This window comes from Lactuca virosa, chromosome 1 (genome assembly GCF_052849685.1).
Source record: "Lactuca virosa cultivar CGN04683 chromosome 1, Lactuca_virosa_CGN04683_v6, whole genome shotgun sequence".
NCBI lineage: Eukaryota > Viridiplantae > Streptophyta > Magnoliopsida > Asterales > Asteraceae > Lactuca > Lactuca virosa.
Genome location: NC_136426.1, coordinates 44,446,512 through 44,518,600, shown reverse-complemented (window position 1 = coordinate 44,518,600; position 72,089 = coordinate 44,446,512). Strand labels below are relative to the sequence as shown.

At 36.2% G+C, this 72,089-nt stretch overlaps 4 protein-coding genes and 1 pseudogene across 5 annotated transcripts; all 5 read right to left on the bottom strand.

Moving 5' to 3' along the window:
- Window positions 1-1,555: 1,555 nt before the first annotated feature.
- LOC145119297 (glucuronoxylan 4-O-methyltransferase 3 pseudogene) lies at window positions 1,556-2,714 on the bottom strand (annotated as a pseudogene).
- A 12,111-nt stretch (window positions 2,715-14,825) lies between these two features.
- LOC145119158 (purple acid phosphatase 2-like) lies at window positions 14,826-21,487 on the bottom strand. Of its 2 annotated transcripts, none has more exons than XM_079054810.1 (8): window positions 21,256-21,485; window positions 20,856-21,056; window positions 20,151-20,262; window positions 19,832-20,061; window positions 19,251-19,389; window positions 18,882-19,102; window positions 15,234-15,355; window positions 14,826-15,117 (listed from the first exon to the last, which is right to left on the bottom strand). In XM_079054810.1, the coding sequence occupies exons 1-8, from the start codon at window positions 21,439-21,441 to the stop codon at window positions 14,922-14,924; spliced, it is 1,407 nt and encodes a 468-aa protein (XP_078910936.1). In that variant the 5' UTR covers window positions 21,442-21,485; the 3' UTR covers window positions 14,826-14,921. The 2 variants fall into 2 exon arrangements, with proteins under 2 accessions (XP_078910936.1, XP_078910992.1); XM_079054866.1 differs by having other exon boundaries at window positions 14,979-15,124; window positions 21,256-21,487.
- A 6,821-nt stretch (window positions 21,488-28,308) lies between these two features.
- On the bottom strand, window positions 28,309-64,161 carry LOC145113495 (uncharacterized). The gene is made up of 3 exons (XM_079049576.1): window positions 64,086-64,161; window positions 28,568-29,212; window positions 28,309-28,487 (listed from the first exon to the last, which is right to left on the bottom strand). The coding sequence occupies exons 1-3, from the start codon at window positions 64,159-64,161 to the stop codon at window positions 28,309-28,311; spliced, it is 900 nt and encodes a 299-aa protein (XP_078905702.1).
- Window positions 64,162-64,191: 30 nt separating this feature from the next.
- LOC145113490 (uncharacterized) lies at window positions 64,192-64,931 on the bottom strand. Its single transcript, XM_079049570.1, has 3 exons — window positions 64,614-64,931; window positions 64,461-64,548; window positions 64,192-64,349 (listed from the first exon to the last, which is right to left on the bottom strand). The coding sequence occupies exons 1-3, from the start codon at window positions 64,929-64,931 to the stop codon at window positions 64,192-64,194; spliced, it is 564 nt and encodes a 187-aa protein (XP_078905696.1).
- Window positions 64,932-67,724: 2,793 nt separating this feature from the next.
- LOC145113483 (uncharacterized) lies at window positions 67,725-68,697 on the bottom strand. The gene is made up of 2 exons (XM_079049564.1): window positions 68,253-68,697; window positions 67,725-67,945 (listed from the first exon to the last, which is right to left on the bottom strand). The coding sequence occupies exons 1-2, from the start codon at window positions 68,695-68,697 to the stop codon at window positions 67,725-67,727; spliced, it is 666 nt and encodes a 221-aa protein (XP_078905690.1).
- Window positions 68,698-72,089: the final 3,392 nt, after the last annotated feature.

The window sequence follows — 72,089 nt, the reverse complement described above, 5'->3', positions numbered from 1 at the left end:
GGTTAGTCATACAATATTGTATTTCAAAAAACACGTCAATTTTAATAGATGCGACTTTGCGTAAGCTTCGTTTAAGCTGTTAGTTGAGTGATAAGATCATAAGATACAACCATACTAACAATGATTCTTCAATAAACCACCCTTAATATAAATAACTTAAATAAAAGGCATATGTAACTTTTAAAATGGTGTCTTTTTTAAGTAACAGACAAAACAAGCTCGACGCACTGATTGTCAAATTGAATTACATGTGCAATAGGACGGACAAATTGAATGCATGAACAATTGGTTCGTTTGATACAACAAATGATTGATATGCTAACAGTTATTATACATTTTAATAAAGTTAAAAGATATAATAACGGAGTTGAATGGTTTAAAATGTCCTTAAAAGACTTTAGATGACTTTTTTTCAGCGGCAAATCTACTTAGATGACTTTTTTTCAGCGGCAAATCTACTTTATAACACGTGTTCCCGAATTAATTTTAAGGAGAGAAAAGAAAGGAAATGAGTGGAAGTGAGAGGAAGGTAAAAAAAAATTGTTTCCTGAGTTTCATTAAAAGAAGAAAGTGGTCCCTCCTAACTTTCTTTCCGATTTGGAAGGATTTGGAAAGAAAGAACAAAATATTTAATTTTCTTTTCCACTTCTCTCTAACTCGGAAACACAAAACACAATTTTTTTTCTTTATTTTCTCTTATTTTTTCTCATTACTTTCTCTTCTTTTCTTTGTTACAACTCGGGAACGGTGTATGAAAGTACTCTTAAATCCACTTATGTTCCTAACAGGACTTGAACCATCAATCTTAAAAAAAAAAAACAACACCGGATACCACTGAACCAAAAACACTTTTGTTTTTAGATGACTTTTTTATGATTAGATCCACTCTTTACGTTTATTTTGTTCATTTCATTGATTATACAAAATATAACTTAAAAGACCATACTCATTTTAATACATTAAAACTGGATGGTTTGCTCTTTCTATTTTTTCTGTGGAATATGTATAATGTATTTAAATAATATTAGAAGAAAAAACATTCCCCATAAAATTAAAAAACAGCTAGATATATGCTAAAAGTCAAACCATCTTCATGTATTTTTTAAGGTTTAGCTATTTCATGTTTGTTTTTTTTATTTCCTATGATTAAGCTTCTACGTTAATGCAAGGAATAATAATATATTCTTGTTATTTTTGTATTATATTAATTTATTTTTATTTTTCCTATTATAATATATATTTTCAATTTTTATTCAAACATTATATTTCATTATACATTAAAAAGTTATTGTAACATTAGAAATATTAAAAAATCAATTTAATTATAACATTGAATTTTACAAAAGTGTTTGTAATTGATTAACAGTAATACAATAATGTAGATTTTATAAAATATAATCCGAAAATAAGAAAAAAACTAATTAAAATACCATAATAAAATCATTCATGTCACAACGACTTCTGAAGAAAAAAAAAACCCTTAAGTATGACCAAATATACTCTCATATTAAGCGCCTAAATTCATGAATTCTTTTATAAAGAAATTGACATGAGATTTTGAAAAAATGATTTCGTGATAAAATATGAAAAGTAAACAAATAAGTATGAAATCACAATGATACCCTAGTAGAAATAAGATAACAAATTAGATCTAAAGAGGGCAAAACGGTCTACCATACCGAGTCCTGTGACTTGGTATTGTGAAACGCCTCAGCCTCCCTTCTTCCTCGCTCAAATACCCTTCGCACAGAAACACCTTCGAAAACTCATCTTCCACCACCCTATTAACGTCGTGCACAAAAACATCCGTCTCCCCCTCCTCCCTGTTCCGCGCCATTAACCCCGCCGTGTATATCGCCTTCATCCTCCCCGGAGCTTCATCGTGGTACCCAGTCGGAGCATCCACCATTATCAAATCCCATTCCACTTCATACACCTCCTCTGGCAAGTTCCCTTTCATTGCCAGCTCGCACCCAGAGACCCTCGGATCTCCGACGACGTTACACTCCTCCCTCTTCCCTATCTCCATCAGCTCCGCCGCACGCGCTACCTTCGTGTCGTATACGACGTGGTACGACTCCAAAGTCGGGAATTTTGACTGGATTTGCTGGATCCATGACTTGTCTTCTTCTAGGAACACCGTCCGGCCGCCGTGGTTGAGCGTGGCCCACATTGGACTGTCGAAACCGAGTCCGAAAACCAAGAAATTACAAGGGGATTTCTTCAATAGAACCCTGAGGCTGACGGAGATTTCTTTGTAGGTTTGTTGTGGGGTTATGTTTGAAGTGACGTAGTGAACGAGTGTCTCGGCAGTGGCCGGAGAAAGCTTGTTGCATGTTTGAGAGGCCGATAATTGGTGTTGCATAGGAGGGCAAGATGTTGGGTTGGTGGTGGTGGGTAGGCTTGAATCAGAGGTAACAGATGGAGCTTGAAAGGATGTTGGTAAAGATGATGAACGGAGTAATATTACCAAAACAAAAACCAGGAGGAAGAAGACGACTAGTAGGATCGGCTTGAAGGCAATGGGGTACTTGCTTCCTTTGTTTCTCATTTTTCTTTAGAGTTTAGAGAGAGAGAGAGAGAGAGAGATATATACACAGTTACACTTACACACATATACACATATGCATATTATTTATATATTATAGGAAAAAGAGAGAGGGAGGAGTGGGTGAGACGTGGTGGAAGAGTGAGATAAATTATTTGGAGTAGGAAGGAAGGGAGAAACACTGGAAAGACAAGACATTACTTTAATCTTCGAGAATATATAGACACAGAAGCGTAAATTATACATAAATTATGAGTACTATCGGTCAATCTGGAGCTCATAAAAATGTATTCCACATCGACCCATGTCATCATGTGTTTGATTTGTATAACATTTTTGAGATAATATATAAAAGTCTAAAACTTAGACTAAAAGGGTTATAGTCTAACTTGTATGTTGATGAAATGAAAAATGTCCTAGCCTTAAGTTATAATGCAAGATTACAAGTTGTTTCGATTCCTATGACAACCGGATCCAACAATCTGCTCCAAATTCAGTAATGAGATTATGCTAGGAAATTCATTGGTTATAACACCACATAATAATCTAGTTAGCTAAAAGCTCAAGAATAGCAACAAACTTATGCAACGATGTAGTTTGATTTAAAACAACATTTTAAGTAGTTACCACAATCAAGTTAAATAGTCAATTCAGATACCAAATAGATCCAACTCTCCATGATTTTGATGATCCAACTCGCCATGGTTTTGATAGCTTCTGTATGTAATAGCAATGTTTATTAGAGAGACGATATTACAAAGCGAACGACACAAGAAATATATAGACTAAGCTTTGAACTAAACCAGGAAGGAGCTTAATTGCCAAGAAGGTTGCTATAGTTTTCATATGAACGCGAACCCCCCACCCCCCCCCCCCCCCAACCCCCCCCCCCTTAAACTCAAGGAGGCTGATGAGAGTCCAAATTGAGTTTGGACAAAAGTAGATTAATATGACCGGGTAGGAGAGCTTTGGTGAAGATATTAGTTGTTTGATTAGTAGTGGAAATCGAAAGTAGAAAGACAGTATTACCAAGAACATGTTGACAAACTCAATTTCAATGTATTTTGTGCATTCATGAAAGACATCATTACGAGCTATATGAATGACTTTGGTTGTCACACAAAAGAGTCACAGACAATGTTTGAACAATACCCATAGGGTTTCTGTAAATTTTACCTTTTCCATCCACATCTACTCAATCCTTGCTCGTGCCCGGAACTCTTTTCTTTATTTTGTCAATTCATCATTCTTATTTATGCGTTGTTATCATCAAGAATGATCACTCTACCCAAAACGCAAAACTAAATCAATGTTAAACACATTCCATGCTTCTAATCCCTAATCTGATATCAAAGGAGATCAGATGACAACAAATAAAACCCAACGATATTATACCCCCACCCTCCGCGTTTTGCAAAAAATTATTGGTAGTGTTGTGAGTCGACGAGAGCATGTTATCAATGTATTCTCAAATTAAGAACTATTTCAACTAATATGCCGAGTGAGTGTCATATCAATTGAAAATTGATATTACAAACATTATTTTATAACTTTCAGAATAGAGTGAGGAAGAACAAGTTACATCCACTTAGAATATTACACTTGTCATAAAAGTAAGTACTTTTCAAATAAGATTCAAAATAATGCTTGTAATATCAATTCAAGAGTGATATTGCAAACATAATTTTGAATCCAGAGTAGATACTATCTAAAAATAATGTTTGTAAAACCAGAGGAAGTGGAATGCGGTTTGAGCCTATATAACATGTGAAACCGTGCGAACACCGTTCCTCCTATGTTGTGTGGGGAGTGTGGTTTGGGTTGTGCGGCCACTAAAGGGAGTGCTCCTCCCTTTCTCACTCTTCCTCCCTCTCTCTTCTTTCTCTTTCCTCTTTCAAATGTATATCACTCTTTGTGTGTGGTATTGGAGTGTAGTAAAATGGAATGTGACACCACTCTCTCCGGCCTAATATTAAAAAACTAAAACTTTTATGGTTCGTCCACTTTGAAATTGAAAGTATCTGTACTTGACATGGTTGGTACATTTAGTCCCACATACCAACACATCATGTGACAAGTAATTTCTCCATGGTTTTATTTACCAAAACGTATGGCCCAACAATATCGGAGACATTGATAGAGTGTATCGTACTATAAACCGACTAAATACGAAAAATATGCATGGGGCAATGTTTTTAGTATTTTCAAGAAGTCGTTGATTTGTCTACAACAAAAAGGATAATAAATAGTTTCAACCATTATTTTTAGTTTTTTTTACAACTAAACTTAGATTTTCCACTATTGTATTTGTAAAGATGGTGGAAAAACCACAAAGGTTTTTTAAGCTTTCATGCATGGATGAAATGTTAATAAAATAAAATACATAACCAGTAAAAAAATTGTCGTTCAAAGTGCAAGAAAACATGAAATTTTGTGTTTTTCTTCTTATCTTTTTACAAATACTAATTCTCTTATAGAGAAATTAAATTTTTTTTTACTTTTTGTTCCTACTTTTCTTCTTAGCTATTTAAGTATTTTTCTTTCTATCTATTTAAGATGATAGCAAATATAAACAAATTTAACACCCAATCAAATTTAAATTAAATTAAATCTATTAAATAATAATTACAGTTATTGAGATTGCCCGCTTTGTCTTTATCATTTTCTACATATCATTTTTCCAATCCATATTTTATTTACAAATGGTTTAAATATATAAAACATGGTTCTGAAAGTAAATCTAAAAACAAAGTATAATAAATCAAATTGGAAATTGGCTAAATCAATTGGGTTGTAAGGGAAATCTCCAGAAAAGTCCTAAAATTTTACCCTAATTTACGAAAAAGTCACAAATTAAATTTTATTTACGAAAAAACATGAATTACCGGTAAAAATGATGATTTGACCACTTTTTTCCGGTTTACCGGTTTTATTACTTACATGTTTCACTAAAGTCCCATTATTTTACCTAATTTGCGAATAAGTCCCAAAATAAAATTTACTGATGATTTGACCATTTTCTTCATGTAACATACATTTTATCCGTTTCATTGCTGACTTAGACACCTAGTCATTAAATTAGCTGATAAGATGAATACAATGGGTTATATAATGCCACATTTACTATAAAATTTGATACTCATCTCATCGGCTCATTTATGACTATGTATCTACGTCAGCAATGAAACCAATAAAATGTGTGTTTCCAAGAAAAAAGGGCAGAAAATGAGTTAATGTCTGATGAGATAGATATATTGGGTTACATAAGATTAGATAGACAATTTGATATTTCTTATAAACGTAAAAAATAACGCAGTTGTTGTTAGTTTATGTAATTACTGTAGTCTTCGTTGGATGCATTTGATGTTCCAAAAAGATATACAATACATCAGGATATCAAGTTTTATGCTAAACATAGCATTATATAACTCAACATATCCATCTCATCATCTCATTTAATGACTAGGCGTCCGGGTCAGCAATGAAACCGGTAAAATGTATGTTACATAGAGAAAATGGTCAAATCATCAGTAAATTTTATTTTGGGACTTATTCGCAAATTAGGGTAAAATAATGAGATTTTAGTGAAACATGTAAGTAATAAAACTGGTAAACCGGAAAAAATGGGTCAAATCGTCATATTTACCGGTAATTCATGCTTTTTCGTAAACAAAATTTAGTTTGAGACTTTTTTCGTAAATTAGGATAAAATTTTAAGACTTTTCTGGAGATTTCCCTTTATTGTATTCAAAGAATCAACTACCTATTCAATTCTCGACATGTGATTTTAACCCAATACACAAACTTATCTAATCGTTGATGTGATTAGTACTATTTTTTTTTTTGAATTGTGAAGAGTTTGGATAGTTAGGTGTTTTGAAGGGTTGGTGAATACCCTTTGAGTAAAGTTGAATTTTCAATTTCTTATTAAGCATCATATAATAATTGGAGAAATTTTTCAAAATAGATAAGAACACTAATAACTTTTCAAAAATAGCTAAAAAATTAGCAACTTTCGTAAGATAGCCATTAGAATCGCGGTTGTTAATGTGAAAGGATCGGACACTAAATCCAAAAACTTGACTTTTACATCTCCTTTTGTGTGGTATTAATTGCAACTTATTTCATAGTGAAACAAATGAAAGACGTGATTCCAAAAAGCTTCAACATGAATTTGTTGGGGACCAAGTAGAAAATCCTCCTCTATAATGATAATCCAAGCACGTATCAAAGCGAATTCATCTTCGATGTTCGATGCGAGGGAAATATGTCTATGAAAAGAAATAGTTACAAAAGCTTTCCCAGTTTTTCCTCCAACCGATTTAATTACAATGATAATCAAAGCACGTATCAAAGTGAATTCCTACTTATCCTCCTACCTATGTGAAATAATGACAAGTGTCTTAAAATGTTATTAATTTTATTAAAATGCAACACATGTCATCATTTCATATTTGTAGGAGGATAAGTAGGAATAAAAGGTAGGAATATATTTAATTTCTCGGCTATGTAATGATGCAATTTAGGATTATGGAAGTGAAGACTAATTTTATATTTATATAACAAACAAGTTTTTATTTTCACCAAATATAGAACATCTTTAAAATTAATATACTCTGAAAATATGTAAGCGAATTGAAAAATCCCTTCCTATGGGGAAACATACTCTAGGTTTTTTCTACTATCTCTCACCTCTTGTCAGTTACAATGTCCGTTACAAGGCAAACCGAATATTCACTAAAACTCATTTTAGTACAAATATAAAAAGCAATAATTCAAAATAAATAACTGATACTCTTAGATTTTTAGCTAACTTTTATATATAATTTAGTAATTTTTACGAAGACAAAACTGCACAAATGGTCCCTGTGGTTAGCTGAAAATTGCCACTTTGGTCCAAAAAGGTTTGGACTAGCACCAGAGGTCCAAACTTTTCATTTTGTTGCGAGTTTGGTCCAGTTTTCTAGAAAAACTTTTTCATAATGACTATTTTGCCCTTATTTTTTTTTTCAGTTTTTTTATTATTTAAATACTTTTTTGATTAAAAGAAAAAATAAAAAAGAAAATTTGCATTTTCTATTTTATTTTTATATTTTTTTATAACAAAATAAAAATGAAATATTTCTCTCTCTCTCTCTCTCTCTCTCTCTCTCTCTTATTTCCAACACCATACAACCCTCCAACCTACTGCCTTACCTCTTCCCTCTTCCCCTCCGATGACCACTGCCGACATAAGCAAAAAAGAAGCAGTCGCTAGGCTGTCGGGCTGCCTCCTGCCACCGTAGAGCTTCTCTTGGTCACCACCATCGACCACCTCTGTTATGCTGCTGCTGCTACTACGTAAGTCCCCATTGCCATTTTTTATGTGTGAATCGCAAAGGGCCAAACCGAGGAATCAAATGACCCGTTATTTTTTTTCTTTCATCATCTTCACCGGGGAGGATGTTTAGTGGCGATGATAGCGAAGAAGGGAATGTTGCAGGTACGCTATCATTGTTGCTCCAATTGAGGGTTTTCGAGCGCTAATCACACCTAAATCAAAGTTTTCGGGGTAAGCTTCAATATCTGGTAAAATCACACCGCAAAGAGAGGGTAATTCGAACCCTAGAATGTAGAATGCTTTAATGGAGAAAGATGGAGGGTGCATTACTTCTATCTGTTTCTTGAACATAGTCTTAAACCTTGAAGATTCTTGCAGTAGGAGTGAAATTGGAGAAAATCAAAAGAACAGAAGCTGGAGATGGTGGTTGTGACTGGTGATGGCGGAGTGGGTGACGAAGGCAAGAGCTGCGACGACAGCTTGCTGTCTGGTTTTTTCTTGTGTCCGACCGTTTACGACGAGGGGGGTGGCAGCAGATCAATACAAGTTTCATTTGATAGAAGAAGAGGGAGAACAGGGGTGGTGACGGAGTTGTGGTGGTTGTACGGTGGCCACACAGTCGGTGGTTTTTAGTGGAAGGTGATGGCAGGTGAATGCTGGAACGGAGGCAACAGGTGGAAGGCAACAACGACGTTGGGGTGTTTGATGGCAATGGGTCACGAGAGAGAGAGAGAGAGAGAGAGAGAGAGAGAGAGAGAGAGAGAGATTCTTTTTTATTTTTCTTTTAATCATAAAAAAACATCTAAATAAATAAAAAAATAGAAAAAGAAAGTACCAAGGGGAAATCCGTCATTTTAAATATTTCTAAATCAAATTGGACCAAAATCGCAACAAAATGAAAACTTTGGACCTGTGGTGCTAGTCAAAACTTTTTTGGACCAAAGTGACAATTTTGAGCAAACTGCAGGGACCATTTGTGCAGTTTAGTCTTTTACGAATTCATAGTCAAGACTGTCAGATTTCGTAGTCAACCTCAAGAAATTCGTAATCAAACCTAAGTAATTTTTTTGGGAAAATTTTTTTACCGCCAAATCGCTGATGAGTGTAGAGCAAATTGCAGGTGGGGCATACCCATCTGCGAGTTGGTTAAAACTTTCTAAAAAAAATGTTTTTATAGAATGGAACAAACAGTGGATGGAAATTAGCAACCCCCAACCAAGAAAAAAAATATAGCAAATGATATGACCAGATCGAAGATGAGAACTAGCCATTTGCGATTTGGGTGGCTGTTTTGTGAAAATTCATTTTTTTTGCGATTTCTTAAAATGTCATTAGTGTTTTTAGCTAAATTTTATATTTTCTCTAATAATTGACCTTATGTGAAATACTACAGGTATTATTAATTTGTAAGTCGTATCTATTGGCAAAATATCTAAGTTTAATTTTCAATTTTTTTTATGTATATCACAAACGAAACAAGAGCTTGCTTGAGTTCAAAGTCGATTTTGAGAAAGTTTATGGTTCTCTCCAATGATTAACATATTAATTGGAAATAAAAAGTTGATTTGTTGATTTATTATGTGATTAATAAATTAATATGAAATTAATTGTTAAATAATTGATTTGTTAATTTATATAATTAATAAATTAATAAGAAATCAATTAGAATTAATTAATTATTAATCAGAATTAATCTGGAATTAATTTGGGATTAATTGGAATTAATTAAATGTGCAAGGGTGAATTGTAATTGTTCAATAGTTGAACAAAAGAGGCAATTCTAGAATTGTCCATGGGTGGACGGTTTTGGGAGCTCTTGTAGAGTTTCCAGAATCTCCAGGTAATAGAAAATGAAAGGATTTGAACTGGAATTAAATCTATTATTTAATCATTCAAATCTTGTTTTGTCCCTAAGTTACCTAAACTATAAATAGGACCCATTGGACATCAAATTTTGTGGTCAACCTTTCTAGACGCATATTATAGCGTGTCTTGTTTCTTCAAAATCTGAATCGCCTTTCATAATTCCAACTCTTCGAGGGGTATAATTGGCAATATTCTCAGGCTGGTCTATGTTGTCACATAATTGGCAATGGCCTCAATGACGAAGGAACATCAAGCGAACCTGGATAAAGCGATTAAGGCAGTTTCTGACTCTACTGCTTTGTGTTCTGAGGTGACTGAAAAAGTCGAAAAACTCCTCACTGAAGCTCAGGCCTTCATGACTACTTTAAAAACATCCGCTGAGTCTAACACTCTTAAAGCGAATGAGGCCATTGTGGGTCTCAACAACACTTTGCGAAGGGAGAAAGAAACTCTCGTGCAAGTTCGTACTGATCTGCAAAAAGACAATGCTGAGTTTCAAGCCTCTATCTCTTCAAAAATGACCAAACTTGCTGATGATCTGGCAGCCGAAAATAACATTATGGATCAACTTGCTGCTCACACCACTGCAGTCAAAGTTTCAGCAGCAAAACTTGCCCATGCCAACAAAGAAATCAAGGAACTTAAGTCTGAGCGAGATGTTGTTATAAGCTATGTTGGTGATGTGAATGCCTTACTCTCCAACATTCTCGATTCTCATGACCCTATTCTTACCATCTCTATTCGGAGGCATTTAGCTGACAAGTTTCGTCCTGCTCTTGCCATGCTAAACCGAATTGAGGGTGTTTCGGAGCCTCTCGTCTTTCCAAACCAAGGGAGGGAAGCATCAAAAGCTAAAAGTCACTGGTGAACCGAAGATTAATGTAGCTTCGGGTTCAAAAGGTAAAGATAAATTGGTGGAAAGTGATGATGAGGAAGAAAGCGAAGCTGATAAGTTAAAGCGAAAGGCTCATGATCAGCTTCTTGATGAAAACGCTCGCCTTGCGAGAGAGGCTGAGCAAAAAGAGCGAGTTGAACGCGAAGCTCAGGTTACCTTGGAAAGTTGAAAGACTTTGTTTCCACCATGGACCATGAAGCGAATCCTTTATGAGGCCATTGACAATCCGAGCATGCATTGGCTGGAACCTGTTACTTCGTGCGATCTAGAAAATTCACAGGATTCGCAGTTTGATATGCCAATAACTCCGAAAGCATTTCTCTTTCCATGTTTCGATTCAACTGTGAATGCTCCAGCTTCGGATACGAATGTTGATCGGTCGTTGATTGAGTTCTACTTGTCCCAGGGCAAACCTCAATACCTCACGCGGAGTGCACATAAGATTACTGTTGTGAAGGTCGTAGGGCCTATTCAAACAGGGAGCTTCGTGAACGTTAAGTTCAAAACGACACGAGGATCAGAAAGTGTTGTTCATGAATTCTCCTTAGCTGATTTACCATGCATAAACCCCTATGACTAGATAGTTTTGTTGCACTTCCTTCTGGGAGATGAGAAGAAGTATGAACATGTTTTGACGCATATAAAAAGAATGTTGGTTTTGTATATCTATGAAGTTGCAGATTTTGATATTGAAATCGCTTCGGTTCTGAAGAGGAAAGCCACTGCTCCCCTTACTGGCAAAACGAACGACATCAACAAAATGCAAATGGGGAAGATTGAAAAGGAGAACTGCATCGTGATGTTTCATCGTGGTTCCGGAGCTAACTTGAAGAAATGCCTCTTCGCATTGCCTGATAAGCATCTGTTCTTAACAGTTTGCTTAGAGTTTATTCTGGATATCACAGGCCAATGTAAAGTAAATGACGAAGCTGCAAAGAAGAATTTTTCTGATATGATCCGTTGGTACATTGCCTTTCGCATGCACCTTCTCGCAGTCATTCCCAAGCTCTTCAAGACCATAAAGAAGAATCAGAAGTGAAGAGCCTCTCGCCTCAATGGACACAAAGGGGGAGATTGTTGGGAATTAATGTTGCGTCATTAAGTCGTATTTAGTTGTTTATTTATGTAAATGGGCTTGGGCTTGTCCACCCGTCATTTATTAGGGTTAGAGTATTTAAGGTGCATGCATGCACCGTGTTTATTAACTTTGGCAATAATTCTTGTAACCCTAATCACGCCTCTACAGTAGCAATTCTTAATCGAGTTCTTCTGAGGTTGTGGCTTTTAATCATTCAACATACTTTGAATCATTGTCGTGTTCTTGTTCTTAAACTGTTTTGAATCTAAACGATCTTTTAAGGATTTATATTCTAACAATAATAAACCATGGGCCAACATTGGTGCCTTCGACCCGCTAAACACAGTGAGGAAACTCACATCAAGCTGCTGAATCTCTCAGATAAAATCTCGGTCTGCTGATCCGGAAAATCTCTGCACTAGCATCATCAAATAATATCCAATTAATAACTGGATATCGACCCATAGTCAAGCATCTAAATTACTTGTCCAACATCCAAGGTAAAAGACCATTTTCCTCTTTTCTTACTTGGCCCAAAACCAAGGTCGAACCCATTTGCTCAAAATGCCCAAATTCCTAAATGGCATCCCAAGGCCCAATATGGCCCATCTTCCTAATTGGGCCCAAAATCATCATAGAACTAATCCCAAGAAAGCCCATGGTCTATCCATTGCCCAAAGTCAGAAGTCCAATGGCCCAAACCCATATAAGTCAACCCAAAAGTCAAACAGCTAAATATGTTGGGTGTACTCAGGCTTATGCTTAGCGTGCTCCTTCCGAGGCCAGTACGCGTAACGTATGAGCTGAGTATGCCCTGCGTACTCCGCAGACAACCAATCCAACCCATTAAGCACTTAATCGATTAAGCCATCATGCCAAACTCTCAGATCTGATCCTAAATGGTGACCTAACACGTAAAGTTGGCAACTATACTCTCATGCATGTCTTAATAAGACCCAAAACTCAAGGAGAATCATAACAAGGAACCCAACACATGCATGGATCAAAATGACTCATAAAGGTTGCATTTTTATGGACAAGGGACCTCAAATGTGCTAAGATCTAACATCGATGGCTTCTGGAGTATACCATAACCTCAAATATGGATTAAAAAACCCAAAAATGCATAAATAACACCTTAAGTTGGATCTAGTATAAAGAACCATCAAGATGAGAGCTTTTTTTTTACCTCAAATGGCTTGCTAAGATGAAGATGACTCTGGATTTACAAGCTCAAGCCACTCCCAAGCAACCTCCACGTGTTCTTCTTCTACTACTTCACTAAAAACACCACCAAAACTTACTTTCAAGCTCAAAACTCACAAATGACAACTAGGGTTTCGATTTTATGGTATAAATAGATGGAGGTTGTTCATTAGAAGGTCCAAGGGTGTTATAAGTTGCTTAAATAGGGCACATACCCTAAAATTAGGGCTTGCCCTGCATTACGTACGTCATGCGTACTCCGACGTATGCCACGCGTACGTGGGTGAACTCGGTATCCTGAATTGAGCTAGTACGCCTCATGTACTAGCCAGGGACTAGTTTGAGAGGAATTTTGCATTAAAGGTTAAAAAGGAAACATACCAAATCTCGAATGTTACAATATAAGTATTTCATCCACATTCACAATTTCATTAATTTGGATAATATCTTCAATTAGTTCATCGATTTCATGTTCATTGCATCCATACTTCTTTAAATCAACAACTATTTATTTCTCCATTTCATTCTTTTTAGAGTCCTCTTTTTTACTTTGACCATCTTTTTCACCTTTTAAATTTTTTGATATTCTTGAACAACCTTCAAACTTCTCCATAATTTGGTCTCCCCAACTTCTATTTTGGTTTAGGCTTATGATCCTTTCAACGATTATTATATGTCTTTTGTTATGCCCAAACTCTTGACAATTGTTGTACTTAATAGACCTCCTAGATTTGTAGTCTTTCTTATTAGTATGTCTCTTCCTTTTTATAGTGGACTATCATGCATCCTCCTAGGCATAAGAGGCAAAGGTTTCTCATAAGAAGTGGTTGCCTATAGGTTACTACCATTCACGAGTTATAGGAAAGTATCATATCTTGATTTAAAATTTGATGTTGAAAGTCGTAGGCTGATGAAACTCTTAGAATTTTGGTGATTATAGTACATCGCAACAACTGAATGAACACATAGAATTCCTAATAATTCATATATAGTCCACATGTGTATTATGCCTATAAATTTACACAATAAGAAGCATACAATGACCTTGTCTCATACACCCCTACCACTTTAATAGCTGAATCATATCCTATATATATTAGCAATGTATTGGCATGATAATGCTAATTATGCCTTGGTAGTTGTGACTGCCGGAAGAACAAGGCCATGAAGAATTGATATGTTCATCACTTCATCCTCAATAGCAAACGACGTGGGGTCTCGCATGGGGACACAAAAACAGATTTCCCAAAACTTGTGTATGCTTGGATCATGCATTGAATATCATATTCCATATTATAAAATAGAAATGTATTATGTTTTTGGAAATTGTTTATGCAATGAAATGTATATATGTTTGATGTAAAAACGTATGTATCTCACGAGACGAATGTCTTACGTATTTTATTTTAAGATACATGTAATCTGGTATTGAAGACAAATGTGATAACTTAATTTCACTCGCATGTACTTTTGAGAAATAGAATACTTCACATGTAGAAGTTAAAAGTGGAAAGCATATTTACATGTATTGTAATATTTAGTTGTATTTTTATGCTTTCTTATGGTTATGCATATTGGTTTGTAATCTCCATGAAACAATATTGTATGCATATTGGTTTGTAATCTCCATGAAATATGTTCCCCACTATTGAGAAAAACTTTAATCGGGACCAAATTGAAATGTTTTGAAACCCGATCATAAACAAATATTGTTTTTAAAATGGTAAGAAAAGTTTGGATGTTACAATTTAGGAGCTGATTTCAGTTACAATACTTACAAGATAAATATTTTTTTTTTTTTCAATTTCGTAAAAGAAGATTAACTTTTGTCGAATTCGAATTTAAAACAAGTCTTTAATTAAAGATAGAACGAGATTAAAAAAAAAAAAAAAAAAACTATTTCATCAAAGCATTATAACAAAGTCACATATGTATATCAGTTCATAATTCAAACACCCAAACTTATTGTTTATGTACCGACAAATCAAAAAGGAACCATCACTTCGCTTTAAGTTTGACATATAGATTCATTCTTTGGATACCAATGTCTATTGAAAAACACCATGGAATCCGATTTAACAGCATACCCGTCAACATTGCGATGCCAACTGTAATAAGCATGTGTTCGATTTTTAATCTCCAATGTTGCATGACCAAAACTAGCTTCTCTAAATGCTGAATATTTTGGTTGTGGCTCCATCATACTCGTGGATGCAAAAAAATACATTAGAATCAATCTTTGATGTCAGTTATCATTTTTTTTGGATCCTATTTTTTTAAATCAGAAAAGGGATCAAAAAGAAAAAGGAATTATTCTTACTAGGTTGCTAGTCCTTCGATGTTTCCTCCATCTCCGATTGTGATGTACACAGGGGCATTTTGGTCGTGGATAGGAGTGCATTCCCCATTCACAATGTTATAAGCAATGTTGGATATGCGTTCCTGTGTGAAATAATTTGACAAAGAAATGTGAGAAATTCCAATGTTATCCCTAATCCAGTAATCCTAGTGTCCTAAGGTTAATACAAGCAATAAAGATTAAAATTCTAGTCAATCCACAACGGTGGTTGTACAAAAGGAATGCAAAAACACATCTTGTATCTTATTGTTAATAGAGATTTCTAATAGTTTTAATAAAATAAACTTAGATCTTGAAGAAAAAAAAAATTCTTCCTAAAAAAACAAATATAATAATGCATTTGCAAACCTCACCTTACTAATGGATTTCGGACTAAGTTCAACTAAGTATATTAAATAGATAGTTCATACACAAAATATCTATAATGTAAGCTCTACAAAATTTAATTGATTAACATCATCATTTTATTTTCATACAATTTTATTATTATTTTTCTACAATACATTAAAGTGTACAAATTTTAATAAAACTTAATTTTTTAAAATCATTTATTTGTTCACTAAAAACGTTTTGTTTTTTCCATTGAACTTTATATTCATTGAATACCAACTTGACATCCCACTTTAGTTGAGTTTAATTATTTGAAGACAAAATTGCAAAAATAATCATTGTGGTATGCATTTTTTCTAAGATTTAATCTAAACAGTTCACTTGCAGTGTTGGTCATTGTCCAAACTAAAAAGACTATTATCCTCCTAATGAATTTAGTTGTCATTTTTCTTTCGTTTTTCAAAATTATTAAATATAAAACTAGATCCACATATCCAACCACCCCCCCCGCCCCCTCTCTCTATATATCCCTCTGTACACCTTGAAAACTGGCCCACCATCATCTTCTTCCTCTCGTCACAAAGACATACCCACTTACCACCGATAGCCACCACTATCCGCTACCACCACCATTGTCCATTACCATCACTGTCTGCTACAACCACCACTGACTTCCACCATTATCTACTTTATTTTTTCATTGAGAGTAGAAAGGAGATCAAGGCCATGTGGTTTTCCGGTAAACAGAGGAGCAGCAGCCCCTCGTCCCTCCTTCTTCCTTTTTCTATCGAGCAAAGCAGCAAAACACCCCCAAAATTCGTTGTCCAGTTCAGCCCTTGTTCCTCCCTTTTTCTGTTCAGTTTCAATTAAAGAAATCCCCACCGGAGGTGGAGATTTTCCAGCAAATAAGAGGGCAACAACCCCCTCACACCTTCTCTTATTCTCTCGTCGACTCCATAGCATCCAAACACCCACCTGCACTGTTGTTGTTTCCCTGCTTCCACTGGACCATCTCTCCCCCTCCCCTTCGTATTTTTTTTAGACAAAAAAGCGCAAGAGTTGCTTCAGTAGCCCTGGCTACTTTCGTTTCTTCCTCCCTCTACGAATCAGTGAGGGCACCGGAGGTGCTCGTTCCTTGCTCGACAAATCAACCACCAGACCAAAAATCTTTGCTGCCTAGGTGTTTCTTTCTTTTCCTGATTTAGCTCTCCTTCTCCTTTCTTCGAATTAGTCAAGAATCGGAGGTGCTCCCTCCTTTGCGATCAATTGCCACCACCCTCTATCGATTTCTGCTTCTGATTTCTCCTTCCCCTAATCGAACCAGCACCGGAGGCATGTGTTTGACTTGTTTTCGTTCGAGTTTATTTTGGAAAAATAAAAGTAAAATAAATATTAAAATAGAGAGAGAGCCCTCTTCTATTATTTGAATTAGACAAAACTTCAAAAATGGTCCCTGTGGTTTCCGAAAATATCAAGTTTAATCCTTAAGTTCAAAAAACCTCACGGATCGTCCATGTGGTTTCAAAACTTTTAACAAATGGTCCTTTTCGTTAACTCCGTTAGCTTTTGGCCATTAAGTGAATGACATTTCGGTCATTTCACTACTACAGGGACCATTTATGAAGTTTTGCCTTACTTAAAATATATATATATATATATATATATATATATATATAACTATTTAATATAAAGGGAGCCCACCCACCCACCCATCTCTCTCTCTCTCTCTCTCTCTCTAAACAACCAAGAAACCACCATAACCCACCACCCAAAACCACCCTTATACCTCCTTCTTCTGATAAAAAACGTCACCCCAAACACCACCTCACATCTCCCTCTCATCTGTTTCTGCCCATAAAAAGGAAGGAAGAGGTGGCATCCACCTTGCTGCCACCAAACTGCCACCACCCCACCCTTCACTGCTACCACCGGAGAGCACATCCCCAACCCTTTGTTGCTGCTGTTTTCGATCACCACAGCTCTCTCCCTCATCCCATTTGTTTTCTCTGGTAATTTTAAGCAAGAAAGAAGAAGCAGAAGGCCACCGAAGCAGCCTCCTACTGTCCAACGCCACCTCCTGCCGCTACATTAAAAATCACCCGCCACCTCACTTTCTCACTGGAAAAACCACCCCTAAGTTGCTTAGTGACCTTCTCCACACTCCCTTAATTGAATACAGTCGAAGGAACAAAGAACAGGGCATCAGAAGACCACCGTAGTGGCCTCCTGCCACCCCCGTCGTTGTTCCAAATCACCGCCATCACCACCTGTGCGGCTGCTGCTACTCCACCCCAATTCAACAACACCATAAATCTCAACGAACTGAATCGAAATCAGAGTGCTCCACCAATTGCAGAAGTTGTAATCAACTTGATGGAGTCTCCGACTTACTACCAACCACCGCCGCCGCTACATCACTTCGACTCATCTCGCCCCACCTTATGCTTTCCGATTATCATTGATCATTCAATATAATCCTGAATTTGGTCAGCCGGTAAGATACGAACGAGAGGGAAATAGCAGTGGGTGGATATTTGGTTTCGTTGTGATGTTCGTGAGACAGAAAAGAAAACGAGAGAGAGAGAGAGAGAGGTGGGTGGGCCCCCTTTATATTAAATAATTATATATATTTTTCTTTTTTTTAAATGAGGCAAAACTTCATAAATGGTCCCTGTAGTAGTGAAATGACCGAAATGCCCTTCACTTAACGGCCAAAAGCTAACGGAGTTAACGGAAATGACAATTTGTTAAAAGTTTTGAAACCACAGGGACGATCCGTGAGGTTTTTTGAACTTAGGGATTAAACTTGATATTTTCGGAAACCACAGGGACCATTTTTGAAGTTTTGTCTTTGGATTATTAAAATATTAAAATAGATATTAAAAAATATATAAAAATAAAGTAAAGGGTATAATAGTCATTTTAATTTTCAGAGGGACCATTTCCACGTACAAACTAAGCCAAAAAATCGAGGTTTGGACTAAAGCTCAGAAAAAATGCATACCATAAGGACCATTTTTACAATTCAACGATTTCATTAAATCATTTATCGTGGATGCTCTAATAACGTTGGAACTACATAAAGAGTAAATATCACCCTTAGACCGACTCCACTAAGGTGTCACATAAAAAAAATAATAAGAAAGTCACAAAGTCCCTACATTAAGGAAAGTAATGCTCAAACCTCGCTTACGCATTCTTAAATCCTTACAACTAAGGCAAACATGAAGTGACAGCATGTGATCTATGTAATTTATGTTTAAATGGTATCCAACTTACCGAACGTTCGTATGCATGAACATGACCAGCAAATACAACATCGACCTTGTATTTAACAAACCATGATTCAAACATAACTCGCATGGTTTCGCCTTCCATGTAATGGTACGTGTTGCTATTGTACCACGGAGAATGCATAAGAACAATCAACCATGGAGTTTCACTTCTATTAACCTTTGGTAGTTCCTCCATGAGCCACATGTACTGTGGAGTGTATGTGCCTATATACACCACATGAATCCGGTCTAGTTATGTTATATTGTTATGTATGTGAGTCATTCACATGGTGCACTTTATTATTTTTTTTACTATTATGTTTGTCCTTGTGTTGGATTTTTTTACCAAAATAATGAAGTTAACAAGTTTTACCATATGCTGAGTATGAAGATAATACAATGATATATGTTGAAGCTCTCTTGATCGAGTACCAAAGGGGTTCTGTGCTCCCTGATGCTTCAAAGGGGACATGATATCGATGGAGAAAAGGCTTAAATGGCTTCTTTTCACCCTGTATAGAAACAATGAAACTTTAAGTTGTATAGTACCCAAATTGTGTCGGTTCATCTAATTACTCAAAAGTCCAAAGTGTATCGTCATATATAACTCCTGCGTGGTAGTTTAATATAAGAAATGTTATTTGGATATATAATATCGAAAACCTATTTGAGAAAATGAGGACACAACTTGGGAAAAAAAAGGAAGGAAAATATGTAAAAACTTATAATTTGTTGGATGAAGCAACGTATTCTCTGCTTGGTGTATTAATTAAGTCGAAAGGGAAACATAGATATACAAGTTTTATCCTCATTATGTAAACATTTAGCACCTTAATTACTTCATTGTAGTTTTTTTTTATGAAGTCACAAACATGATGTTTAGTACTAAAAAAATGATCAAAATATCAATTGTTTTTAAAATTGTGACAATTTATATTATTTTGTTTTACTTACTATGGGGGGACTATAATCAAGCTCATGGTTTCCAGCTGTCCAAATCCAAGGCTGATACGCTATGCTTCTTTCAACAAACCTTCCCCAACTATCCCATCTTCGATTATCATGGAACTCATAATGATCAGCATAAGACAAATCGCCAACATACAACACCGTCTCCCCTTTCACAGGGTTCATTTCATAATGTGTAAGTGTGCGATTTGAATCGTATGTTTGACCAAGATCCCCTACAAACAGTCATTCGATCAACTAATTTAAACACGCAATGTCATAAGTTATAACATCACGAAGAATGAAAAATAACTCTAAAACATACCAATGATTCCAAAGGTGTAGGGCACATCGAGACCGACTTCTGGAGGTGTCACAAACCAAAATGTTCTTGTCGTGTTCCCGACGCCAACCTCATAATAGTATTTGGTATTAAACTGTCATGCAAGATTTCTATTAATATAAGAGGAGGGATGAATAATATAAATAGAATACGAATAAAATAGAATACAAGGTTAAAATGACCAAAATGTTAGATGTCATATCACAAAATAACTACCTTTTCTTAAGAAAAATTACAAATAATAACTTATTTTATAATTTAGACTTTTAGGAAATAACTTTAATAACTGAAATCGCTTTCTGACCATTCTATTGAATATTGACTACCATTTTGCAAGATAGTTACTTAAAACAACCAATGGAAAAAAAAATAAAAAAACTTAGATGTATTTGTTACGATTTTCCATTTAAGACTTGGATGTATTTTTATTACCATCTAAATCAAAAGTCTGGCCTATTTTCTTAGTTTTTGCATTTTTACCTTATTTAGTGGTCAAAAATCTTTTTTTTTTTTTTTTTTGAAAAAAAACTTATATCTATTACAGGATTTGAACCCTCAACCTCAAGAAATGAAGACAACATCGAATTCTGTTAGATTAGAAACCCTTTAGTTATTATATATTTATTCGATTAGAACTTTAAAAAAAAAGTAGGAATTTAATGGAGGGGTTTAAACTTTAATCAGTACCTCTAAGTTTTTGAGGGTGCAATGATGGATGTAACCAGAAGTGTAGTTGTAGTACTTGTAGGTGTACATTTCGCCTTTGGTTTGGTTTTTTTGGGTACTATCTTGGGGCCAATAAAAAACCGTACCTGAACCCGGTTCATCCATCGTTACCCATGACACTATCACAGCTTTTCCCACATGATCACCTTGTGTTATATGAACCTTTCAAAACACAAAAATACACAACTGTTTTGTCATTTTAACATAAGCTATATTACAAAAAGAAACTCTATAAAATTATGTGTTTTGCATAAATATCATGTGTGAAAAGTAGTACATTAAGCTGGAAAAAGAAAACAAAAGTAGTACTTTTAAACCATAGGGCTTATAGCTCAACGATATCTGGTCTTGACAAAAATACCTGTTGAGGTGCATTATAGCCGGAAGGGACATGAAAGACATCACTATCAAAAGGCATGTCTATGCTTTTTTCTTCATTTCTAACAAAAGAACTTGTAGTTCCTCCATTAGAGAGCAACAACAAACCTCCATTATTCAATGCTAAAAACCATAAAATTGCAATCGAATAACACCTATAAGATATCATTTCTCTCAAGAAAAGAGCACGCACCAGATGGTGTATTCTGAATACTCTCATAAATATATGGAAGTACTTATAGGCTTTTGTGAAATGTGGGAATATCCGAAAATTAAGTATTGATATGTAAGGCATCCGATGATATCAATGAGAAAAGAATTATACCATTTTTCGTTTTACTATGTTGTGTTTCTTAAATATTAGCAGCATGACTCATGAGAGTGGAAGTTGATATAAATGTAAATTATATGAATTAGAAACGTAAACAAACTCATTTTATATTTTTATAATCAAAGAATTTTTCAAAACTTTTTATTTATTTGGATCGTCTTTCTTGTATACATAAACTCACATACAAAAAACAATCAAATTGTTTGTTTCACTTGGATGTGCTTTTTTTTTTTTCACTTGGATGTGCTTTTAGAGCTCGGCAACTAGTGGGTTGCCGCCTGCCGGCCAAATGGAGTCCAAATGTTGCAAAATACTTACTAATTTTGCATAGTACACTTCCAATTTAAATTTGAAGTCATATTATTACTCATTTTACATTAAAAACACAAAATTTTAGAGACTATAGAATCGAAGACTACAATGTTATTTAAGGCTGGGGACCAGAGTAGTGTTAAGCTCACTAACTCCATCTCAACCTACCCATAATGGAGAAAACTTTTGTCATGGTTAGGAAGTGGGAAAGAAAAGAGGAAGAAGAAAGTGATAGTGGCTAGTGTGAGAAGATCGGTTTTCTCTCTCATCTTCACGTAATTGTCAAGTTAGTGCACGCTCATGATGCTGAGTCGATGGCGCAGTGTTTGCGGAGTTGACTCAACTCTGTCGATCCCCACTCCGCATAGCCTAAGGAGTGTTTGGGTGCTTGCTATTATGTAGGAGATGCGATATGTTTACTAAGTTTAATACAAGTCAAAATATTGATGGAGTTTATTTGTAAAGATTTTTTTTAAATAAAAAATTATTAATGTATTAAAGATGATTGCAACAATAATATTTTTTTTATGATTATGAATTATTCATTTTAACAAAACAATAAAGGGAGTTTTGTGTATTTAAATACAAATGCCTCTGGTATGTATAGTTTTAAATAATATAAAATATATATTAAAATTTTAAATAATGTTTGATACGGTAGTTATACCCTCGGGGGTTCATGGGTGGGTGTTAGCTTTGACTTTTGAGTTTTAAATTGATAGAGAATATTGTTTTCTTATTCGTGTTAGGTCATATTTGTTTATTTTAAGTGATACTTGCTTGCAAAAGGTGTATAGTGAACATTATATTTATGCTTTCGATATTAATTCATGACAATATAAAGAAAATAAAATTTGATGTCTCAAAGAAAAAATAAATAAATAAATAATGATGGTTATGTTTGAGGTTTGAGCCTAAAATTTGTGATAATATTTTGTGTGCATCATGCGTGACATGTGACCCATATATTATGTAAAAGGTCTATGCAACCAAAATGTTAAAAATCAACCAAATTGTCAATATTATGCAATATATTATATCGACGGTGTTACAAAAATGTTAACATATTTCCTTTTTATTTAAAAACAATATTGACTTTTTAAAAAGTTAATAAATCAAAAAAAAGTGTGTGATAATATGAAAAAAAATTAAAATATTTTTTCATCAACCTTTAAAAAAAGAAATTTTAATAAGTTAAAATCCTTTAACTTTTTAAAACTCCTTATGACTTTTTGTATTATAAAAAACAAATATATCTTAAAACATGTATAAGCTAAAATAAACACATAAAAAAACAACTTATTGACTTATTGATTTTTCGGCACCACAAAAACTAATCCAAATTTTAAATTTGTTTTCACCACCAAAAGTTAATAAATCATTTTCGTTCTTTTAAGGTTCAAAATGAAATCTCAAACATCCTCACATCTTGTTTTCGAGTTTTAACAAAAAAATATATATATAATAAAAGAAAATAAAAGTTATAAAAGAAGCGAAAAGAATATGAAAAAAAGTTATGTGATTGAAATTACTTCAAAGCCTGGATTTTGAGTTCGGTTATGAAAAATAAGTTTGAAATGCATTAAGAGCATAACATCCACATTCTATTCAATTCTTGGAGAGTTGAATGAAATGTCATGTAAGAAAGACATAGTCAAGTTTTTAAAAAAACCTCACATTTTTCACTAAAATCTCTATTATGCAATCAATGAAGATTGAACTCCACCTTATCTTTCCTCTATATTATATTACAATTTAATTTCATTGAACTTTATCCAACCCCATTATGAATGCCCTAAGATCGTATAATTTAGGGCATGAATCAAAATCTTTTATAAAATTGATCATATCATTAACCGCTATTGTTAAAAACTAGTATAAATGAAAATTTTGTCAAATATAATAATTTTTTTTAAAAAAATTAAGCAAACTAAAATTGTTAACTACCTAACTACAAATGTTAGTGTGACATCCCCAATTTCACGGTAAAAAAGACCGATTTGTTTATTATTATTTAAAAATCAGAGTATTATTTTTGAAAAATAGTATTGCGGAATTTGTTCTCAGAAAACATTATAATGATATTATCAAAGCATTTCTGAAAAAATGTATTTTTTATTTATATTAAAATATCGGGATGTCATCGTCAATACAAACGAAATATTACAAGTCTTACAGTAATTAAACTAATGGCCTAATATTCTTTGAATCTCTCAGCAGAATGTATCTTTCATATAGCCAGATGTGATACAATAAACTGAGTGGCTCAGGTTGGGAAACCTGGTGAGTACATAGAGTTTTCAACCCACAATAATATAGTTAATTTGTTTCTTCACATACTTCATGTCAAAAAATTAACCCGATTACTCATCCCAATTATCTTCTTTATTCTTAAGGATCTACCCTAAGAACCATCTATTCTTCAATATTTATTCCTAAGGAATAGGCACAAGTCCATCGCTGCCAGGGTTTATCCAACAGACACTAAGTTCATAGTTGTCGATGTTATCTATTAGGCACTAAGTCCATAGCTGCCAATGTTATCTATTAGGCACTAAATCCATAGCTGCCAACGTTCACTTATAAGGCACTAAGTCCATAGCTGCCAGTGTTTTTAGAGTACATCTGGTGAACACATCGTTCACAAACACCTACAGGTTACGAGCCTGCTAGCGTTTCACTGAACTGTCTAGAATAGTTTGTGGTTGTCATCTATACTCTGCTAGATGACATCATCGTCAAAGTCAAGGCTTCTTATCATCTTACACCTCTCATCATCTATATCACCTTTCATCTACCCATCTTTACCTAATATATTTATATGTATAAAAATACACATACAGCTTGAATCAAGTAAAACATGTATAAATCGTTCATCTAGCATAGATATTAGGAATACAAATAATAAGCACGTATAACATGTATTAATATTAAATACTTCATATCTATGTGTAGGGTGAAAGTAACTATGCACTCACTTGTTAAAGTGATGATTCGAAATTCGGACAACGCTTCGCTCCTAACAATCGTCTTTTCCTTCGACGAAACCTAGTATTATTATCACTAAGTTTTAGTCTATTATTTATTGCGACTAATTATTAGTCTAGATTCATCATTAATTCAAAGTCTACTTTCATAATCTATCAAGTAAGGAACAACCAAGTAGGATCATATCGGAGGTATGGTCCGTTTGGTATACGAAGTATAGTGTTTGGAAAGCTCACTTTAAACACCTCACTAAATCACAGCCTAGACATCATCCCCGTAAGTAGATCAAACAGTATAACGCTTGAAATCACTGATAAATTTTGTTTATAGGTTCATAATAACGATAATGAACTTAAACATAAGTTATACTTAAAATAGGGTAAGCATAACTCACTTCTAAGGGGGTTTAGCGAGGAGTCGGGCTCTACGCGGGCAGAACTTTTGAGCCGAAAGCTCTTCTTCGTGGGGCCTTCTGGGGCTCCGGGACGCGCTACTAACTCCTAAGAAGGGCTAGAGAAAATCCTTGAGGCTTTGGGGTATTCGGGAGAGAGTTGGAGTGAATTGGTGTGGAGAAATTAGGAGAAACGCCACCTATTTATAGGCTGCCAACTCTTGCGTACGCTGGGCGTAAACAAGGGTACGCTGGGCGTACATAGAGCTACGCGGGGAGTACCCAATCCACGTGTCGCCATCTCGTGCAAAGTCTTGGGGAAGAAGGTGTGGCCCAGATCTTGTCACATGTCACTTGTTGGTTAATCCTACACATTAATTATCTTCTAAATTCCGTAAATTTCGCATACGAGCTCCGTTTTTTACGTTCTTTATATCCACGCGTAGCTAGCGACGTGATCTACAATTTTCGTTTAGACTCCGTCGGCTAATTTTGACTTTATTTTTAAAGTTATATTTTAACAAGCTTAGATAGATAAAATCCGTTAAAAATTCATAATTTTGTCATCCGACGTCCGTTTTCGGCTGTCTTTGTATCGCTGAGCTCCTATTAACAAGATCTTCGATTCTCGTTTAGAGTGTGTCGGCTAAAAATCGATCGATCTAAAATTCGATTTTCGGACTGTATACTGTTATGCAAAATCTTAGAAAAATCATAACTTCCTCATACGAAGCATATTTGGACGTTCTCTATATGCACGATTTTGGTTTAACACCTACTACGACTTTCGTTTGGATTACGAAGGCTAAAAAGTAGTTTATCAAAAATTCACCTTTTACGATACGCGGCGCGCGTGCCGGTTTTGTCGCAAAATTTCAACGGGTCATAACTTCTTCATTTTAAGTCAGATTTCAGTGTTCTTTATATGTACGGAATCCTTGTGACATATACTGTACTTTGGTTAAGATTTTTTTATTCTAGATAATCTTCTATCAAAAAGTCATTTTTAACATTTCTCGTCTCTAAATTGACTAGCTCGAATCTGCGGACGTTACAATTAACTACTGAACCACAAATAAACAAACTAAAATTGTTAAAACAAAAAAATTGATTTTGTTGATTTAAATACAAAAAAGTTACTTAAATAAAATCCGTAAATGTAATATATCAATATTACGTTATAACCTATGAAAATGACAGATATTATATTTAAAATTATTATATTGACAAAATATTTTTTGTCAAGAAAAATGCAACGGTCCATTGTAAGTAAACATGAATTAATATGTTAAATAAAATAAACATAATACTTTAATATAGATTTTGAAATACTTCTTTATACACAACGTATAATTGAAAATTGTTATTAGGATAAAGTTTTTATTTTCATATTTTGAATTAAAATTGATTTGTTAAATAGAAAAAAAATAGATATCTAAAAAAATATAATTGTGACAATATTAGGGTCAGTTTGTTTGTTTGTAGGCATGACAATCGTGTCGTGTTCGGGTTGACGGATCGCGGGTTGACGGGTCAAAATATACCAACTCAGACATGACCTATTTAACTATACATGTCACGGGTTGGCGGGTTTGGAACATAAACTCATATATAACACGTCAACCCACTTATTTATACGGGTTCACAAATTGGCGGGTTCGTAGGTCAGATTTGGGTTCGTGTGTCCGTGGGTTGGATCGCAGCAAATCGATTGCCTACTACGTTGTGCCTTCATCGTTCACGTTAAGGTGTCAACGTCATTCGATAATGATTCAATCATTCATACCGCCGTTCTTCGTGAGTTCGTTCTGTCGTTCATCATAGAGGGAGAGTGAGAGAGGGCTTATTCGATTTTGTTTGTGAGATACCGAGATTACTTAGGGCAAACGTCAAATATCAAATGGTCAGTGGTATTGGGTATCCTATCATAATATAAAGTATAAGATGTATAGTATATAATAATTAATAATTTAAAAAATATATAATTTTTTTTATTAAAATTCTAAACGGGTTGGCAGGTCAACCCGTATATTTTTTGAGAAACCTAAATATGACCTGTTTAATAAACAGGTTGATGGGTTGGCAGATTGAAAAACTCAACCCAAACCCATTTATTTTGTGTCGTGTCGAGAATTGTCTGGCCTATTTTTTTTGTTTATTAGAGTACATGGTATGGGCCATTTTTTGCTCGAGTTATGGTTGAGGTGTCGGCCATAACGCCGTCTTAACGCAATGAACACCAATCAAATTTTTTATTTCTTCTTATCTCTCTTTTTAATACGATGTTATAACATGGAAACACCACCATATTTCATGTTATAACATGTTAACATGAGGTGACAGTAGTTGGCTTCGTAACACCGTTGCATGTGACCATTATCTTATTAAGGGGCTGTTTGGCAGGATCTTAATTTTTAAGATCTGAATTTTTAAGAGATCTGGATTTTTAAGATGGTCTGAAATTTTAAGAGCTGAATGTTTAACATGATGTTTGGTCGGGACCTCTGAATTGCTGTGTTGAATTATTAAAATGACCATTTTACCCCTCTGTTTTATTTTTTATTGAGTTCAACTGTTTGTTTAGAAAATAACCTAATAAATTTCTTAAGTATTTATTAAAAAAAATATAAACACCATATAAAATCCAAATTTAGCATAAATCAAAATTAAACGCAAATCCAAATCAAACATAAATATTTTTAAATCCACAAAATCATACTAATATCCAAATAAAATCCTACAAATTTAATTTGGCCCCAATTGATTCGCAATCTGGTCACGCAAATTATCCATGTATTCATTGCCTTGTGAACCCCATTCCATATCGTGTATGTTTTGGCCATCATTCTCTCCCTCTTGTGCTTGACCATTGTTCTCCTCGAACGCCATAAATAACTCATCATGAATATCGCATTTCCTTATGAAATTGTGGACTGCAAAACAAGCAACGACTATATCTCTTTGCACTGAAAAAGGAAATGGAGCCATTCGCTTTAGGATTGAGAATCTCGCCTTCAAAGCACTGTAAGCACGTTCAATAACATTTCTGAGTTGCGCATGTGCATGATTGAATTTTCTTCCCTAGTTAACGCACGTCGCCGTCGATAATCGAATAACCAATACCCCGTGTTGCGGTAAGGAGTCATAAATCCACGAGTGTTGGTGTATGCAGCATCGCAAAGGTAATATTTATCTATAGACATGAGTGAAGGAAGTATTATATATAGAAATTTGAAATCGTATTTTAGAATAAATTTAGAAAGAATTACAAACCTGGAGGAGGGAACGGAAAGCCTGAAGTCAAGTTAAATGCAACTTCTTTCAAAACTCGCGAATCATGTGTTATACCCTCCCAACCGGCCCATAAGAATGTGAATATCATATCAAAATCACAAATTCCTAAAACATTTTGAAAGCATTCACCTTTTCCTCTTCCCCTGTAGCGAGTTTGTTGATCAGCAGACACGACTGCATGTACAAGAGTTCCATCTAACGCACCTATTGCTCCAGGAAATATTTCTTTTAGCCTACGATGTCTCTCTGAGGAATTCACGGTTGCATTAGAATTCGTTGGCACTATAATTTCTTTTGCAAAAATCATCATTGCATTTAGCACCTCATGAAAGCATCTATGAATAGTTTCTGTGGAGTGTTGAAACCTTCGTTTGATAATCCTGAACCGTTTATTATGTGTTATAGTTGTCAAGAACATAGCCATCTTTTCTTCAACGCTTATATGCCTACTACTTTGCAACCAATTGTTTCGTCTAAAATGATTGCATAAAAGTACATACGCTTCACGTGAAAGACGCATCAGCTCACGACATTGAGTAGAAGTTCCATGTAACAATTCTTGTGTATGTTGATGCTCGCTCATTTCCGAATCGTTATCAATTGCCCTTCCAATTCTATTGGATTCTAGATTCAACCAATATCAACATAGTAAAATGAAAAATGCAATTTCTTCATCCGAATCCAAATGCAATCTGTTATCTTGAAAATACATAACAATTATATTAACAACATATAACGTAAAAATTCATCCAAAACTGAAGGGTCCAGTTAATGGTTTGGTCTAGGCTTTCATTGTAATAGTTCATTATGAGCCTTTAGTGCATTTTTGGTGTTGTTTAGCAGTTTACGGTCGGATAGTGAGTTTATGGCCGTAAACACGTTTACAGCCGTAAACCCAGTTTGCGGCCCAAGTCGAGTATATATAGTGGGGTTGTAGGTCTTTGTCTAGTTGTTGATGTCATAGTGTTCACGGTTCATTCTGTCGAGTTGTACCAGACGTTTTATGCTATAAACGTGTGCAAGCTTGATATCTTTTCTTCTTCTACTTCTATTGTGATTGTTTGTTGCTTGATCATTGGTAAAGATCCTTTCCAGCACCTTACAATTGGTATCAGAGCAAAAACCGGTGTCAAAGCTTCATTCAATCGAGTTTTCGGCTGTTTAGACTGACATTCCTTATTGTTCAAGATTGGTTCTAGTGTTTTCATGGTTAAAGGGACTAAATCTACTCCAAAAACGCGTTTTTGAAGATCTTCTGGGAGTTTACTGCCAACCGTAAACTCAGTTTACGGCTGTAAACTCAAGAACTTAATCAACCATAAACTGTGAATCTTCATTAACCGTAAACTAAGCTTCAATAACCGTAAACACTTAAACCGTAAACATCCAAACCGTAATCATCCAAACCGTAAACACAGTTTATGGTCGTAAACACTTCAACCGTAAACCCAGTTTACGGTCGTAAACACTTCAACCGTAAACGTAGTTTACGGTCGTAATCTCATCAATCGTAAACTCTTTTCTGAATTTATTTCGCTTCAATTTCTAATGGAATCTCAAAGTCAAACTCCTGTCATAGGCACTACTACGCGTATTCCAAGATTAATGTCTGCAGGTGGTTTTCCTGAGTGGAAATACAGGATTGAAAAGTATATTAAAATGAAGGACTTTAAAGTCTGGAGAAGCATTCTTAGAGGCCCTGTTAGAATCACTATGACAGTTGGAGGACAAGTGATTGAAAAAGATGTTGAAAACTACACAGATGAAGAGTTTGAAAAGGTGGAAGAACAGGAAAGGGCTTTAGCCACTCTAACCATGACATTATCTCCTGATATTGCCCAAGGTTTCCGAGAGTACACTTCAGCTAAAGATTTGTGGGAAGCCCTAATTGAGGTATATGAAGGCAATGAAGATATGAAGGAGAGTCGCCAGGACATGTTACGACAAAAGTTCAATATGTTCAACTATATTCCCGGAGAGACTCTTGAGGCGCAGCTGCAGCGGTTCACAACTCTCACCACTGACATGAATATATCTGGAATTTTCTTGACCAAGTCAGAGATTAACAAGAAGCTTCTGAATGCTCTTCCTAGATCATGGGACATGAATGTTGCTGTGATTAAGAAGACCAAGGATCTAAATCGCCTCACTCTTGCTGAAATCATGGCGATCATCAAAGCTTGTGATATTGATGACAAACATAGAGAAATTAACCATGTGAACTCGTACTCTACTGCAAATCTTGGAATCTCATCCAACAATGCTCTCTCATCAATCATGACTTCCTCAGGTCAAGTATTTGCTGCTCAACAACCTCAGATTCAGACCTTCACTGCTGCATCATCCATTCCTCATTCTCAAAGCCAGCCATTTGTCACTCCACAAGTTGTTCCCCCTCCAAATGTGCCAGTTGTAGCCCCTTCTTCAAACACGAAAGACACTGATGAAAATCTGGCTCTAGCCACTGGGCTTGTTAACTGCTATAATGCTCTTGTAGCTGGAGAGCTTCCACCTCAGTTGTCATTTGCTGACCTGGATTAGATTCATCTAGAAGACGTGGAAGAGATGGACATTACATGGCAGATTGCTATGGCTGTTTTCAGGGCCAAGCAGTTTGCTAAGAAGACAGGGAAGAACAACTGGGGCATGAATGCTGACAAGAAGGTGGGATTCAACAAGGGCATGCTGCGATGTTTCAACTGCCACGAGCCAGGTCACTTTGCTCGTGAGTGTCCAAAACCAGATCGCAGGACGAACAACAACAGGATAATGGTTGCAGTGGGAAACAACCGTGCAGGTGCTGCGGTTAATGGTGAGACTGTTATGGTCGCTCAGTCCTTTGACTGGGAGGACCAGATTCGGGCTTTGAATATTTCAGGGCCAGAAAACGCTCACCTAGCTCAAATTGATGATGATCCCCTGAAGAATGATGCAGCTGATCCTGAAGCAGAAATGATGGAGCTGTAGTTTGCTATGATGGTGTCTTCTACTTCCGAGCCCAGGAAGAATGAGGTAAATCTACCTTCTTGCTCTCAGGCATGTAATGAATATGTTAAACTTCTTCATGATGAAATTCAATTATTACGTAGAGAAGTAGAGGACCTTAGATATGAGGGCTATCAGCTTAGGAAAGGACAAAAACCCCTTAAGGCCCAGTTAAAGACACAAATAAAAGATTTTAAAAGAATTCAGACAGAATACAGTGAAAAATGTGAGCTTTATGATTATGTTAAGAGACAAAATGATGAGTTAATTACCGAGCTTGATACATTAAAAAGACAATTTGAAACTGCAAATTTTGATTTTAGAAAATTTGATGGATCAAGCGAGGTAGTTGCCAACATGATTGATCACTGCATGCAGTTCAAACGAAACCAACAAAAGGGTCTAGGATATGATAGTGTACCTCCTCCTTATAATCATACATATCAGTATCAACCCCTATCCAAGGATGAGATTGCCAACGAACCATTTATGGTTTATGGCAAGCCATCTGGTTTCGTTTCAGGAGGATTTATTAATGTTGAAAGTACTAACATTTCTACTTCCCCTGCAGATCAACCCTTAGATCAGGCAAAGCGTGAAGCTGGAGAATCTGTTTCTGTTTCTGATTCTGATATTTTTGTTTCAAATGAAAAAGTTTTTGTTTCTGATGTTAAAACTGAGAATATTTCGTGTGATGCTTCCACATCTGCTACTATTGAACTTAATTTCTTTGATATGTTTGATGAACTGTTTGGTAATTCTGATGCTTGTGATTCTCATGAAAACCCATCAATTCCACAAGTCACACCATCTGAGGCACCCTCACTTATCTCACAACCTATTTCTCATGCATGTTCTTTTGAGAAGAGTAAGAGTGCCTGTAAAGAAAATAAATCTGAGAAATGCAGTACAAGTTCAAATAATAAATAGATTTGTTTTAATTGTGGTGTTGGTGGTCATATAGCTAGGAATTGTCAAAATAGGATCTTTGTGAACTATATGTCACCAAGAGGAGAGAACGAATCTCGAGGAAGGTCTTTAATTAGAAAATCCTCAAGAACTCGTTCTCGAAATGATGATTGGAAAGATGATCAAAGCAGAAAAAGGGATGTTTTTCAAAAGAATAAAAAGGTTTTTCATAACAAAGCTCCAAATAGTTTGCCAAAACCGAACAAGGCTCCGCTAAGATCGGTTTCGTCAAAGAGCAGTTCTGGATCTTCAACCACTTCTAGTAGAACATCCAGAGGCTCAGTGCAAACTAATAAGAAACCTATTTCAAAACCACCTGAGAATGTTATAAAACCTAAATATCATTGGATTCCCAAATCAATTTCCAATGCATCATCATCATCCTCTGAAGTGATTAGAAATGAGGATCCTAATTTGAAAACATTAAAAGATAAATCAGAGAAAGCGAAAAGGAAACCCAGGACAGTGATGACCTGGGTTCCCAAATCTAAATGATCTCGCTCATTTTGCAGGGACAGTTGCGGAGGAATGTCGTCTGTCCTTGGTACGTCGACAACGGCTGCTCCCGGCATATGACCGGAGACATCTCCCAATTGAGCGACATTCAATCTTTTAATGGGGGTATGTTTCCTTCGCGGGTGGAGATGGTGGCAAGATCACTCAGAGAGGAACCGTTACAAATGGAGTGCTAAGCTTTGAAAATGTCAACTTTGCTCCCGAGTTAAAGCATAGCTTGTTGAGTGTTTCCCAAATTTGCGACAAAGGCTATTCTACCCATTTACCGATAAAGAATGCATGATTCTCAAGCCAGGCATTGTCATCCCGGAAGAGTAGATTCTCATCAAATCTAAGCGGGATGGGAATGCTTACATTATTGACATGAACAGTAACATACCTGAACAAGTCACTTGCCTATTTTCAAAAGTATCCGAACAAAATGCAATGCTGTGGCACCGACAACTCGGTCATGCTAACGCAAAAAACCTGAATCGCCTTGCTAAGAATGAGATGGTCTGAGGCTTGCCTGTCAGAGACTTTATTACATTTGAGAAGTGTGTGTCCTGTGCCCAAGGAAAACATCATAGAAAACCACACCTGCCAAAGCAAGTCAACTCAATCAGTCAGGTGCTCCAATTATTGCATATGGACTTATTTGGTCCGGTCAACGTCCTGAGCATCAACAGAAGTTCGTACTGTCTAGTTGTGATCGATGATTTCTCTCGTTTTACGTGGGTCTTCTTCTTATCCAACAAAGTTGGGGTTGCTGATCTGATAAAGAAGTTCATTGTGATGATTGAGAATCAAACCAACAACCAGGTGAAGGCGCTTCGTACTGACAATGGAACTGAGTTCAAGAATGCGGTTCTTGACCATTTTTGCGCAGAAAAAGGAATCGTGCGTCAATACAGCTCTGCTCACATGCCTCAACAAAATGGTGTTGCTGAAAGGAGAAATAGAACCTTAAAAGACGCTGCAAGGACAATGTTTTGTGATTCTAAATTACCTATTTTCTTTTGGGCCGAGGCGATTAACACTGCTTGCTACGTGCAGAATCGTGTTCTAATCAACAAAGCTCAGATGAAGACACCGTACGAGATCTAGATGGACACAAGCCTTCAGTCAGCCATTTCCGTGTATTTGGCTGCCCTTGCACCCTTCTTCACTTGGAATCCAACCCTAAATTCAATGCCAAAGCCGATGATTGTTATTTCATAGGATATGCTGCGCGCACCGCGTATAGGGTTTACAACAAGAAGACTAAGCAGATTGTCGAATCCTATGACGTGCGCTGGTTGGAGGAGAATGAAACAGACGCTCGAGTGGGTCCTGACTGGCTATTTGATTACACATCGATTTTCAAATCCTTAAATGTGTCTTCAGATGGTTCAAATGGATCCTCTTCTGGTTCGAAGATTGTTTCTGAAGACGAAGACGAAGAAGTTGTTGTTGGATTAATGTCTAAGTCCATAACTATAATTGGTAAGACTTGACCCGACCCGGCATGGTCCATTTGGGTTGCATGGCATCATGCATTTGGATAGACTATAATGAGAGAAATAACACTTAAGGTTGGTTAATATATTATAAGTTCTAATATATTAATAAGGTTATTTCATTAGTATTGATCAAGAATTAATTTGGAATTAATTAAGTGATCAAAAGGAGACTAATTAAATATATGGGTTGATTGTGTAAATCATTCATTCTTATATATGTGGGCTTGTGATCCAAGATTCCTTATGTTGGACTAAGTCCATGGGGTGACCCATGGATACTCCATGGAGGTTAAAATCCATGGAGCATAAGGAATGGGTAAAGTTATGAGTTACATGGTGTAACCCTAATAGCCACCATATAAAAGAATCCCATGGCTCAAGAAATCATGCACTAATGTGTGAGTGTGAGGGCTAGACGATTTCAAGGAGTGTTCAAGTTTCTCTCAAGTTATTCCAAGTGTATTTGGTGTTGTGTGAACCATTTGAGGTGTCACACTTGGGGCACTAGGCACTCAAGCTTCATGAAGACATTCTACATCAAAGAGGTATGTATTCTATCTTGTTATATTTATTATTTTGTATGCTAGATTAGGATAATACCTTGGATGTTCATAATTGTATGTATAATAGAGAAAACATAGATCCAAGGTATTTAGGGTTGCATGTACACTTAGGAGTGTTAAAATGCTCATAACCCAACAGTGGTATTAGAGCCTAGGTTTGTTTTCTTGTTATACTTGCAAAAGTAGCTGAAAAATCGAGTTGGATGCATATATTCGATTGTTTTGGCTGGAATTGGACTAGGAACATTACCCTAAGATGTTTTTGGACTTATAAACTTGTTTTTGATGTGGTAATGTTCATGCTAATCCAATTTCTAAGATAATTGTCATAATTTCAAGATTTGTATTAGTTTGTATGTTCATGCTAATTTCTTGAAGATTGATGATTTGAATTATCTTGTTCTTATGAGGTTCTTAGATTAATAGAAAAGTTGTGTGAAATAGTTGTTTTCAATCCATTTTAATCTAAGAGTTGATTCCAAAGTGTGTTTTTGTAACTTGTCCTCAAGTTATATGAAAAGTCACATTTAAGAATCATAAAACTCATAAAAGTTGGCAAAGGTTACAAAATGAAGAGTCTCTTCATTAAATTAAAAAAAAAGTGTAACCTTAATTAGTTCCATAAGTTACAATAAAAAAAAAGTTATTTTTTTTATTAATTAGTTTAAAGTCTTCCATAACTTGTCCTCAATTTATGGAACTTGAAGAGTTTTTTTTTTAATTAAAACTACTTTAAACTCATAAGTTATGGAATTAATTAGTTTTGAATAGTTTCAAAACTTGCCCTCAAGTTTTGGAATTTGAAAAGTTTTCACTTATGAATACTTTAATTCCAAGTTAGCCCTTAGAATTTTAAAAGTTAAAATTCAACCCTTATACTTTATAATATTATAAGTTAATAATATTTATATATATGTATAAGAGTAAAGTCAGTCTTACCGTTAGTAGGCCTCATTCACGAAGCCGGTCTATAAGGGGGGTATAAGGTTACTGCCTATAAAATGGCAGTTTAATGGGTGTCCACTCTCACCCATCGCTTCCTTGACTGGTGGAGGGTCGTTAGCCGAACGGGTAGGACAAGGACTATAATTCTCCTTTCATTAAAAGTATTAATGATAAATACTAAGTAACTAAACTCTTATTAATACCCAATCTTAGTTACTTAGGAAAATGTGAATTTGGTGCTAACCCATGAAATTACACTTTGCACTTTGCTTAAGTCGTTAGTGGAGCGTGTGTGGTTAACCGGCACACTAACCTGGACTTAACAAGGTAGGCAAAGGGTAACTTAATATTTATCATAGTATCGGTGGAGCGTGTGTGGTTAACCGGCACACTGATTAAGGGGTAAATATTAAGGGTACCAAGTATATTTGCATGGTTATTCACACCTTCTTTTGTGATCCTCGGCATCCCAGTCACAAAACCTGAAGGGCACACTCGAGATTGAAACATGCCTTTGAACAGTTCAATGAATCTCAAAGATCTAGGACTTTCAAATCCAATTAAAACCTAATAAATTATTTCGTTTTTCATGGTGGAAATTGGTGAATCGTCATTCACCTACCTTCAAATATTTTATAGCTTGGATTACGGCATCCCACTTCTAAGTTATAAAATAGTTTGTTGGGTCCTAGCCTTAATATTTCATATTGGGTGTCATATTAAGGACTTTAAATCAACTATCTTGAATATCTCCCAAAAAGATGTCTGGTCTAGACATTTATGATCTTCCCAAATCTCTTGAAACAAGCTTTCCTAAATGAAGATGATGTCCCATGGATATCATACTTCTTTCACCTCCTCCAATTATTCTCCCTAACCCACAAGTTCCTAAAAAGTTTAAGGTCACTCAAGCCCTATTGGCAAGGCAAGGTCTAGGTGTGATCACATCTTAGAGATGTAGTCACATATTGACAAGCCGGGAGAGTTGGGTGTCAAAGTCTTGAGAAAGTTGGTGGGTCAACTACTTTCTAAGTCACATTGTGAGTTCTTTTGGGAATCCTATGAAACATACTAAGACAAGACCCTTAATGATCTTATCTATTTGCTAAGATCAACTTCCTAAAACGCTATGAACATTGACAATGAGGCCATTGGATATCCAGTAAAGCTCTCTCTTCCCAATGGAAAGGGATCGGCCATAGTCAACTCTGTTGACCCAATGGTAAAGAGAGAGGCGAAGTCTGAGATAGTCTCATTATCAAGGATCCATAGGTAACTATTGCCAAAGGAAGGGGCATTGGTTACGAAGCTGTGAAATTTACCTAAGGATGTTAAAGTCAATAAGTTTGGCTCTACTTCAGGTAAAGTCCATTGTCTAACTCTATTAAGTACATGCTGATTCTGATCGCGAAGATGGATTTCAATCGCATGGTTCGGTGATCAGAATTTTGGGCTATTACTTAAGAGTTATGATATTTATATTGCTTAGGAATAGATAACAACAAGGTTTTCATATGGATTGTAAGGATAAGTTTTTCCGCAAAGTTTTAAAATAAAAGAAAAATGTTTTGATTTTATTTATTTTAAGTATCCTTACAATGACATTTGTGAAAAGTTGTTGCTTATAAGATTCCATTGATAGCAATGTTGGAAAAATGGATTTGATTCTTTCGGTTGTGGTAGTGTCTAATATTACCAAATAAGGAAAGATTCTCATCACCCAAGGTTCAATTGGACCGAAACTTGGAATCATGCAAGTTGTATAGTATGATGAATGAGAACTTTCAGCTTGGAAAATTAAGACTAATTCCTTATGTGAATAAGGAAAGGACTAAGGGATCGAGTACACATTCTTGTGCACTGGTCAAGTCCACCACAAAAGATCAAGAAGACTATTCGTCATGATTTACTTAAGTTCAGTAAATATGGTTATACTTATAAGTTTAAGTATAAGTCTGTAGCATTGGAGAAGTTTCAATATGAGACAGAACGAATAAGAAGAATCAAAGTATGGCAGAAAGATAAAAGTTTCTCAAATCTGAAAAGATGGGAGAGTACTTTAGTATCATGTTTATGATCATCTTAATGATTAAGATACCATATCACAATTGGTCCTCTAAAGTCAAGAAGAGGAGTCATGAATTGTTGAAATGGTTAAATCAAAAAGATGAGTCATACTTCGTTCCAAAACAATTCTTAGAGTCATACTCCAAGATTGTAACTTGAGTGACATATCTTAAAGAGGGTTTGTTAACACTAGTCAAATGTAAGAGTAAAAGGTTATCTACTCTTGTACATTTGAAATTGGTAAGTTGTGATGTTTTGGATAAAACAGAGACCAACTTAGGCCAATTGTGTAAAGTGTTAGTCTTGATAAAGAATCCGCACTATCACTTGAATATTTGACAAGGGAGTCTTATATGTCAAGAGGACAGTGGGAGTCTTAAAACTCTTGAAAGTTTCAAGACTTAATCAAGAATAAAACCTAAAGTCCTTCACTAGCACACGACATCCCTTTTCATAATCTGAATTTTGAGAACTTGGCAAATTGAAATGGAAATATTATAGCAAAAGACTGGTTTAGTCTTTATTTGAGACATCATGAATCGTGTCCCATATGCTTCGGATATAGGATCGATTACATGTGCTATATTCATCCTTTCTAAAATTTTCCAAATGCCTGGGGCATTATGAAGGGAAAAGGTCTAGAATTGGATATGACTAAAATGATTAAGCAATTGTCGAAGACAATCTAAGGTTTACCAAAGATTGGTTGCTCAAGGACAGTTGGAAGTATAATGTTAATTCTGGAAGGACCATATTGACATAATCTGTAAGGAGGCAACTCTTGTTCAGAAGTGATAGTCAAAATGGAATATGGAAATGTTTCAAAGTTAGAAATTATTCAATCTGTGTAAGATTAGGAAACTTAATGAAAGAAGGATGTTTCCAAGGAGCTGATCTCCTTTGGAATGCTCTATAATGATTGTTGTCAAGTCTTTCTGACTTTGTGCATAATCATTAAGAGGATCAATGTATATAAGTTTAGAATCTAACAGATTTCAGTAAATGGCATGAATTTGGAATTCTTGCATTTGCAGTAAGGATTTGGGACTGTGAAAAGAGGATCATTGGAGTGATGTTCAATTGATCTATTTTACAAAGAAAAGATCATAGACAAACATAGTATGCATACTTGGTGTATGGCATGACTAGTGTTTAGAAAACATAGTGTAAATGCTTGGAGCATGGGACAACTATTGTTTTAAATTCAAGTATAAAGTTGATAAAACCGAAACAATGAATAATGAGTAATCAGTATGGTGATAAATAAAAGTGTTTATTTATATTCATAGGGTTTGATACCATATTTGATTCATTTATTCTTGTGTTTCACTTTGCTTGTTTTGACTTCCAGAATAACTAAATCGCTCTTCCTGAATGATTAAGTTATTCAAACCATCCACAGTCGGTCATATGTTGGAAGTAGATATGAATCAAGATTGTCATGGGTTGGTTTGTAGAGGTCCAAGTTGGTGGACAAAGTGGTGCTACAACACTCATGAGTGCTCATAAGTTCTGAGTATTGGATTCAACCCGCGCTCATTTGAATCACTTCATGGATTTTATCACGAGTGATCATGAGACGATAATATCTTATATTCTTCAAACCTAGAGATATGAGTTGTTACTATGAGTTGGTTATACATTGATTGCACGAAAACGCATTGGTAACTCGATGTTATAAAACGTGCCTTTGTGTATGATTCAACAAGTAGTAGAACAAGCCATATGAGTCGAAATTTATTCATTCCTTTTACCTTCGGGATAAAAGCGATATCTGTGGGCCCCTCGATGATTTAAAGATGATACATGTGAGTGCTTGGCGAAGCCAGGACTGATTTGATTTGTTCAATCAGTCAGTCATCATGAATCGGAAATCGGGAAACAACAAATGGACAGAGAGAATGTTTGATAATCCATGTCTCAGTCCATATGATATCTAGAATGGAGGAATATATGATCCCTTATCTAATGGACAAGTCATTGACAAAGGTCAGAGTTCGACAGAAGCTTTTGAGAGCTACGATTGCTGATCGGTTCCTGAAGTCATACGCAATAATAGTTTTAGACTTATCCAAGTGGGAGACTGTTGGATTAATGTCTAAGTCCATAACTATAATTGGTAAGACTTGACCCGACCCGGCATGGTCCATTTGGGTTGCATGGCATCATGCATTTGGATAGACTATAATGAGAGAAATAACACTTAAGGTTGGTTAATATATTATAAGTTCTAATATATTAATAAGGTTATTTAATTAGTATTGATCAAGAATTAATTTGGAATTAATTAAGTGATCAAAAGGAGACTAATTAAATATATGGGTTGATTGTGTAAATCATTCATTCTTATATATGTGGGCTTGTGATCCAAGATTCCTTATGTTGGACTAAGTCCATGGGGTGACCTATGGATACTCCATGGAGGTTAAAATCCATGGAGCATAAGGAATGGGTAAAGTTATGAGTTACATGGTGTAACCCTAATAGCCACCATATAAAAGAATCTCATGGCTCAAGAAATCGTGCACTAATGTGTGAGTGTGAGGGCTAGACGATTTCAAGGAGTGTTCAAGTTTCTCTCAAGTTATTCCAAGTGTATTTGGTGTTGTGTGAACCATTTGAGGTGTCACACTTGGGGCACTAGGCACTCAAGCTTCATGAAGACATTCTACATCAAAGAGGTATGTATTCTATCTTGTTATATTTATTATTTTGTATGCTAGATTAGGATAATACCTTGGATGTTCATAATTGTATGTATAATAGAGAAAACATAGATCCAAGGTATTTAGGGTTGCATGTACACTTAGGAGTGTTAGAATGCTCATAACCCAACAGTTGTTTACAGACCTCCAACGGTTGAGGGGGAGTCCTCTGCTCCACCTGAGGGGGAGTCATCTGATCGACTTGATAGTCCAGAGTCTAAAGTTCAAAATGGAACTCCTGATGCTGACGCTACACCTCTTACCGCTATTGAAAGAGAGTTCATGTCTAGAGATGCTTCCGCTGTCACTCCAACTTTTATGGAACTACTCTTTCCTGAAGAAATTGCTAATGAGTTTGTAGCAGATTCATCTAATGTGGATCAATCAGCAAATGATGGAGGTTTCAACATTCACACTCTTCCTGTTTCACTCAATGATATCAGCCAAAACATACCTTCAAGAATTCAACGCGATCATCCGATCGAAAACGTCATTGGTCAGCTGGGTGATAGAGTTAAAACCAAAAGTCAGAGTGGAGATGTAAATGCATGTCTCTATTCTTGCTTTATATCTCAAATAGAGCCCAAGAACGTTGAAATGGCTTTGAATGAGCCCAGCTGGGTAGATGCAATGCATGAAGAGCTAAATCAGTTTGAAAAGCTCGGGGTTTGGAAATTGGTTGAGTTACCAAAGGGCAAAAGGTCTCTTGACACACGCTGGGTCTATCGAAACAAGCACGATGATTCTGGTGTAATAGTGCGCAATAAAGCAAGGTTGGTGGTTCGCGGGTTTCGACAAGTTGAGGGTCTTGATTATACTGAGGTTTACACACCAGTTGCTCGATTGGAGGCTATTCGTATCTTTCTTGCATATGCTTCCTACATGAACTTCACGGTCTACCAAATGGATGTCAAGACTGCCTTCTTGTATGGCAAGGTGAAGGAAGAAATCTACGTTGATCAACCCCCTGGGTTCGTTAACTCAAAGTTTCCTAATCATTTCTACAAGTTGGACAAGGCGTTGTATGGGTTACATCAAGCTCCTCGAGCATGGTATGCGAGTCTAACAAAGCACTTACTCAAGCATGGATACTCTCGCGACACTATTGATCAAACTTTATTCATCAAGCATGTTGGTAATGATCAGATTCTAGTCCAGATCTACGTTGACGACATTATCTTCGGGTCTACCAGTCCACAGCTATGCAAAGAGTTTGAAGGCGTGATGAAAAAGCGGTTTGAGATGAGTTCACTGGGTGAAATGACCATGTTTCTGGGGCTTCAGGTCAAACAAAATTCAACCGGAATCCTGCTACATCAAGCTAAGTATGTGGAGGATATTCTTGAGAAGTTCGGGTTTCAAGACGCAAAACCTGCATCGACACCAATGGCTGAAAGACCCCTGCTGAATCCAGATATTGATGGCGAATCCGTAGATCAGACACACTACAGATCGATGATCGGATCGTTGATGTATCTTACTACAAGTCGTCCCGACATCATGTTTGCAGTTTGTCAATGCGCTCGCTATCAGGCTAATCCTAAACTTTCTCATCTTATTGCTGTCAAAAGAATTGGGTCTTTGGTATCCGAATAATTCTGAATTTGATTTATATGCTTTTGCTGACAGTAATTATGGAGGCTGTGAGCTTGACAGGAAATCTACTTCAGGAGGGTGCCAATTCCTTGGAGATAGGCTGGTGTCGTGGCAGTGCAAGAAACAGCATACCGTCTCCACCTCAACAGCAGAAGCGGAATACGTTGATGCATATGCTTGCTGTTCTCAAGTTATCTGGATCCAACATCAGCTGTTGGACTACGGTTTGAATTATCTAGAAACCCCCATTCATTGTGATAATGAGGCCGCAATTCAAATTACTAAAAATCATGTCCAACATTCCAAAACCAAGCACATTGATATCAAAATTCATTTTATCAGAGATTGTTATGAGCGCTCGCTCATCCGGCTAGAACAGGTTCCCACTGCGAATAATGTGGCAGATCTATTCACAAGCCTTTTAACAAAGCTCGATTCGATGTGCTTGTGGGATTTTTGAAAATGATTCATTTTGAGGATTAAATTTTTGTTATTGATTAGGTTAGTTTAAATTTGCGCATTTTAGTGATTTCATTCTCACCCATGCACAAATTTAGGGGGAGAAATAAACAAAAACCAAACAAAAAATTGAAAAATTAAAAAAATCCAAAAACATTAAAAAATTCAGAAAACTCAAAAATATTGTCGCTAACAGTTTTGCTTGTAGATATGGTACTGGGAAGTGATATTATCAAGTGATAACAGGCAATCTGAGTCTGCGTAACGTACCCAAAATTAAATTGTCTATGCTCTGTGTTTGATGCGCTGGTAGGCACGAAAGATTCTAAATGGACATGACTAGGCAGAGTTAAACTTAAGGAATTCATAGACTTGACAAATCTTGACCTAGTTAGATCCGTTTAGCCTGACAATACGACGCTTGGATAGGTTGAGCATGGAGATATATATGGGAATCTAGTAGTCACATTAAAAGAACTTGTATCTGGAACCGTGGATTAACTTTTCCTCGATGTGCGGATTCTGTCCTTAATTCCGGTATTGATGGGGTGTCTGGTGAATTCCGATAAATTAGGTCTGTAGAAAATTGTTTTCTCTCTATCTGTCTGTTAGTCATATGTTGCTTCCTTTGCGTGATCGAGAGATCCGACCTGGACTGTAACATATGCAACTCTATTTCTCTGCATCCTCTATCTATGCAATTCTTTCTATCTGTTAGCCATATACTATCTCCTTTGCGTGACTCACAATCTGACCTGGTACACAGTATATGCATCATTCTTTTTCTCAATCCCTCTAAAACTTCAGTTAGGCATATGTTTCACCTTCTGCGTGATTGGAAGAAATCCGACCTGGGTGTATAGCATATGCATTCTAAATCTATCTTCTCTCTTAATAATTGTCTGCTCACCCAATGTAAGGAGTATTCTGGAAGTCCTTGATTACTGGAGCATATCAGGAAGCGGGAAACATGTTCTAGTACAATTAAAATTGAACACTTACAGATTGTCTATAGATCTCGTTGCTCAATTTAGGTGGACAACAATATCCCTGGTCGTCGTCAGCTGAATGGTCCTTAAGAAATATTATCTACGAACTAAGGATCACTTTGTCTTGTAACTAATGGTATGTCCTAATTATGTCACAATTTTTCGTGTTTAAGTGGACCACAATACAGGCGATCGACCAGACAAATACGTGAAGATAAAGGTACCGACAAGTGGATTAAGGCTGTCCAACAACTTTGATCCTAGTATCACAAGATTATTTTCGGTGACTTTTGAGATAAATTTTTGTCTATATTTATTTTATCTCATTTTTATTTTTTATTTTTATTTTTATTTTATTTTTATTTTATTTTTATAATTGTCAAAATTTAATTTTTTAAATTCTTTAATTCTTAAATTTTAGAAATTATTTTATTTTATTTTTAGTTTAATTTTAATTTTACTTTAATTTTAAAATCCTCAAAAGGTTTTATTTTTGAAAAATTAATTGGGATTTGGACTGTGTCTTATACTGTGTGGGAGACAGGTAAAATTCTAAGGAGGTATAAAATGTGGAGTTTACTGCTGTAAACCCTTTCCACCTCACTTTTCATCCTTCCGGCCGCAAACTCTCTCCACTCTCTCTCATCATCGAAAAATTTTTGTGTGTTTTTGCAAAATCGTTTAGTCCACATCAAAGGTATGCTAAAACCGACTGAGGAAATGCTGTTTGTTCATCGATTCGACTGAAACTGGGGGATTAATCGAGGTTTTTCAGTTCGTCAGCGTTTACGGTTTACGGAGGGCTTACGACCGTAAACGGTCTGAGCTTACGGTCTAGAAGCTTACGACCGTAAACTCCTTTTTGGGTTTATGGCCGTAAACTCCGTTTACGGTCAGGAGATTACTGCAATGGGTTTACGGCCGTAAACCCTATTTTGACCATTATTGACCGTAAACCCAATTTGGACCGTAAACTCAATTTGGACCAATTTGGACCGTAAACCCAATTTGACCTTGTTTGACCGTAAACTCAAAAATCTTGATCAAAATAATTTTTAAGGCCAAAATGAAATTGATTAATTAAGAGAACTTAAAGCTTTAACTGCTCAAATATTTTGTTTTCTTACTTGGCCTGGTTTAGTGCAGATCAATGGCGAGTTTGAAGTTTGCTGACATGCATAACTTGGCTATTGTACTGGATGATCCTCCTAGTGCTCATGGAGATTTCAGATCGATGATCTACAGGCTGAGAGAATGCTGCCTAGCCTTTGCCATTACTGTGAACCCAATCATTTATCAGAAGATTGTCAGGGAGTTCTGGCAGACTGCTAAGATGACAAGAGACAATGGAGTAGTCACCGTTGAAGCTGTGGTTAAAGGATGCAAGATTATGATCAATGAGCAGTACATCAGAGAAACATTGCTGATTAACGATCAACCTGATTTTCCTACTGAAATCGGGAGTGAAGATGTGTAAAAGATTCTCAAGAAGATGGGGTATGAGGCATCTATCCTCCCACAGTGAAAAAGCTTCTGCCACCCTACAGGAGATTCTTGGCTCATGTGTTTGTGAGTTGTATCTCAGGCAGAAGATCAGGTGCTGATGAAATCTCGCTCAGGAACACAAGGGCAATTGTATCACTGGCTGCTGGTATCAAATTCAACTTCTCAAAGTTCATATTGGATGAGTTCTTAGTAAACATCAATGCTATAAGTCGGGAGACCAAAGATTCTTTCTTGCTGTATCCTAGGTTTATTCAACTGTTCATTGACACCCAATTTCCGGAGATGGTCAAAGAGGGAGACACACTAGATATGAAGTCGTTGGGCCCCCACACTATTGGTCTTATTAAGCAGAATCGCAAGGGCAAGGTCATCTTCCAAGGATTACATCCTCTTGTGAAATTTGGAAAATTTGCTGAGATAAATGAATCCTCCGAATCTCATGGAACGTCAGACAAAATGTCATCTGAGCCCACTTCTTCGGAGATAGTCATTTCGGAAGATGATGTTATTATTGTTGGATTAATGTCTAAGTCCATAACTATATTTGGTATGTACTTGACCCGACCCGGCATGGTCTATTTGGGTTGCACTTCACCGGCACAATTTATATGGATAGTCTTTTGAGAATAGTATATTTATGATTTATATTAATATATTATAAGTTCTAATATATTAATATGGAATCATATTATTTAATTAGTATTGATCAAGAATTAATTTAGAATTAATTAAGTGATCAAAAAGAACTAATTAAATATGGACTCTTATATATATGGAATGGGCCAAGTTCATTTAGGTTGGGCTAAGCTTTCATGGATAGTCCATGGAGCTTTTAACCCATGGATCCTATGTAAATGAAAGGTCATGGGTATTAGGGTTTACATGGATGTAACCCTAATCCTCCATAATATATAAAGGGGTCCTTGGCTCACAAAATTGGCACAAGTGTGTGAAAATAAGAGTGGGCCGATTTTAGTGTGCATACATATTCTCTCAAGTTCTTCCAAGGTGTTTTGATGATTTGTGATTCCATTTGAGGCTTCCACACTATTGGGGCTAAGCTCTTAAAGCTTGAAGACATCAAGCTACATCAAAAGGTATGTCATCTCACTAGAACTTTGTAGTATAGGTGCTTCATAATATGCTAGTTAGGATGAAACCTGTTGGATTAGATGTCTAAGCCCATAACTATTATTGGTATGTACTTGACCCGAGAGTAGCATGGTCCATTTGGGTTGCATATCATCATGACAATTTGTTAGGATGGACTTTTGAGAGAAGGTTATTTATGGTTTATTAATATATTATAAGTTATAATTTATTAATATGAAATCATATGTTTTAATTAGTATCGATCAAGAATTAATTTGGAATTAATTTAGTGATCAAAAGAGACTAATTAAATCTATGGGGACTAATTATGATAATTAGTTATATTTATATGTGTTGGGCTTATGATCCATGTTGGACCAAGTTTATGTATGGATACATAAAGAGTTGGGCCACATGAACCATAGATCATAAAACCCATGGGTATGGATTATGGGTTATACCCATGACCCTTGGAATCCTACATATAAATAGGTTACTCCATAGCCAAAATCACCACTTCTTTTCTTAGAGAAATATGGAGGTGTTTTGGTGCATGGAATTCTCTCTCAAGAGCCACCTTTGTCCTAGGTGTGTTGTGATTCCATTTGAGGCATTTCATACTATTGGTGCTAAGCTCTTACGGCCAAATACATCAAGACTTCAAGCCACATAAAAGGTATGTTTCCCTAACTAGTATATTATATGGTTTATGTCAAATGCATGCTAGTTATAGGTTTAATGCCTTGGAAACCATTTGCATGTATAATAGAGAAAACATAGATCCAAGGTATTTAGGGTTGTATGTGCACCATAGGATGTTGTAGAATGCTCAAAACCCAACAGTGGTATCAGAGCCATGGGTTGTTTTTTATTATATTTGATGCAAATGTATTTTTTTTCAAGTTGAAGGAAAAAAAAAAGAAAAAAAAACATGAAGTTTGTCTAATTTTATGATAATTACTTGATTATATGAAAAACTAATTATTTATAAAATTTGAGTCACTTTACTACAAGAGTTGAATTAGGTCAATTTATTAAAAGATAGAATGATATGATTATTTTATTTGTTTTAAAAGTTTGATCTAAATGGTTTTAAGGAGTTACAAATTTTGTCATAAAATTTTGGAACTCAAAAGTTTTTTTAAAGTTATGATCTTAAGAGTTTTGAAACTTCCATAAGTTATGGATGTGAAATGTCTCATTTATTAACTCTTTAGGTTATGAATTCCAAGAGTCTTCAAAGGATAATTGTCAAAGTTTCAAGATTTGTATTAGTTTATATGATTATCTAATTTTTTGAAAATTGTTGATGTGAATTATCTTTACTTATGAGTTTAATCTAGATCATAGAAAAATTATTTGATTATTGTGTTAACTGGAATATTTGATCTTAATGGTTTTTGTGAACTCCATAACTTGTCCTCAAGTTATGGAAAGTGAAGAGTTTTTCTTTTTAAAGTGTCATTAAGTCTCATAGGTTATGAAAATAGAAGAGTCACTATTTTTAATGTCATCATTAAATAATTTAATGTCTTCCATAACTTGTCCTCAAGTTATGGAACTTGAATTTTTTTTTTCATTAAACCTTAATTAAACTCATAAGTTATGAAAAATCCAAGAGTTTTGAAAGGTTTCAAAACTTGTCCTCAAGTTTTGGAATTTGTAAAGTTACCCCCCATGTATACTTTAATTCCAAACTAGACCTTAGAATTTTAAAAGTTTAAAATTCAACCCTTATACTATTATTATAATTTTAATTATATAGATATGTATAAGATAAAGTCGTCTTACCATTAGTAGGCCTCATTCACGAAGCCGGTCTATAAGGGGGGTATAAGGTTACTGCCTATAAAATGGCAGTTTAATGGGTGTCCACTCTCACCCACCGCTTCCTTGACCGGTGGAGGGTCGTTAGCCGAACGGGTAGGACAAGGACTATAATTCTCCCTTCATTAAAAGTATTAATGATAAATACTAAGTAACTAAACTCTTAATAATACCCAATCTTAGTTACTTAGGAAAATGTGAATTTGGTACTAACCCATGAAATTACACTTTGCACTTTGCTTAAGTCAGTTAGTAGAGCGTGTGTGGTTAACCGGCACACTAGCTTGATTTAACAAGGTAGGCAAAGGGTAACTTAATGTTTATCATAGTATCGGTGGAGCGTGTGTGGTTAACCGGCACATCGATTGAGGGGTAAATATTAAGGGTACCAAGTATATTTGCATGGTTATTCACACCTTGTTTTGTGATCCTCGGCATCCCAGTCACAAAACCTGAAGGGCACACTCGAGATTGAAACATGCCTTTGAAAAGTTCAATGAATCTCAAAAGAATCTAGGAGTTTCAAAACCAATTAAAACCTAATAATACATTTCGTTTATCTTGGTGGAAATTGGTGAATCGTCATTCACCTACCTTCAAATATTTTATAGCTTGGATTACGGCATCCCTCTTCCAAGTTATAAAATAGTTTGTTGGGCCATAGCCTTAATATATCATATTGGGTGTTATATTAAGGACTTAAATCAACTTTACGTGAATTTCTCCCATTGTTGATGTCTGGTTTAGACAACAATGATCTTCCCAAACCAAGCTTTCCTAATGAATATGACTTCCCGAGTTTGGCTCATGGAAGTCATACTTCTCTTCCTCCACCTCCTCCAATTATTCTCCCTAACCCACAAGTTCAAGGTCACTCAAGCCCTAATGGCAAGCAAGGTCTATGTGTGATCACATCTTAGAGATGAAGTCACATATTGACAAGCCGGGAGAGTTGGGTGTCAAAGTCATGAGAAAGTTGGATGTTCAATCACTTTCTAAGTCACATAATGAGTTCCTTTGGGACTACTATGAAACATATTATGACATGAACCTTAATGATCATATCTATTTGCTTGGTGCTGCTGAATCAGCAATGATTTGGAACGATAGTAAAGCAAATTTGATTAGAAGATCAACTTCCCAAAAACTTTATGGACAGTGACAATGGTGACACTGGAAATCCAGAAAAAGCATTCTCTTCCCAATGGAAAGGGATTGGCCATAGTCAACCCGGTTGACCAAATGGTAAAGAGAAAGGCTAAGTCGGAGATAGTCCCATTACCAAAGGGTCCATATGTTTATTTTGCCAAAGGAAGGGGCGTTGATTGCCAAGCTGCCAAATTTACCTAAGGATGTTAAAGTCAATAAGTTTGACTCTACATCAGGTAGAGCCCATTATCTAACTCTATTAAGTTCTATTCTGAGATCCTCATTACATGATGTGACTGGGTCACATGTTGATGTTTTAAGAATCAAAGAATAGAGAGAAATCTTAAAGGAAGTATATGCTGATTCTGATCGCGAAAGTGGATTTCGATCGCATCAGAATTTTGAGCAGTTGCTTAAGAAGTTATGATATATTGCTAAGGAATAGATAACAACAATTTTCCATGTGGATTGTAAGGATAAGTTTTTCCGCAAAGTTTTAAAATAAAAGAAAATTGTTTAATTTTATTTATTTGAAGTATCCTTACAATGACATTTGTGGAAAATTGTTGCTTATATGATTCCACTGACATCAATATTGGAAAATGGATTTGATTCTTTCATTTGTGGTAGTGTCTAAATTTACCAAATCAGGAAAGTTCCTCATCGCCCAAGTTTCAATTAGACCGAAACTTGGAATCATGCCAGTTCAATAGTATGATGAATGAGAACTTTCAAGCATTAGAAAATCAAGACTAATTACTTGTTCACATGGATGTGTGAGTCAAGTGAAGGACTAAAGGGACCGAGTACACATTCTTGTGCACTGGTCATGTCCACCACAAAGCTCGTTAAGACTATTTGATTTACTAAAGTTTAGTAAATATGGTTATACTTACAAGTTTAAGTATAATTCTAAAACATTGGAAAAGTCTCAATGTATGGCAGAACGAATGGGAAGAATCAAATTAGGCAGAAAGATAAAAGTTTCTCAAATCTGAAAAGATGGGAGAGTACTTTAGTATCATGTTTGTGATCATCTTAATGATTTAGAAATCATATCACAATTAGTCCTCTAAAGTGTTGGATTAATGTCTAAGTCCATAACTATAATTGGTAAGACTTGACCAGACCCGACATGGTCCATTTGGGTTGCATGGCATCATGCATTTGGATAGACTATAATGAGAGAAATAACACTTAAGGTTGGTTAATATATTATAAGTTCTAATATATTAATAAGGTTATTTAATTAGTATTGATCAAGAATTAATTTGGAATTAATAAAGTGATCAAATGGAGACTAATTAAATATATGGGTTGATTGTGTAAATCATTCATTCTTATATATGTGGGCTTGTGATCCAAGATTCCTTATGTTGGACTAAGTCCATGGGGTGACCCATGGATACTCCATGGAGGTTAAAATCCATGGAGCATAAGGAATGGGTAAAGTTATGAGTTACATGGTGTAACCCTAATAGCCACCATATAAAAGAATCCCATGGCTCAAGAAATCGGGCACTAATGTGTGAGTGTGAGGGCTAGACGATTTCAAGGAGTGTTCAAGTTTCTCTCAAGTTATTCCAAGTGTATTTGGTGTTGTGTGAACCATTTGAGGTGTCACACTTGGGGCACTAGGCACTCAAGCTTCATGAAGACATTCTCCATCAAAGAGGTATGTATTCTATCTTGTTATATTTATTATTTTGTATGCTAGATTAGGATAATACCTTGGATGTTCATAATTGTATGTATAATAGAGAAAACATAGATCCAAGGTATTTAGGGTTGCATGTACACTTAGGAGTGTTAGAATGCTCAAAAACCCAACAGTGGTATCAGAGCCTAGGCTTGTTTTCTTGTTATACTTGCAAAAGTAGCTGAAAAATCGAGTTGGATGCATATATTCGATTGTTTTGGCTGGAATTGGACTAGGAACATTACCCTAAGATGTTTTTGGACTTATAAACTTGTTTTTGATGTGGTAATGTTCATGCTAATCCAATTTCTAAGATAATTGTCATAATTTCAAGATTTGTATTAGTTTGTATGTTCATGCTAATTTCTTGAAGATTGATGATTTGAATTATCTTGTTCTTATGAGGTTCTTAGATTAATAGAAAAGTTGTGTGAAATAGTTGTTTTCAATCCATTTTAATCTAAGAGTTGATTCCAAAGTGTGTTTTTGTAACTTGTCCTCAAGTTATATGAAAAGTCACATTTAAGAATCATAAAACTCATAAAAGTTGGCAAAGGTTACAAAATGAAGAGTCTAGTTCTAATTAAATGGTTTTATGACTCCATAACTTGTCCTCAAGTTATGGAGGTTCAAGAGTCTCTTCATTAAATTAAAAAAAAAAGTGTAACCTTGATTAGTTCCATAAGTTACAATAAAAAAAAGTTATTTTTTTTTTATTAATTGGTTTAAAGTCTTCCATAACTTGTCCTCAAGTTATGGAACTTGAAGATTTTTTTTTTTTAATTAAAACTACTTTAAACTCATAACTTATGGAATTAATTAGTTTTGAATAGTTTCAAAACTTGCCCTCAAGTTTTGGAATTTGAAAAGTTTTCACTTATGAATACTTTAATTCCATGTTAGCCCTTCGAATTTTAAAAGTTAAAATTCAACCCTTATACTTTATAATATTATAAGTTAATAATATTTATATATATGTATAAGAGTAAAGTCAGTCTTACCGTTAGTAGGCCTCATTCACGAAGCCGGTCTATAAGGGGGGTATAAGGTTACTGCCTATAAAATGGCAGTTTAATGGGTGTCCACTCTCACCCACCGCTTCCTTGACTGGTGGAGGGTCGTTAGCCGAACGGGTAGGACAAGGACTATAATTCTCCTTTCATTAAAAGTATTAATGATAAATACTAAGTAACTAAACTCTTATTAATACCCAATCTTAGTTACTTAGGAAAATGTGAATTTGGTGCTAACCCATGAAATTACACTTTGCACTTTGCTTAAGTCGTTAGTGGAGCGTGTGTGGTTAACCGGCACACTAACCTGGACTTAACAAGGTAGGCAAAGGGTAACTTAATATTTATCATAGTATCGGTGGAGCGTGTGTGGTTAACCGGCACACTGATTAAGGGGTAAATATTAAGGGTACCAAGTATATTTGCATGGTTATTCACACCTTCTTTTGTGATCCTCGGCATCCCAGTCACAAAACCTGAAGGGCACACTCGAGATTGAAACATGCCTTTGAACAGTTCAATGAATCTCAAAGATCTAGGACTTTCAAATCCAATTAAAACCTAATAAATTATTTCGTTTTTCATGGTGGAAATTGGTGAATCGTCATTCACCTACCTTCAAATATTTTATAGCTTGGATTACGGCATCCCTCTTCTAAGTTATAAAATAGTTTGTTGGGTCCTAGCCTTAATATTTCATATTGGGTGTCATATTAAGGACTTTAAATCAACTATCTTGAATATCTCCCAAAAAGATGTCTGGTCTAGACATTTATGATCTTCCCAAATCTCTTGAAACAAGCTTTCCTAAATGAAGATGATGTCCCATGGATATCATACTTCTTTCACCTCCTCCAATTATTCTCCCTAACCCACAAGTTCCTAAAAAGTTTAAGGTCACTCAAGCCCTATTGGCAAGGCAAGGTCTAGGTGTGATCACATCTTGGAGATGTAGTCACATATTGACAAGCCGGGAGAGTTGGGTGTCAAAGTCTTGAGAAAGTTGGTGGCTCAACTACTTTCTAAGTCACATTGTGAGTTCTTTTGGGAATCCTATGAAACAGACTAAGACAAGACCCTTAATGATCTTATCTATTTGCTAAGATCAACTTCCTAAAACGCTATGGACATTGACAATGATGAAATTGGATATCCAGTAAAGCTCTCTCTTCCCAATGGAAAGGGATCGGCCATAGTCAACTCGGTTGACCCAATGGTAAAGAGAGAGGCGAAGTCTGAGATAGTCCCATTATCAAGGGTCCATAGGTAACTATTGCCAAAGGAAGGGGCATTGGTTACGAAGCTGTGAAATTTACCTAAGGATGTTAAAGTCAATAAGTTTGGCTCTACTTCAGGTAAAGTCCATTGTCTATCTCTATTAAGTACATGTTGATTCTGATCGCGAAGATGGATTTCAATCGCATGGTTCGGTGATCAGAATTTTGGGCTATTACTTAAGAGTTATGATATTTATATTGCTTAGGAATAGATAACAACAAGGTTTTCATATAGATTGTAAGGATAAGTTTTTCTGCAATGTTTTAAAATAAAAGAAAAAGGTTTTGATTTTATTTATTTTAAGTATCCTTACAATGGCATTTGTGAAAAGTTGTTGCTTATAAGATTCCACTGATAGCAATATTGGAAAAATGGATTTGATTCTTTCGGTTGTGGTAGTGTCTAATATTACCAAATAAGGAAAGATTTTCATCACCCAAGGTTCAATTGGACCGAAACTTGGAATCATGCAAGTTGTATAGTATGATGAATGAGAACTTTCAGCTTGGAAAATTAAGACTAATTCCTTATGTGAATAAGGAAAGGACTAAGGGATCGAGTACACATTCTTGTGCACTGGTCAAGTCCACCACAAAAGATAAAGAAGACTATTCGTCATGATTTACTTAAGTTCAGTAAATATGGTTATACTTATAAGTTTAAGTATAAGTCTGTAGCATTGGATAAGTTTCAATGTGAGACCGAACGAATAAGAAGAATCAAAGTATGGCAGAAAGATAAAAGTTTCTCAAATCTGAAAAGATGGGAGAGTACTTTAGTATCATGTTTATGATCATCTTAATGATTAAGATACCATATCACAATTGGTCCTCTAAAGTCATCTTAGTCATTCTTATGACTAAGAAGAGGAGTCATGAATTGTTGATATGGTTAAATCAAAAAGATGAGTCATACTTCGTTCCAAAACAATTCTTAGAGTCATACTCCAAGATTGTAACTTGAGTGACATATCTTAAAGAGGGTTTGTTAACACTAGTCAAATGTAAGAGTAAAAGGTTATCTACTCTTGTACATTTGAAATTGGTAAGTTGTGATGTTTTGGATAAAACAGAGACCAACTTAGGCCAATTGTGTAAAGTGTTAGTCTTGATAAAGAATCCGCACTATCTCTTGAATATTTGACAAGGGAGTCTTATATGTCAAGAGGACAGTAGGAGTCTTAAAGCTCTTGAAAGTTTCAAGACTTAATCAAGAATAAAACCTAAAGTCCTTCACTAGCACACGACTTGAGGTTTATAACCTATCGTGTTGAAATTTTTGTGCCTATTCAAGTTGGCTTTGCATAGGAGTTCTGAGAGTTCTCAATTGGTTGCACAACTACTTGGAAGCAATGGCAGGCACCTGAGCTGCCAAATGGCAAGAATTTAAGATTGCACAAGTTTAATCAATATGAGTTTGGATTTGTCACTAACCTTGTCTTGTGATTATGGTTTTGACAAATTCACATGGATAAGAACACATACACTATTAAATCTAAGTGTCATAAGGTTTCTCTCCGATTCATGAAAATGATGGTGAGGAAACACTTTCACTAAGTAGATTTTAGCTAGATAGCAATTGTGATATTTGCATTCTCAAAGTCGTTAGTGGAGCGTGTGTGGTTTACCGGCACACTAACATGGACTTGTGAGAAGTGGCAAAGGTCTAAAAAATTGAGACTGTGATTACGGCATCCCTTTTCATAGTTCTAAAATTGTTTAGACACACATGTGAGCTATCTAAGAGAAGTGTATGATTTTGATAAAGTTTTATCAAAACAATCTAGTATCAGAAATCTGAACTTTGGTAAGAAAGTCAGCTGATTTCTGAGTACATTTCAAAGCTAGTGGGAGCATAAGTGTTACGCTAATAATCATCATGTTAGTGGGAGCATGATAATTATGACAAAAGTTGCAAGTTAGCAATGTTAATTATAGAAAACAAAAGTTTCAATTCGTGAGGTTGCAGGGGTTGAAAAAGTTGTTTTGCTATAATTAAGGGAGAGGAAATTATACTTCATTTCAATTCTAAAAGCTTAGATTGAGATTTTAATCGTATTTAATCAAGGATATATATATGAATTTCATGTTGGAATGGCTCAACATAAGGAAATTCTATATATGGGTCCATTATTTGCGTTCTAAAATCCGATTATGATTACGGCATCCCTTTTCATAATCTGAATTTTGAGAACTTGGCAAATTGAAATGGAAATATTATAGCAAAAGACTGGTTTAGTCTTTATTTGAGACATCATGAATCGTGTCCCATATGCTTCGGATATAGGATCGATTACATGTGCTATATTCATCCTTTCTAAAATTTTCCAAATGCCTGGGGCATTATGAAGGGAAAAGGTCTAGAATTGGATATGACTAAAATGATTAAGCAATTGTCGAAGACAATCTAAGGTTTACCAAAGATTGGTTGCTCAAGGACAGTTGGAAGTATAATGTTAATTCTGGAAGGACCATATTGACATAATCTGTAAGGAGGCAACTCTTGTTCAAAAGTGATAGTCAAAATGGAATATGGAAATGTTTCAAAGTTAGAAATTATTCAATCTGTGTAAGATTAGGAAACTTAATGAAAGAAGGATGTTTCCAAGGAGCTGATCTCCTTTGGAATGCTCTGTAATGATTGTTGTCAAGTCTTTCTGACTTTGTGCATAATCATTAAGAGGATCAATGCATATAAGTTTAGAATCTAACAGATTTCAGTAAATGGCATGAATTTGGAATTCTTGCATTTGTAGTAAGGATTTGGGACTGTGAAAAGAGGATCATTGGAGTGATGTTCAATTGATCTATTTTACAAAGTAAAGATCATAGACAAACATAGTATGCATACTTGGTGTATGGCATGACTAGTGTTTAGAAAACATAGTGTACATGCTTGGAGCATGGGACAACTATTGTTTTAAATTCAAGTATAAAGTTGATAAAACCGAAACAATGAATAATGAGTAATCAGTATGGTGATAAATAAAAGTGTTTATTTATATTCATAGGGTTTGATACCATATTTGATTCATTTATTCTTGTGTTTCACTTTGCTTGTTTTGACTTCCAGAATAACTAAGTCGCTCTTCCTGAATGATTAAGTTATTCAAACCATCCACAGTCGGTCATATGTTGGAAGTAGATATGAATCAAGATTGTCATGGGTTGGTTTGTAGAGGTCCAAGTTGGTGGACAAAGTGGCGCTACAACACTCATGAGTGCTCATAAGTTCTGAGTATTGGATTCAACCCGCGCTCATTTGAATCACTTCATGGATTTTATCACGAGTGATCATGAGACGATAATATCTTATATTCTTCAAACCTAGAGATATGAGTTGTTACTATGAGTTGGTTATACATTGATTGCACGAAAACGCATTGGTAACTCGATGTTATAAAACGTGCCTTTGTGTATGATTCAACAAGTAGTAGAACAAGCCATATGAGTCGAAGTTTATCCATTCCTTTTACCTTCGGGATAAAAGCGATATCTGTGGGCCCCTCGATGATTTAAAGATGATACATGTGAGTGCTTGGCCAAGCCAGGACTGATTTGATTTGTTCAATCAGTCAGTCATCATGAATCAGAAATCGGGAAACAACAAATGGACAGAGAGAATGATTGATAATCCATGTCTCAGTCCATATGATATCTAGAATGGAGGAATATATGATCCCCTATCTAATGGACAAGTCATTGAAAAAGGTCAGAGTTCATCGACAAGGTCAGAGTTCGACAGAAGCTTTTAAGAGCTACGATTGCTGATCGGTTCCTGAAGTCATACGCAATAATAGTTTTAGACTTATCCAAGTGGGAGACTGTTGGATTAATGTCTAAGTCCATAACTATTATTGTTAAGACTTGACCCGACTCGGCATGGTCCATTTGGGTTGCATGGCATCATGCATTTGGATAGACTATAATGAGAGAAATAACACTTAAGGTTGGTTAATATATTATAAGTTCTAATATATTAATAAGGTTATTTAATTAGTATTGATCAAGAATTAATTTGGAATTAATTAAGTGATCAAAAGGAGACTAATTAAATATATGGGTTGATTGTGTAAATCATTCATTCTTATATATGTGGGCTTGTGATCCAAGATTCCTTATGTTGGACTAAGTCCATGGGGTGACCCATGGATACTCCATGGAGGTTAAAATCCATGGAGCATAAGGAATGGGTAAAGTTATGAGTTACATGGTGTAACCCTAATAGCCACCATATAAAAGAATCCCATGGCTCAAGAAATCATGCACTAATGTGTGAGTGTGAGGGCTAGACGATTTCAAGGAGTGTTCAAGTTTCTCTCAAGTTATTCCAAGTGTATTTGGTGTTGTGTGAACCATTTGAGGTGTCACACTTGGGGCACTAGGCACTCAAGCTTCATGAAGACATTCTACATCAAAGAGGTATGTATTCTATCTTGTTATATTTATTATTTTGTATGCTAGATTAGGATAATACCTTGGATGTTCATAATTGTATGTATAATAGAGAAAACATAGATCCAAGGTATTTAGGGTTGCATGTACACTTAGGAGTGTTAGAATGCTCAAAAACCCAACATAAAGGTCATCTTAGTGCATTCTTATGACTAAGAAGAGGAGTCATGAATTGTTGAAATGGTTAGATCAGGAAGATGAGTCATACTTCGTTCCAAAACAATTCTTAGAGTCATACTCCAAGATTGTAACTTGAGTAACATATCTTAAAGAAAGGTTTAAAACACTTGTCAAATGTAAGAGTAAAAGTGTCCTACTCTTGTACATTTAAAATTGGTAAGTTGTGATGTTTTGGATAAAACAAAGACCAACTAAGGCCAATTGTGTGAAGTGTTTGTCTTGATAAAGAATCCGCACTATCTCTTGAATATTTGGCAAGATAGTCTTATATGTCAAGAGGATAGTGGGAGTCTTAAAGATCCTAAAAAGAATTTCAAGAACTAATCAAGAATAAAACCTGAGGTTCTTCACTAGCACACGACTTGAGATTTATAACCTATCGTGTTGACATATTCTGTGCCCATTCCAGTTAAAGTTGGCTTTGCATAGGAGTTCTGAAAGTTCTCAATTGGTTGCATAACAACTTGGAAGCAATGGCAGGCCCTGTATTGCCAGGTGGCAAGAAGTTAAGATTGCATAAGTTCAGTCCATATGAGTTTGGATTTGTCATTATCCTTGACTTGTGACTATGGTTTTGACGATTCACATGGATAAGAACACATACACCATAAAATCTAAGGGTCATATGGTTTCTCTCCGATTCATGAAAATGATGGTGAGGAAACACTTCCACCAAGTAGATTTGAAGCAGATGGAAAAAGGTCTGAGTACATGTCAAAGCTAGTGGGAGCATAAGTGTTATGCTAATAATCATCATGTTAGTGGGAGCATGATAATTATTGTTAGTGTTTCAAGTTAGCAATGTTAATTATAGAAAACAAAAGTTTCAATTCGTGAGGCTGCAGGGATTGAAAAAGTTGTTTTGCTATAATTAAGGGAGAGGATATACTTCATTTCAGTTCTAAAGGCTTAGATTGAGACCTTAATCATCTTTAGTCAAGAATATATATATGAATTTCATGTTGGATTGGTTCAACTTAAGGAAATTCTATATATTGCGTTCTCAAAATTCGATTATGATTACGGCATCCCTCTTCATAGTCAAATTTTGAAAACATGGCAAATAAAAATATTGTAGCAAAAGACTGGTCTAGAATCATGTCTTTATGTGAGACATCATGAATCATGTACCATTTGCTTTGGGTACAGGATCGATTGCATGTGTTATAATATTTGTCATTTCTAAATTTTTCCAAATGCCCAAAGGCATTAAGAAGGGAAAAGGTCTAGAATTGGATATGACTAAAATGATTAAGCAATTGTCGAGGACAATCTGAGGTTTACCAAAGATTGGTTGCTCAGGGACAGTTGGAAGTATAGTGCTAATTTTAGAAGGACCATATTGACATATTCTGAAAAGAGGCATCTCTTATTCAGAAGTGATAGTCAAAATGAGAATATGGATTTGTCTCCATAGGTGGAAGTTATCTGTGTAAGATTAGAAAACTTAATGCAAGAAGCATGTCCAAAGCAATATACTTTGAATATGAGACTTAGTTTCCATGGAGTTGATCTCCATTGGAATACCTTATAATGACTGTTGACAAGTCTTTATGACTTTGTACATATTCATTACAGGAGGGTCAGTGCATATAAGTTTAAAATCTAAACAGATTTCGATAAATGATAGGAATTTGAAATTCTCACATTTTTCGATAAGGATTTGGGAGTGTGAAATTAGAATCATTGAAATTATGTTCAATTGGTTTATTTCACAAAGTAAGGATCATAGACAAACATAGAGTGCATACTTGGTGTATGGCAAAGCTATTGTTTAAGAAAAACATAGTGTACATGCTTGGAGCATGGGACAACTAGTGTTTTTAATTCAAGTATAAAGTTGATAAAACCGAAACAATGAATAATGAGTAATCAGTATGGTGATAAATAAAAGTGTTTATTTATATTCATAGGGTTTGATACCATATTTGATTCATTTATTCTTGTGTTTCACTTTGCATGTTTTGACTTCCAGAATAACTAAGTCGCTCTTCCTGAATGATTAAGTTAATCAAACCATCCACAGTCGGTCATATGTTGGAAGTAGATATGAATCAAGGCTGTCATGGGTTGGTTTGTAGAGGTCCAAGTTGGTGGACAAAGTGGTGCTACAACACTCATGAGTGCTCATAAGTTCTGAGTATTGGATTCAACCCGCGCTCATTTGAATCACTTCATGGATTTTATCACGAGTGATCATGAGACGATAATATCTTATATTCTTCAAACCTAGAGATATGAGTTGTTACTATGAGTTGGTTATACATTGATTGCACGAAAACGCATTTGGTAACTCGATGTTATAAAACGTGCCTTTGTGTATGATTCAACAAGTAGTAGAACAAGCCATATGAGTCGAATTTTATCCATTCCTTTTACCTTCGGGATAAAAGCGATATCTGTGGGCCCCTCGATTATTTAGCGATGACACATGTGAGTGTTTGGCCAAGCCAGGACTGATTTGATTTGTTCAATCAGTCAGTCATCATAAATCGAAAATCGGGAAACAACAAATGGACAGAGAGAATGATTATAATCCATGTCTCAGTCCATATGATATCTAGAATGGAGGAATATATGATCCCTTATCTAATGGACAAGTCATTGACAAGGTCAGAGTTCGACAACGGCTTTAAGAGCTACGATTGCCAGTTAGGTTTTGAAGTCATACTCAATAATAGTTTTAGACTTATCCAAGTGGGAGACTGTTGGATTAATGTCTAAGTCCATAACTATATTTGGTATGTACTTGACCCGACCCGGCATGGTCCATTTGGGTTGCACTTCACCAGCACAATTTATATGGATAGTCTTTTGAGAATAGTATATTTATGATTTATATTAATATATTATAAGTTCTAATATATTAATATGGAATCATATTATTTAATTAGTATTGATCTAGAACTAATTTAGAATTAATTAAGTGATCAAAAAGAACTAATTAAATATGGACTCTTATATATATGGAATGGGCCAAGTTCATTTAGGTTGGGCTAAGCTTTCATGGATGGTCCATGGAGCTTTTAACCCATGGATCCTATGTAAATGAAAGGTCATGGGTATTAGGGTTTACATGGATGTAACCCTAATCCTCCATAATATATAAAGGGGTCCTTGGCTCACAAAATTGGAACAAGTGTGTGAAAATAAGAGTGGGCCGATTTTAGTGTGCATACATATTCTCTCAAGTTCTTCCAAGGTGTTTTGGTGATTTATGATTCCATTTGAGGCTTCCACACTATTGGGGCTAAGCTCTTAAAGCTTGAAGACATCAAGCTACATCAAAAGGTATGTCATCTAACTAGAACTTTGTAGTATAGGTGCTTCATAATATGCTAGTTAGGATGAAACCTTGGAATAGTTAATATTTGCATGTATAATAGAGAAAACATAGATCCAAGGTTTATAGGGTTGCATGTACACCATAGGAGTGTTAGAATGCTCAAAACCCAACAATTACAGTGTCAGATCGCACTGAAGAAGAAGAAACTCCTACTCCTAATGCTCAAGTAGCTGAGGAACATAAACTGACATCTGTTCAGGTCCAAAGTGATTATAATGAGGGGTCTTCTAAAAGTGGAACAGAGACTGATTTGTATTAAGACCTCGATCTCACAGGATTCGATAACGATGAAATTCCTTTAAATTTTCGTAGTAATGAAGACTTCATGACCGGTGAAAACCTCAACACGCTACTTGACAATATCGATGAAGTTGCTCATCCAGCAACAGAGATAAGGGAAAATGAAGACGTTCTCGAAGCCACGCCTCCTCTTACCAATCCAATGGCGGAAATAGCAATTCCTATGGTAACAGTGTCAGGGATTCCTCCCCTTGATGTTGTTACACCTACATCTGAGCCATTGGAAAGTGATCGCACAACTACACAGGCCTCTCAACCTCCAACAAAAAGACGAAGACTTGACCCTAGACAGGGAATTCCTGAATCGGGTGTATTTCAAAGCTTTACAACTCCACCAACAACTACTCCTGCCATTGTTTCATCTGAACCCGTCAGTGAAGGTCCTAGTACCTTCTATGAAGCTGGTGGCTCTTTCTTCCCCGCAAGTTTCTCTCCTCCCAGGCCAGACCATGATGCTGCTTCTGTGAGGCTAGCCAGGCATTTGGCCGAAGAACAATTCACAACGCCTCCCTCACGTGGCAAAGGAATTTCTATTGGGGGTGGCAGCTCAGGAGAAGAGAATCCTTCAATACTTGGACTTCAGAAGGAGATCGATGCTCTGAATCAGAAAAATATTGATTTAGATCAGAAAAATATTGAGCTGGATATCAAGGTTGCAGACCTTCAGACTGAAAATGCAAAGCTCAATATTCAAGTTGTCGGACTTATTGAAGATAAAGCTCTGAAGACGAAGCAAATTACTGATCTTCAGACGCATTTCGGCTTATTGACCGCCAGCTATTACGATCTAAAGAAGAAGCTGGAAGAAGATTTTGGCGACAAATTCAAGTCATCTGTCGATGAGCCAAAGATCTATCTTCCTGATCAAGATGCTCCCATAGTTCCACAACCTACAAGAACAACCACCGTTGTTGACCGTTTTGACAAGGAACCGGCGCAAGCTCGGAATGTAGTGGCATTGAAACGTGCTAAATTGGCCAAGTCAGCTGAAAAGGGTCAATTTTTATTCAAAAGGAGCTCAGATCACAATGCTCCCTGGGATCAATCAAAGATCACATTTACGGATCTGGGAGAAAATCGGTTCATAGACATTTATGGTGATAGGTCAGGGATCGTTTCGTGGGGATTTCATGACACTATGAACATGTGGATAGTGAGAAGAAAGAGCGGCAATATTGAAATGTACAAAGATGCTCACGATTTTCACTCTTTTACTAGGGTTGATCTTACGGAGCTGTCTAAAGCTCCTTTCTCAAATCCATCAAACAATCATATGGCGACTCAGTTCAAGACATTTTTGGAAGATTAAGTGGCTAAGGGCTTTCCTTCCATGAAGACTGCAGAGTCTATCATCAAGATTTACCCTAGCATCATTGATCCCAAAACAAATCAGCCACTTCGGTCAGTGATGTGGCCCGCAACTGCTCAAGTAAAGCAGATTCCCGTTCCTCAAAATCATCCAGATGGATCTCTTAAATCCATGCAATACTGGGTAATTGATGAAACTACAGCTTCTGCTGTCATCAAGCTTAAAGACGATTGTATCCGTTTGTATGACAAGAGGGATCTGCTTCAATTTGGTAGGTGGGATATACATCAGCTCTCCATTCATCAGATCAAGGTGGCTGAAGACCTTTTTGAGTCCGCTGCAAAGGAGTACACTTCGATGGTTGCTGAGATTATCGAGAAGGAGATGTGGAATGGAGCTATGGGAAAATCTGATGTGCTGGTGATCGACAAAAACTGAGTCCAAGCTAGCACCAAACCAAGGGGGAGATTGAAGGGTCCAGTTAATGGTTTGGTCTAGGCTTTCATTGTAATAGTTCATTATGAGCCTTTAGTGCATTTTTGGTGTTGTTTAGCAGTTTACGGTCGGATAGTGAGTTTACGGCCGTAAACACGTTTACGGCCGTAAACCCAGTTTGCGGCCCAAGTCGAGTATATATAGTGGGGTTGTAGGTCTTTGTCTAGTTGTTGATGCCATAGTGTTCACGGTTCATTCTGTCGAGTTGTACCAGACGTTTTATGCTATAAACGTGTGCAAGCTTGATCTCTTTTCTTCTTCTACTTCTATTGTGATTGTTTGTTGCTTGATTATTGGTAAAGATCCTTTCCAGGACCTTACAAAAACATCAAGTCATTCATGTCATATTAAAATCTAGTTCCAACCAAAGATCAATTAATCCAAAACATCTAGTTATCCAAATAGAACCATCAAAGCATTCAAAACATGAAGTCATTCAAAACATCTGGTTATCAAAAAAAAACATTCAAAACATATACTTAGCGAAACATTCCACAATGTGCTCCAACAGTCTTGACCCAATTCTCACAAATAGTTGGATCAATGGTTAACCACACGTGCCTCTTATTTGCACCTTCACCAAAAAGAGCAACAGCAGTAGTGTATCTTGGATCAAATATTCCCCGTCCTAACTTCTCCAACTTATCCATACACGCACCCAAATTTGAAGAAGTATGCTTTTATACAAATATCTTAGCAACTGTTGGAATATATTCCCCGATTTCAAGCAATCTTGAATTTGATGCATCGTTACCCTTATCTTTACTTTTATTTTGGCTCTTTGCCGAATCTGTAGTCTTTTGTTTTTTTGATTGAGCGGAGGACTCCTCACCGAGACCTACAGTTTCTTATTGAGTGCAATCAATGTCATTAAATTCATGCAAACTATAGTGGCTTGTATCTTGAGTACGACGGGAAAGGGTAGAAGTTGGCCCCCAACTATGAATGCCTGTCGCAGTCGCGCCTTCAAACAACTGGGTGCAAAGGTCGGGGTACGGTAGTGGTGTGTGTCTCAAAGAATCCACGTGTTTGTTTGACTGTTTGGAAAAAATATTTTATTATTTAAACATGATAACATATTTTTTATAACTAAACAAAATACATTCGATTCTTGTTCCCATTCTTCTTTGGAAAGATTGAAGGTGTTGGTCGTTGCATTGTACACATTGCCGGTTTTGTTTTTTAACTTCAAAAAAGCACCAAACTTTGATTTTAGGTAGTCATAGCGGTTCTTCATTTGTTTTTGGTCGGCAGTAAAGTTATGTTCAAATTGTAATGTTTCAGCTATATTCCTCCAAGATAGTGCTTTCAAACTACTCCCTTCCTGTCCATTAACTGTAACTTCACGTAAACAAGCTTCTAGAAACGTTTTCTCTACACCTTCAACCTTCCAACTAAGCCTATCCTTCTTTTCTCCCATTTCTTTGATCAATTCAACAAAAAAATGCATGTTTTAGGAACAAGTTAAGCATTGCAAATACACATTTTCTGTAACACCAAAAAATTCAAACCAATTTAAACTTTTAAAAACATTTCAAAACATTAAAAATCATTACAACTTTGTTTTCAAAATGTATAATATCATAGTTTTCCCAGAAACATAGACAAAACATGAGGAGTTGTACGATCACGCCTTCGCCTTGCCGCGATCCCCTGATGTACCTGAAACAATAAACTGAAACTGTAAGCCCGAGAGCTTAGTGAGTTCCCCCAAAATACCGATACACATACAGTCCATATAAACATAGCATAACAAACTGAAAAACATGTAATGGGTCCCCAGCTTTACAGACTGGATTACCCCTGAGCCCACAGTACGAGTCTCCCTTTAGCCCGTAACTGGAATGCTCCCGAGCCCACAGTATGAGTCTCCCTTTAGCCCGTAACTGGAATGCTCTCGATCCCACAGTACGAGTCTCCCTTTAGCCCGTAACTGGAATGCTCCTAAGGTCTGTTGGCTACCGCACGGAGTAGTACAACCTCAACCCATCCCATATAACATATAACATACCACATTACCACTGAGCATGCAATAATCATATAACATCACAGGTAGTCCTACAGGTCTACCTAACTGACATAACTACTAGCATGCGACACTAACTTATACTCAACATCTAACACTGCTAGGATAACATATCCAATGGGCCGGCTTTGGTGCCTTAGACCCCTTAGTATAGTGAGGATAACTCACCTTGCAACTGTCGTCTGAAACTAGAAAGCTCAACTCCCGGATCACCAACACGAACTCCACCACCTATTGTTACCATAAAACCCTTTTTCATAAATCTCCAAATTACCAGAATATCCTCAGAAGTCAACTGGTCAACTCTTGGTCAAAGTCAAAGTCCACAGTCAAAGTAAACAATTCTTGTTGACTCGACTCGTCGAGTGCAGTTCACCGACTCGTCGAGTCCTTCCTGAACTCGAGAAGTCATGAAATCCTTGATTGGCTCGTCGAGTTCCCCTTTAACTCGCCGAGTTCATACGTGTCCAAGAATTGGGAGAAACCCTAGCCGACTCGCCGAGTCTTCGAACGACTCGCCGAGTTCAAGGCAATCTTCAACGGACTTGCCGAGTTTGTTCATCAACTCGACGAGTTCATGACCATCTTCATATGACTCGCCGAGTTGACTATGAAACTCGCCGAGTCCTTGCAGACCTCCATCCATGCAGACACTTTTCAAGCCATGCCAAGGTTCCAGATTACAGATCCAAGCTTCTAAGGCATGTTTATCACGTAAAGTTGCAAACTTTACACGCATGCAAGGCCCTAAAGGCTCTAAATGACCAATCTAAGCTTCTAATGGAGCTTTACACCATAGGAGAGTCTCATCCTTGCAAAAGCTGGAAACTTTATGGACTTAGGACTCAAAAGAGGTTCAGATCTGAAGTTTCAACTTCAGATCTAGCTCCCATACCAAAATACCTTCATGAATAACTAAAGAAAGCCCTAGTTTCCATATATGAATGATTCTAGAAGAAAAAGAGGTTAAGGTAACAGCTGGTTACCTACAAAACGTGCCCAAACTGAAGTAGACTCTGGATCCACACATGAATCTTGATGTTAGCCTGTTGATCTACAAATTTCCTTCACAAAAGTCACTTTCCAAAGCTCCAAAACACTCTCCAAGCTCTCACTCACGGAAATTAGGGTTTCTGGGTCTGAAGAGGGTGATAGAGGACAGTGGGAGGCGCTAATGGTCCAATATATAGGGTGCAAAACCCTAAAAATTAGGGTTTCCACTGCCAGCTCCTACTCGTTGAGTCTTCATGCCGACTCGACGAGTCACTAATTAATTGACGTGTCCTGGCCCGCTGCTACTCGACGAGTCAAGCGCCAACTCGTCGAGTAGACCTTAGACATGAAGTCTAAATGGGAAAAAAATTAATAATACCTGACGGTTGGGATGTTACAATTCTCCCCCACTTAACTTAGACTTCGTCCTCGAAGTCTGCTGTAGCGAATAACTCCGGGTAATGCTCCCGCATCTCAGCCTCCGACTCCCATGTCCACTCGGATCCCCTACGAGGCTCCCATTGTATCTTTACCAACGGAACCTCCTTGTTGCGCATGACTTTCACTTTCCTTTCCAAAACGGCAATCGGCCTCTCAATATAATTCAGGCGCTCATCAATCTGAATGTCATCCAGTGGCACCACCGCCTTCGGGTCCACAATCACTTTCGCAACTGCGAAACGTGGAAAGTACTGTGGATCTGACTAAGCTCCTCCGACAGCTCTACTCTGTAAGCCACCTTGCCAACCCTGGCAATGATCCTGAACGGCCCAATATATCGGGGACCCCATGGCGAGATACGATCTCGCGAACGTACACGTCGGCCAATTTCTCGGCCGATAAGCTCTCCCGCATGGCCAAGAAATGGGCACTCTTGGTCAATCGATCCACGATGACCCATATAGTATCAAACCCCTTCGCCGTCCTCGACAACTTGGTAATAAAATCCATCGTGAATTGCTGTGCTGAATTATTAAATTGACCATTTTACCCTTCTGTTTTATTTTTTATTGAGTTCAACTGTTTGTTTAGAAAATAACCTAATAAATTTCTTAAGTATGTATTAAAAAAAAATATAAACACCATATAAAATCCAAATTTAGCATAAATCAAAATTAAACGCAAATCCAAATCAAACATAAATATTTTTAAATCCACAAAATCATACTAATATCCAAATAAAATCCTACAAATTTAATTTGGCCCCAATTGATTCGCAATCTGGTCACGCAAATTATCCATGTATTCATTACCTTGTGAACCCCATTCCATATCGTGTACGTTTTGGCCATCATTCTCTCCCTCTTGTGCTTGACCATTGTTCTCCTCGAACGCCATAAATAACTCATCATGAATATCGCATTTCCTTATGAAATTGTGGACTGCAAAACAAGCAACGACTATATCTCTTTGCACTGAAAAAGGAAATGGAGCCATTCCCTTTAGGATTGGGAATCTCGCCTTCAAAGCACGGTAAGCACGTTCAATAACATTTCTGAGTTGCGCATGTGCATGATTGAATTTTCTTCCCTAGTTAACGCACGTCGCCGTCGATAATCGAATAACCAATACCCCGTGTTGCGGTAAGGAGTCATAAATCCACGAGTGTTGGTGTATGCAGCATCGCAAAGGTAATATTTATTTATAGACATGAGTGAAGGAAGTATTATATATAGAAATTTGAAATCGTATTTTAGAATAAATTTAGAAAGAATTACAAACCTGGAGGAGGGAACGGAAAGCCTGAAGTCGAGTTAAATGCAACTTCTTTCAAAACTCGCGAATCATGTGTTATACCCTCCCAACCGGCCCATACGAATGTGAATATCATATCAAAATCACAAATTCCTAAAACATTTTGAAAGCATTCACCTTTTCCTCTTCCCTTGTAGCGAGTTTGTTGATCAGCAGACACGACTGCATTTACAAGAGTTCCATTTAACACACCTATTGCTCCAGGAAATATTTCTTTTAGCCTACGATGTCTCTCTGAGGAATTCACGGTTGCATTAGAATTCGTTGGCACAATAATTTCTTTTGCAAAAATCATCATTGCATTTAGCACCTCATGAAAGCATCTATGAACAGTTTCTGTGGAGTGTTGAAACCTTCGTTTGATAATCCTGAACCGTTTATTATGTGCTATAGTTGTCAAGAACATAGCCATCTTTTCTTCAACGCTTATATGCCTACTACTTTGCAACCAATTGTTTCGTCTAAAATGATTGCATAAAAGTACATACGCTTCACGTGAAAGACGCATCAGCTCAGGACATTGTGTAGAAGTTCCATGTTACAATTCTTCTGTATGTTGATGCTCGCTCATTTCCGAATCATTATCAGTTGCCCTTCCAATTCTATTGGATGCTAGATTCAACCAATAGCAACATAGTAAAATGAAAAATGAAATTTCTTCATCCGAATCCAAAAGCAATTTGTTATTTTGAAAATACATAACAATTATATTAACAACATATAACATAAAAATTCATCCAAAACATCAAGTCATTCATGTCATATAAAAATATTATTCAAACTAAAGATCAAGTAATCTAAAACATCAAGTCAAAACATCTAGTTATCCAAATAAAACCATCAAAGCATTCAAAACATGAAGTCATTCAAAACATCTAGTGTCACACCTGTGACATCCCCATTTTCGCAGCCAGAAAAGACCGATTTTGTTTATGCTTTGTTAGAAAATCAGAGTAACATTTTAAATAAAAGTGCTGCAGAATTTGTTCCCAGTAAAACATGATAAATACGTTATCAAAGCATTTCCGAAGAAATATATTTTTATTCATTTTAAAACATTTGGGATGTCATTGTCAATACAGAAACATAAGCATAAACAAAACTTACATTCATTATCACTAGTGACTTACATCTCCTTTATCTCACAGTGTAATGTAACTTCATATCGACACATGTGATACAAATAAGCTGGAGTGGGTCAGGTTGGGAAACCTGGTGAGTACATAGGGTTTTCAACCCACAATAATATAATTATTATGTTTAAACATCAAACAATCAACCCAATTACCCATGCCCATTATCTTCTTTACTCTTAAGGATCTACCCTAAGAATTAGCTATTCCTCGTTCATTCATTCCTAAGGATCATCCTAAGGAATCGGCACGAAATCCATCGTTGTCAAGGTTTACTCAACAGGCACTAAGTCACATAGTCGCCAGGGTTTAGGCACCAAGTCTGCATGGTCGCCAGGGTTTACACAACAGGCACTAATTCGCATATTCACCAGGGTTTAGGCACTAAGTCTGCATAGTCGCTAGGGTTTACACAACAGGCACTAAGTCGCATAGTCGCCAGGGTTTAGGCACCAAGTCTGCATGATCGCCAAGATTCGGGCACTAAGTATGCATAGTCGCCCGGGTTTAGCATACACCGGGTGAACACATCGTTCACAACACCTACAGGTTGCAAGTCTGCTAGTGTTCTACTGGACTGTCTAGAATAGTCTGTGGTTGTCATCCATACTCTGCTAGATGACGGGGCCACGTTTGGGTAAAAGGCTTCTCTCATTGTTCACCTCTCACCCTTATCTCATGGTCTATATCACCTCTTATCTCAACATTCAATTCATATTTTATCTACCCATGTTTTACCCAACAGATTTTATAGATATAAAATAAATATACAGTTTAAATCATTTAAAACATGTATAAAATCTTTCATTCAGCATAGATAGCAATTATTCAGACAATATGCACACATAGCACGTAATTTATATTAAAATATTTCATATCTATGTGTAAGATGAAAGTAATTATGTACTCATTTGTTAAAGTGATGATTCCAAACTCGGACAGCGCTTCGCTTCTTAACAACATAATTTCCTTCGACGAAACCTAGTATTATTACCACTGGATTTTAGTCTAATATTCACCGTAACTAATTATTATTATTATTATTATTATTATTATTATTATCATTATTATTATTATTATTATTATTATTATTATTATTATATAAGCGTTTAAACAATATTTTCCAACCACTGTGTACAGACAGGGGCCAGACATAAAACACCGGAGGGCAGGATCATTTTGGCATATAGCACTTCTGAAATCCAACAACCCTATGCGGCCCTTTAAACCAGATTCCCGTACCGTGAGTAGTTAAAAAGATATTATAATGACACTTATATAACCCATAATAATAGCCCAAATATTTATTATAAGGTCCTAATAACATTAATATATTAAAATATATGCTATACTAAAGTTAGGTTAGGCGTAGCTCACTTACAGCGGGTTTTTCTCAAAAACGGGTTTCGCTGGAGCAGCGTTTCCGAGCCGAAAGGCTCTTCTTCTCGGAGCCGTCGAGCACTCCGGGGCTTCCGGCTCGTGCTAGGGAGGTTCCCTAGGCTTTTCGGGGGGTTTTGGGGATAGAGAGAGGTTCTAGAGAGAGAGGGAAGTGATGGGAGGTGTGAGGAAGAATGGAGGCTTCACCTCTTATTTATAGGGGTCTGGAGGGTCACTCACGTCGTGAGTTTTATGATGCTCACGTCGTGAGCCAGCTTGGGCTCCAAGTCTGCGCCTGGTGCTGACACGTGGCATCGCACACAGGGTGGAAATCAGCCGATTTTCAAAAGTTCATAACTTTCGCATACGAGCTCCGTTTTCGACGTTCTTTATATCCACGCATAGGTAAAAATAAGATCTCCAACTTTCATTTTGACTCCGTTGGCTAATTCTCGACCGATCTTAAATTTAACAGTACGGGGAGATTATACTGTTAAATGTTCGTGTAAAATTCATAACTTCTACATACGGACTCCGTTTTCGTCTGTCTTTTTACCGTTGAGTTCCTATTAATGAGATATTCAACTCTCATTTAGGTCGCGTAGGCCAAAAACCGCTCGATCTAAAATTCGAGTTTCGGGCCGTGCACTGCTGTGCCAAATCTTAGAAAATTCATAACTTCCTCATACGAAGTCAGATTTGGGCGTTCTTTTTATGGACGCTCTTGGTTTAACATATTCTACGACTTTCGTTTAGATTAATAAGGCCACAAAGTCCTCTATCGTAAATTTACTATTTATGTTTTCCGGTGTCGTGCTGGTTTTGCCGCGAAACTTCGACGGGCCATAACTTCTTCGTTATAACTTGGATTTCGGCGTTCTTTATATGTACGGAACCCTTGTAACATATACTACAACTTGGTTAAGATTAATCGTTCTAAATAATCTTCCATCAAAACCCCATTTTTTGATGCTTATTGTCTCTAAATTGACTAGCCCGAATCTGCGGGCGTTACAATTATCTCCCCCTTAGGATGATTACGTCCCGGAATCATCAACAAAACAGGGCTTGTATAATGACTCCATACGTTATCTCTCCATCCTAGGTAATAATCATAACTTATATGCTCCTTCGAATGAGTATATAACTCTTGGAATTCTTAACTGCTGGCGATGCTCGATCTTGCACCCACTCTTCATACTATGTTGGACTTTCAATTGTAACCTTCGAGTTACAATCTTGATCCTTATTGGAAACTCCTGATCCTCATAAACAAAGTTTACTTCGATTATCG

Coding starts and splice junctions, on each gene's coding strand:
- LOC145119158 (XM_079054810.1), bottom strand. CDS start 21,441: ATGATATCTTATAGGTGTTATTCGATTGCAATTTTATGGTTTTTAGCA. Junction 19,390..19,831: donor TTGATTATAGTCCCCCCATA/GTAAGTAAAACA, acceptor GTTTCTATACAG/GGTGAAAAGAAGCCATTTAA. Junction 15,356..18,881: donor TTCATGCATACGAACGTTCG/GTAAGTTGGATA, acceptor TATTTCACACAG/GAACGCATATCCAACATTGC.
- LOC145113495 (XM_079049576.1), bottom strand. CDS start 64,161: ATGGATAAGTTGGAGAAGTTAGGACGGGGAATATTTGATCCAAGATAC. Junction 29,213..64,085: donor TGTTGCTCTTTTTGGTGAAG/GTGCAAATAAGA, acceptor GGTTGAATCTAG/AATCCAATAGAATTGGAAGG. Junction 28,488..28,567: donor CTTTCCGTTCCCTCCTCCAG/GTTTGTAATTCT, acceptor TCATGTCTATAG/ATAAATATTACCTTTGCGAT.
- LOC145113490 (XM_079049570.1), bottom strand. CDS start 64,931: ATGGGAGAAAAGAAGGATAGGCTTAGTTGGAAGGTTGAAGGTGTAGAG. Junction 64,549..64,613: donor AATGGGAACAAGAATCGAAT/GTATTTTGTTTA, acceptor TTTTCCAAACAG/TCAAACAAACACGTGGATTC. Junction 64,350..64,460: donor TGAAGGCGCGACTGCGACAG/GCATTCATAGTT, acceptor AAGAAACTGTAG/GTCTCGGTGAGGAGTCCTCC.
- LOC145113483 (XM_079049564.1), bottom strand. CDS start 68,697: ATGGCTATGTTCTTGACAACTATAGCACATAATAAACGGTTCAGGATT. Junction 67,946..68,252: donor CTTTCCGTTCCCTCCTCCAG/GTTTGTAATTCT, acceptor TTCCTTTTTCAG/TGCAAAGAGATATAGTCGTT.